This window comes from Porites lutea, chromosome 2 (genome assembly GCF_958299795.1).
Source record: "Porites lutea chromosome 2, jaPorLute2.1, whole genome shotgun sequence".
Taxonomy (NCBI): Eukaryota; Metazoa; Cnidaria; class Anthozoa; order Scleractinia; family Poritidae; genus Porites; species Porites lutea.
Window position 1 is genome coordinate 45,445,809 of NC_133202.1, and position 71,150 is coordinate 45,516,958.

Consider the following 71,150-nt stretch of genomic DNA (forward strand, 5'->3'; position numbering starts at 1 on the left):
TTTTCCTTCAAATTTTTTCAGGGCCACAATTGATTAACTAACTACCCGGACTCTGAATTTCATGGTCATTGAAAAACTGTGACATTATCTTCTATAAGCCCAAACTTGAGTAAACATTGAAGATTTTTAGCGTTTTGGCTGAGTTTGTGCTTTGGGAGTTGTCTATTGTTTCTAGTCTGTCATTATACAGCATTCTTGTTCAGCACGCGTGCAATGACCACGCTTGGCTGACTTCCGAATGCTCACCGAGATATTCCCGTCACGAGTTGGTTTAATTATTGGCTTGCATTTAACCTATGAAAAAATGATATTTTTTTAATAGTAAGTAGATTTAGTGTGTAGCACTTCTTGATTTTTTTGCAAAGGCACAAGAAGCACGAGAATTGATTAAAAATTGTGACTTAAACCTCTATGTATCACGCGATGGCCTGTCTTACTGTACCAAAATTATTATATCTCGGTGAGCATTCGGAAGTCAGCCAAGCGCGGTCATTGCACGCGTGCTGAACAAGAATGCTGTATAATGACAGACTAGAAACAATAGACAACTCCCAAAGCACAAACTCAGCCAAAACGCTAAAAATCTTCAATGTTTACTCAAGTTTGGGCTTAAAGAAGATAATGTCACAGTTTTTCAATGACCATGAAATTCAGAGTGCGGGTAGTTAGTTAATCAATTGTGGCCCTGAAAAAATTTGAAGGAAAAAAAACTACGAATTTTTAAGAAAATGCTTTTTTCGTGAGAAGGACTCTTAAACGCTGACAAACGTCAACAAATAGCGAAAACTATAATTTCTATATGTTTGCTTTGCTCGAAATCGCGCGCATTTACAAGGCCCTAAAGCGTTTTGCTGACTTGCAAGGACCCATCTGTTATAACGATGCCCAAAATAAAGAGATGAATCTCATAGTTTATTAGATATAATCCGTGTAAAGTTTGCTTATCATTTTCGCATAAATTATGACCTAAATTTGGAAACCGCTGAATTTCTCGAATTGGGTCTTTGCGATTTTGGTGAAACTCTGTTCAGCGCAAGGCACTAATGCGCACTATGTGTAGCCGAGAGATTTTCACGAAAAAATGCCGGCAACAGCAGATTTTCGACTCAGACCTCAAAGGGGCGTGGCATTATAACCACGTGACATTTACTCAGATCGCCAAAATTTTTATGTTATATTGTAGATTGATCTATATGTTATCCATTCTATGTGTTAGGCTTACGATAAAAGTAAAGGTGGGGATACCAGAGAGCTTCAAAGTAGGATGGTACCCCCCCAAAAAAACTGGGTCGAGTCACCTTAAGTGGGCACTTAAGTGTAGGTTTTATGCAACCGGGCCCTGGCATGTAGCCTGAATAAGCCAAGCAAATATGAATAAAGCATATAACGAGAAATATTCGTCAAATGGTCTCGTTAAGTAAATCATACTTCACTTTGCGAAAGAAATTTATCGCTTGTATCCGTGTTACGCATCGAAAAAGCGAGGAGTCATCGCATGACATTAGGTAACAGAGGTAGTACTCACGAGTTTCACGAATTCCAATTCCACGACTTTTCGCCGAGTAACAAATTTAAAACTTCAATTCTTACCTTACAGTGGTCGGTTCATTTACCTTACATTTGCCAGTACTAATAAACATGAACAAAACGATGAAATCCGGCACTCTTCTATCAGAAGTAGCAAGCCGCATGAAGTAAAATCCACCGATATGCGCTGCATTCTCACTACAAATATAAACATTTGTCGTGAAGAAAATCCGACGAGGAGGAAAAAATGCCAGATCTTTGCCTCGGCAATGTATTCCAGCTACCAAACCGGCGTATCTCCAGAAGGTGGACTCGAAGTGGGACAAACCTTGTGATTTTTTTAGGAGCCCTTTGCGCGCAAACTAATTTATTCTGGCGCGAAATGAAGATTAAGAAAATGTATCTGAAATCTAATACACGACAAGAAAATTTTCGCACTTTCGAGGAGCGCGACATATTAAATGGGATTAAGTCGGATTAGCTGCCCGCGGAGAAAACATGCCTGCGTGGGATGGTACTTCCGGTAAAAAGCCTCTGTGTCCTCTCATGTCGTTTCCTTTTTTCCTCCGTTGGTCCTTGAAAAAAAAAAAAACTACAAAAGGCAAAGAAGCTTTTCAAGGTAAGTTTGTTGTCATTGTCGAAGGATTCGCTGGTTAATTTTTTTTGGGAAAACCTCTCGAATTTCTGCCAGTTGACTCTCGTCTTCAATTGTGATCTGCGTTAAAATTTTCAAACACTGACTAGAATTCTCTTCCTCGGTAAGGTTACAATTTCTACATCAGCTTCGTTCTCATTAAAACAAAGGTAGGTTAAAATTTGGACAGACAAAGTCAACATACCAGTCAAAGGAGGATTATGTAGTCTTCCCATGATGCATTTCGCCGTAATATATTGTCGAATTGGTTTGTGGCGTCATCATTTTAAAAACGGAGGGTATGGATATTTTCTGGAACTACGCAATTCGGAAAAAAAAATTTCTCCAGAGACTTCATGGAGCACGAAAGATTGTGTGATCGATGCCTATTAAGCCTGCGAGCAAGCTCTCCTATTTGGGCGAGCGAAGCGAGCAGCGCGAGAAGGCGCGAGCGAGCGGCGAATGCGCGAGGGGCCGGCAGTCGCGTCTCCTCTCGCGTGCCTCTCGCGCGTGTACTTTTCACGATATCCCCCAAATGGAGAGCTTGCTCGCAGGCTAATGCTTATTATTTTAAATGATTGTTGACAAGTTTGCCCCGACATACTTGTATAACATGACACCTCTCAAATGATCACGCAATTCACAGCTAACTGCAGAAATCTTGATGTACTGCGTTGTTTCTTTGTTAATTGTTCGTAAATGTCTATAAAAAGGGGAAAATATCTTGTTTTTCCAGTTTGTTTCTTCCTTTACATCAAGACGAAAGATGATAATAACTTTATTTATCCATCTTTTAAAAATATATACAATGGATTTACAGTACTATAAAATGGTGTCAAGTGATTATTCTAATAAAGAAAAGTACTAAAGAAAAGTAAGTAAGTAAGTAAGTAAAAATAACAGATCATTAAAGGAGTCTTGCAGCTCTTATGTTATGAATGAATTTGCATGTCTTTGTGTCCCTGACTTTGGTATTGCTACTTAACCTGGTTTGAATGTTAAGTTATAGCCTTAGCTGGTATTTGGCTTGGTGAGAAAAATTTGATTTGGGTGGTTAATATCATTCACAATTCTTTCTAATTGACGCTTTGTCGCTACGTTGCTGTCCTCTAGCGTTGGAAGGGATGTTCTTGGTATCTCAAAGATATCTAGAGCACCATTTAAAGACGAAACATCAAATTGACTGGGACTCTGCGACATATATAACGTATTCTACAGACTACTATCAACGTCTTACTTTAGAAAGCTGGTTTACTAACTTAGAACAAACGCCACTGAATCGTAGCCAGGAGTTACCAGCGCCTTACAAAAGACTTATTGACGAGATCAAGCAAAACTAAGTACGAGAGAACGACTGGAGAACTGACAATTTGACTAACAATAGACGACTGTTTAACTGTGACAATAGACGGATCGAAACGCACCAATTACTGATTACGAGTCTTCATAGCCAATACCATCACGGCTTAACTGGCAGACGACCAATAGCATCGCGACGTAATTGACAAATCAGATCAATAACCAGAGTATAATACCCGGGTATAATACCATCAACTGACGTGATACAACTCACTTTGACTCTGAAGATGACTACCGCCCAGGTTGTCGAAACGTCAGTCACTGTCAACAACAACAGTCCTATTCGGGACTACGTTCACCCGGTCGATCAAACTCAACCTACTTTTGGTTTTATATTTAATGATGTAAAGCCACCGCCAAAGGCATTTGCTGCGAATTTGGTGTAACACGAATCCGACCCCAGCTATGCGGGTTACCCCATCTTGAAACGTTTACGTGGCAAAATTTAAACCCCGGCTGAGAGGGTTACCCGGTCTGCCAGACTGGGTAACAAGCCTGGGTGGGTCACCTCGCCTACCATGTAAACAGGCGTGATCAAATTAAAATTATATTTAACAATTATTCCTCGAGCCCGAATGGGGCTCTGAGTCAATAGCCCATTCGGCCTTCGGCCTCATGGGCTATTGACTCAGAGGCCATGAGGGCGAGAGGAATAATTGTTTCAGTAAAATCCAACTAGTTGGTCAAAAATATCGAGATAAAAAAAATTTTAGCCAGTTAAAGTTAGACTTTAATCCTTTTTCTGCTGCCAAAAAACGGCGCTTTTCGCTACTAGTGGGCTATAACATATAGCCTAGTAGTAGCTCAACCAATCAGAACGCAGCATTGATAATAGACCACTAGCTGGATTTTACTAAACAGTATTATCTGGACAGGCGGGTTACTTCTTCTAAGTGGGTAACCTCGCCTACCTGGGATCGTCCACCTTCATATCAACAGGCCCTTATTATATAGCTACCAACTAGGGGTACCTTCCGGCAAGTGCCAACGAGGCGAATTCGTTTATCTTTTGTGGAATGTGCCTATTCAGATCTTCGCGATATTTCTTTTTAATAATTTTAGAGGTTTACAATGGATTCCGCTATAGAAAAGGATGGCACCCAACTTCAAAACAACAAGTTTGGCACACTCTAGGCTTTCACTTTTATTAAACAATAACAACATAGCTTGGAGCTTTGTTGGTAAATATGAGCAAGTTAGCACTTGTATCAAAACTATAAACGTTAGAAAGAAAAATATAGTTCAAATGAGGCCTTTGACTGCTGAAATGAAAAATAATAATTAAATTCCGAGCAACAGCTTCATTAGGGATAAGAAAAATATTTCGCGTGGTAATATACATAAGGAAGAGTTGGTGTAAAGTAAAATATGTGAGAAGCGCAAGAATGGGGCGGAAAGTATCAGAGGTATAAAAATATAAACTTAAATAAAATACAAAGATCTAATGAGCGAGTGTCACAGGAAAAAGATTCTCTTGAAAGGCATAATGATAGTCTTCAAAACAAAAGGTCCGCAAATTCGTTGCATTCCTCATGGGAGTTTTGGGCTGTCTCAAAGTAAATCAAAAAAACATGCTGGTTGACGAAATCTAAAGACATGAATAAATTCCAAAAAAAGGTCCGCAAATACGTTGAGGACTGGCTCAATGTAAATCGATCTGCGAAGAACACGCTGGTTCTGATATAAGTCTTGAGAATATAACCCTATGTCTTGATCAACTACCGCTAAAAATTCAATTCACAAAGCAAAAGAGAACACGGAAAACCCTGGTTCTGAGTCGAGAAGCGAACACGCTACCTCATTTTAAATCGAGCTGCAAAGAATAAGCTGGTTCTGACAAAAATTTGAGCGTAAAACCCTAATTTATAAAGCAAACCAGAGCATTAATTGCCCTTTCAAACTAGAAATCGTACTAGAGCTTGCTCACCTGTTAGGTCCTCTTGAACAGACAACGAACAGCTGTACACTGAATCACCCAATTTTGGACCACGAGTTTTAAATACAAGACCATGACGTCACTATGCAAATATGGGGTCTTACTTACACCCAAATATGGTCAAAAATGCAAATTTTAGAGGGTTACGCAGAATTTGAGAGTTTTTGCCTACATCGTGCGGGATTCTAAATCTGCCGCCGAGGCAACCTCGCTTCTTAGCTAAGTTGCCTCCGTTGGCAATGAAGTACCAGGTGAGCTTTCGCTCGAAAACCTGATATCTTCACACTTACTTGAAAATAACATGTTATTTTCACACGTGTAAAGATGACCATTGCTACGGTTGCATGGTAAATGGCGCTTTACTCAGCCAAAAAATGTTAAAGAGAAATGGTTTAGTATTTCATTGGTGTTTATATACTGAATACAACATTACATGGCCGCGCTCTGATTACATAGGTTGCTGCCCTCGTTCGTGAAATATATTTCAACACTCGAAGAGTATCTTCGCGCGGCCATGTGATATCCTCTGTATACCAAACGTATACCAGTCGCAACTGTTCTTCTATGTTAACTCCTATTTCACCAAACATTTCAGTATCGAAAACTAAACTTATTTTCATTCCTTGCGACAGTTATTTTCTTCTTTTATCTCTTTCTCTTCGTAGAAAGATGTTGGGAAATGTGTTCATTTAGTGAAAATGTTGCCAGAAGGATAACGCAAACACTTCCCGAAGAATTCGTCAATTATAACAAGTCGTTTTTGAGTCGAGTGTACCCGGCTGGAAAGCGAGTGGACTCGAGTAACTTTAATCCACAAGACATGTGGAACTGCGGCTGTCAAATGGGTGAGTTATATTATTGGCCGATTTATGTTGCACGCTATACATGTATTTGTAGTTGAGTGTTGTATCGGATGGCAGTTCTGGGACTTTTCCGGGGGACGCCATAAATTCTTTCATTCATTATTTCATAGTAATGCCGGACAATGAGTCAAAATTCGATCCCCAAAACAGTCCCATGCTGCAGTTCGAGACAACACTGACCCAGTCTCTCGCACAACCTTCTCCTTTCACCTCACTTCAAATAATTGTCGTTCATTGATCAAACTTACGGATAGAATGTTTCCGGTCGTTCAACTCTAAGAAAGTTGTGATGGCAATGCCAAGGAGAAACTTCCTTCTTTAATCTACTTTGAAATTGTTCCAGTTTGTTTAGTGTACCTTATGTTGCGAGTTAAGGCACTTTTTCAGGTTCATAAAATTAAGTTTTGTGTCTTCGTTCTCCACAAAAAGTTGGCGTTTTTGACGTTTTCGTTTGTTGAAAAGACAGAGAAATGGCCAAAATTTAAAGCGCTAGTGCAGAGCATTTTTTGTATCGTAACCTATCGTTCTGTTCTCGCTGCCTTTGCCTTTGTGATTACTTAACCTCCATGTTGTGTTGTGTAATTCTTTATTTCCCGGCTTTTTTCTTTTTTCATCTCCAGTGGCACTAAATTACCAAACGCTCGGTCTTATGATGAACTTAAATGATGGTAAATTTCTTGAGAATGGTGGCTGTGGATATGTTTTAAAACCCTCGGTCATGAGAGAAGGTAAGGAAACAACTCAACTTGATCCCAAGAGAAAATCATGGTCCACTCCGCACGTGGTTTGTCGTGCAAGTTTTGCTTTTGAGTTCTGATTGTCTTAGCAGATGCCTTATTGACGTCTTGAGTGTTAAATGATACTTGAACTCAATTTTTGTGGTTCTTCTTCAGAAGTGGCGTATTTTAACCCCAATACAAAGGATGTCATTCTAGGTATTTCACCACAAATTCTTCAAGTGAAGGCAAGTGAATAGTCTTTCTTTTGGGACGTGTGACAGTCTCTTTAGCAGTCTCTCCTAGGACAGAGCACGTTGCATCAAGAGCGTTTGTCCTTGCCAATATCCTCCGCGCAGCACATTACTTTTCAAAATAGACCTTTATCGCTTTAGATACTAAGTGGTAGGAACTGGGAACGAGGTTTGGGGGTGTGATGCGAAAAATTCAATCCAGCATGGTATTGTCCCCAATGAAATGAAAATCACTCGCATGATACCTATTTTTAAATCTGATGATCAGTCGCTTTTCACCAACTACCGACCTATCTCGGTGCTTCCCAGCTTTTCAAAATTCTTTAAAAGAGTTATCTACAATCGTTTAATGCAATATCTGATGAATTTCAACATCCTCTGTAGTAACCAATACGGCTTCAGGAAAAATCATTCCACTGCACTCAAGCGCTAATCGACTTGCATGATAAGATCTCCACGGCCTTTGACCTGACCAAGGTGAATTTTCCGTAGGTATTTTTCTTGACCTCTCATAAGCCTTTGACACTGTAAATCATATCATCCTTTTTGATAAACTCGAACATTACGGTATTCGTGGCTTAGCGCTGGACTGGATAAGAAGTTACTTTTCAAACAGAAAGCAATATGTTGAATATAATGACCACCGTTCGTTAAGAAATGAAATCTCTTGTGGGGTCCCTCGGGGTACATTAACGACATCAAAAATGCTTCTAATCTATTAAATCTGATATTGTTCGCTGACGATACCAATGTTTTCATGTCACATAAAGATCTGAACCATCTCTCAGATATGTTAAACTTGGAGATGGACAAACTGTCAATCTGGTTTAAAGCAGACAAGCTTTCTCTAAATCTTAAAAAGACTAAATTTATGGTCTTTAAACCAAGACAAAAGCGTTCAATTTGTAATATTCAAATAAGTATAGATAATCAAAATATTGTTGAAGTATTAAAGGAGACAAATTTTCTAGGCGTAATTTTGGATGAAAACCTAAATTGGACGTCGGAAATATCACACGTTGCAAGTAAAGTTGCGAAGTCAATCGGTATAATATCTAGATGCAGCTTCTTTCTTCCTAAATCGTCTTTACGTATGCTCTAATATTCCTTAATTTATCCTTATTTTTACTACTGCAATATCGTTTGGGCTTCGACCTATAAAACCAATCTCCGCCGCCTTGTTATCCTGCAAGAGCGCATTATTAGAATTATTAATAAATCACATTTCAATGCTCATACTGAACCCATCTTTAAGGACCTCGATATACTAAAATTTAATGATATCCGTTTGCTTCAACTGGGCCAATTTATGTATTCTTGCAAAAATTCATTCTTACCTCCAAAGTTTAATAATAATTTCTCTCAAAGCAATCAATTCCACTCTTACAATACAAGAAATTCCCAGGCCTACCGTCTACCGTATTGTCGTACAAACACGTAGAAGTTTTCGCCCTTTTTTCAAGGGCCTAAGTTTTTTAATTCACTTGACAACAAGGTCATCAACTCTCAATCCCTCTCCTCTTTTAAGAAAAAACTGAAGATTAAATTATTGAGTAAGTATGAAAACAGTTCATAAATCTTTTCATCTTCGACTTTTGGCCGTCTTTTCTTCAATTGATGTGAAACAGCTCTAGCTCATACTTCGAGGAGGCCTAACCTCTCATAATCTCCTATAGTTTCTGTTAGGTCTCCTCGCCACTTCTTTTTTTCTTCTTTTCCTATTTTTTTTGTAATTATTGTGTGGCAAATGAAAATTAAAAAAGATTCAAAATTCTCACGGTACAGTGCTGTTTTGCCATGCAATGTAGTTATGTTAGGGCAACTCTAATTTATAGTTCTCTTCATTGTAAATACTAAAGTAGGATCACTAAGTTTTGCTAGGAGCTAATTACATCTGGTGTCCATCTTGTGTTTTATGTTCTTTCCTGTCCTATCAAGTTAGTCAACTCTTCTCAATTCCACCGTTTTCTTTCAATGGTATGTTATAAGTGGTCAACAGTTTCCCAAGCCAAAGGCTTGACAGCAAAGGGTGACGTAAGTTTCGGGCTTTTTTATTGGTCATGTTTATTTTGTGTCTTAACATTGTTGACCTTGCCTACGTGTTAGATGGCGCTCAAAATACTCTCAAGAGGAAAGACCGGGTACGTGCGAAGGGAGCGCGAGGGGCTCGCGAGGAAGGAAAGAAGGATCGAAGAGATAATTCCTCCTGCACCTCCGCCTTCACCTCGGGTTCTCATGCGCCTGATTTCACTTTCACAACACCTGCCTTGTAAGCTACAATCGTAACAAATTAGTTGAGACACTTACCTTTAAGGGCTTCTCTAACGCTTTTCCAACTTAAAAAGGAGAAAATATTTATTTTCTCTTCCTCACCCCCTCCATGTAATGTTGTGCCGCTCTTCGAGCTACCTGTAGATTGACTATGTAGTTGATCCGTTTGTAGAAAACAACAAACACCCCAACGTTGAATGGAGGAGGACAATTCCTGCATTGTGCTAGTTACCGGAAAAAATGACCCCTTTAATTTGTTTCAAGTCAATAAGCCTTAGTTGGGACATTAATATAACGCAAACTATCGCTATTTCGACCTAATTCGGCAGCACAACTAACCCGCAAATAATTAACCCCACACTACCAACGGCTAACGCGCTCGCTCATGCGCTCGGCTAAGACTAGCTTCAGGTGAAAGGAGTCTCATGCTTTAAAAGTAGAGAGCTTTAGATTCTAACACAAGGACGACTACAAGGACGAGATTTTCTCAGTCTTAGGTAGTGCACGCGCGTGAACAAGCGTCATTTTGGCGGGAAAACGCGATCGCCGTCATTATTCTTCAACGGGTTTTAGCGAAAATGTCTTAGTTGCGGAAACAAATTATATAATGTTAGAAGTTTAATCATTTTGCGATCGGGAGAGATCTACAGTAACCTCCTTCAATGAAAATAATCGTGCTAACTTTTCTGATTTAAATAAAAGGCACAATGAAGCTTTCCGAGGTGTATGTTTTTTGAGAATACGCGAAAAAGCTTTAAGTCAATTCTCGTCCTGGAATGTAAAGGTCTCTATTAGAATTTCTCGATTCAACTTCGGGAGGTAAAGCTGTCGCTTCAATGCAGTATACTTGCATCTGCATACACAAACTGGTTTGTTTAGTAATGTATTCATTTTTTGTTAATGCTTACTCTGCATCTCAGGTTATCGTCATGTGAAACTCTTATCATCTCAAGGAGAAGTCCTAGATTCCGCCACCTTGTTTCTACACTTGACTGTCACCAATCTAAACGACGCTGTAGCTGTAAGTCTCTCCAAGCTTGGTTTAGTAATTCTCCTTACTGATTGCCACAAATGACCTGCAGAGTTCACAGTACTGAGTAGCTCAGTGTTCAGAGCATCCACTAGTGTCTGGAATGGCGTGGATTCAATTCCTATCTGGAAATCAGAAAAAACTCAGAAGTTTTTTCTGAGTTATTCTTTCCACACATATCATTCTACTTAAAATTGATTGCCATACATCTTTTTTTTTTTCACTTTGGTGTCAGGGAATTTGATTTTTCATTGATATTGTTTCTCTGTTTGGTGTGGTCTTAATTTACTCTTTATGTTGTGTTATTGTTTGCAGCAAAAACCAAGGAAAGCATCTTTAAGGAAATCGAAAAAGGCGCGTGAGGTAACTTAGCTTTCTGTTAATGATAGCAATAATAGCTAACTTGCTTCTTTGTCGTAATCCCTCAGAGCAACTCGCTCAGAGCGAGAATCCTCAGCTAAGCACTGGTTGTTGTTGTTGTTGTTGTTGTTGTTTTCTCGCGAATAGTGATCTTAATCCTGCTATTTCTCGTCTACTTACTCATATGATTTGTTTAGTTTGTTGCACACTGTGTACGCTCAATACTGGTTGCGTATTTTTCCGCGCGTGTAATGTTTTCCGCGTATAATACTGTTGTAATGCTGACCTGCGCTCAAAATGGTTCTAGTATGTTGGCGCGCGTATCACTGGTACACAGTTTTCCAATGCCCAGCGGACATGACACAAAACGCTCTGGGGACGGCACAGTTCAAATAAATATGGTTCTTTCTTCCTCTTAGCAGCAGTATACTTTAGCGTTTCTCCACGTTTAGCATTACAACTGGTATATCCACTGCTCTGCTTAGCGGCCAGGCCCGGGTTGCTCGAAGCATGGTTAGTGCTTACCAGCGTAAAATACCATGGAAACCTATACATTTTGATACCTCTTAAGCCTAAACAGGCTTCGAGCAACCGGCCTCAGCCCTTTAATGCGAGTGGTTGGTGGTGAGTTGTTCCTTTCCGATATTAGTTTCAAGGATCTTTGATCATGTATTGTGTAGTGATCTGTACATTGTCGTATGTTTTAGTACACAAGTATGAATACGGTTGGAGTCAAAGCGGTTGATGATACGTTTAAGGTGAGTAAAGTTACCTTTTACTCCTTCAACAGCCACAACATTTAACGGTGAATTTATTCCGTAACAGAGCAAGGCCCGCACTCTCCAAAATCTACCAAGCAGGCCTGGGTACTAACTCAAAGCACGCTGCTCCATTGATAAGGCACTTACAAACAAACTGACTCTGTGAAGTAAAAGCGTCTCGGGGCTTTCTCTCGTGGTTATACAGCGAAAAAAATGCGAGAAAATTTTCAGAAAGAAAGCAGCGTAAATGTTTCAGTAGAGCAATTTCTGCTAAGAGTCAAAGATAATTTAAGTCATTCATTTGCCATGTTTTTTGATTGGCTGACAAACCTGGCACTAAATTCTGAACCAATCAGAAGTGAAATCAAAACCAATCGTGGCTTTCTAATTTCTAATTTTGGCCGGCGTTGGCTAAAAGTATTTGCTGTTAGATCTGATTTTTTCCTTTAAATTCTGGGAGAATCGTAATTGGCCACGGTAATTTTGAATTCATTTGAAAGCTGCTTCAATCTTTTTCTGTTGTGTTTCTCCAATTAGGTGGCTATTCAACCTCTCAGGGATGGCACAGATCTATGAGAAAATGTCCAAGCGTCTCTTGGAAATTTCAGGGTAATTCTTTTCTTTTCAACTGATTATGCTTGGTGGCATGTCTATGATATTATGACTTCGGTCCTTATTCCAATTTATCCCTCACTGAAAAACTGTTGTAGATTTTCTTTGTACAGATCGTTAGTAATAGCAAGGGTATACTAGGAAATGGTCTTAACTGCATTAAACAGTAACGTAGTGTTTCATTTTACTTAAAATCGAGTAATTTTCGCTCTTAAATTTAAGGATTTACATTCTAACACAGCACTGCCTTCTCTCTCAAGGGGTGCGGCGCGTATTCGAGTGAATAACGTTTCCCCAGAGATCCGTAGTAGCTGAAGTTATTGCAGGAGATTGCATTAGACGAGATCAGAGTTGGGTCGTCACGCAGCCAAAATGAGAGTTTTTCTCAGTAACTACTCAGTACCCTGTGTCATTTTATACTCTGTTTTTTTTGTAGGAAGTCTGTGGCGTAGCACCCCGATCAAACCTTAAGCAATGAATCAGACTCTTGGCTTCTCGACTGGACTTAACGTCGGAATTCATGGCTTTGGGCCTTGTTATGAAAGATGAGGTACTGTTCAAGACATTTTCACTTCTTGTTATAAATAGGCCAGTTTGGAATTATCAAAATTCATATACTTGGAGAATAATGGAACAGAAATGAATGCAGTTTATCCCTAAATCTCACTTCAATGTCCTTTGTTATTCCCCTCAGTCTCGATAAGAGAAAAGGAGACCACGGTTATGTTATCTGTAAAACTGAAAAGTTGGTCATTTCACGTGTTAATTGACAGAGGACGACAGACAAAATGTACCAACAGTGTAATGCACTTGCAGAGTTGTTGTTTTGCCATCTAAGCCAAGCTATAGGTTTTGTTTTTGTTTGTTTGTTTGTTTGTTTGACGTTCCCCTTGCCCTGACTGTCGTAGTTTTTTTTGGGTCGGGCGAAACGCCGTGCTTCATATGATCCGAATTTACTGGATTACAGTTTGGGTCGACCTAAATTATCAAGTTCGCCCATTGGGTAAAACGGGCGAACATTTAAAGATCCAGAACTGGTCTTTTTTGCTGAGCCGCTTTTTAAGACAAATTAAATTGAGTTCGGCTCATTTAAAGCACGGCGTTTGACCCGGACACTAAGGTTCATATTTACTTGTTTTTCCAACGTTCATCTTTTGTTTTACAGTATCCTTTTTTTGAAGCACACGGAAGCTTACCAGAGATGTTGAAAAAAGCCCTGACAGCGATAGAGCAGGTGAAACAATTAACTTTCTTTTCCACTTTTTTCAATCCTCTTTTTTTTTATTTTTCACAAATATTGTTTCAACACAACTAGGTCAATGTTCTTGGTAGCTACTAAAGAACCATCGTATCTCAATGAGAAGGTTACAAGTTACAAGCCCAAGGTGCGGATCCAGGATAAAACCTGATCGTTAATCGATAAGCTGCACGCGCGTGCTTCGTACCGCGTACCGCCGAAATATAGGTCCGTTACGCTTTAAGTGTGAAGTGGGATATGAACGTTCGTGTGAGTGTAATCGACATATGCGGTAGTCCTGTTCATAGTCAAAGTGAGTTGTATCTCGTCAATTGATAGTAAGCAAAAAAGTACTACACCGCATTGTAATCTACTATCCACTTCATGGATTAAGTAAAAATACTTAAGTTCAACAACCGATAATAGCTGAATTCGCTGAAATATCTAAAGAATAGTTCCAAACAGAGCAGTGGTTCAATTTGTTCGGCTCATGTGCTGAATAAGGTTCTATCTTGTGGATGGCGTAATTGCCTTACCCATTACCTGTCTACTGGATAGTGATTTATCCTGTGGATAATTAGAACAGGTTAATCGTTTTCTGTGAAACGGTAAAAACTGGCCTGTATCGGTGAGTGGGGCATGCGTTACCGAATTCTTTGCTGGTAAATAGCCGAAAGGGACATAAAAACAACGAAATAAGCTAAAGTGCCAGCGAATTTCACCAAGAATTAAATGTCATTTTAAAGTGAAGAAAAGTTAAGTAAACGTTTATTCTTTTTTCAGGTAGTTCAAGATTCCAAAGCATTGATCGAAAATTGTGATTCAGTACACGAAAGGGTAAGTCATGCTGGATAATTTGCTCGGATACCAGTTCAGCCTTGAAAAGAGAAATTGTAAATGCCGAGGTTAGGAATGTATTCGAATAACTTGAACTACTTGCAAAATAAGACGTCACGTCTTAACCACATTCGACGCACGTATACGAAATGTAAAAGGTAAAAATAAAAATAAAAATGTTCTAGGAGTTTTAAAATCCTCGAAATATATTTCGCTCTTCGACTGACGAGGCTCGAAGAGCGAAATATATTTCGAGGATTTTAAAACTCCTAGAACATTTTCATTTTTACATTTTACATTTCGTATACGTGCGTCAGGTGGCAAAGACGTGATGTCTTACTTTGCAAGTAGTTCACTTGAAAAGAGAGCTTTTGAGATATGGGCAGGGATGATCAAGTTGGAATACGTGTGCGAGGAAATACCTTGACTAACTTTGTGGTAGGAAACAAAAGGGAACTTGAACGGTTAAACGTGTATTACGCGAACCCTCTCGATTATCGGCTTAATACAGGTCCGTTTTACCGAAAATGTGGCAAGAAAAATAGGGGTTTAGTACATCATAAAACGCACTGTGTGACTGTCTTCTTAATACAGGGTCCGCCTTCGTACAGATTGCCTCATGGAACTGATTTTAAACGTTTTAATCGCAGCAAATTATAAATGGTTGAGATTCCTAAAAAAGAAACTATATAAAAACAAGGTAGTAACTACATGATTTAGAGAATGGAAAGTCCCTTGGATTTTGTTTGCAATTATATTTTCTTTATTCTTTACCGTAGCTTGTTCAGTGCGAGAGAGCTGGCCTTGAATGGCATGTAAGTTGAATTGGTTTTTTATATCTCTTTATCTTTATTTAAGCAAAACTCAATCTAAGTACGGACTCTGAGTTTCTTTACATGAATCCAAACCAAGATTCGGAACTCCTTTGAGTCCAAACTCGAAACAGCTCACCTCAAGAGTATTATCACATGACCTTCTTTTGAGAATACAGCACGCTCAGGTAAAGAGGTCTATTCCTTGTATGTCCTAAGAACGCAAACCTTACAAATTGATTTTTTCAAGTTCTCATTGGATAAAACATCTTACGCGATGCGACTCAGGGGAAAGAATAGTTAGACTCAAACCACTCCATGGTGACGTAGTCATTCGGATGAAACGGTCCGATTTATAGAGCGCCTTGTTAATTGCCTATTGCAAGTATAGTTTGTTTAGGTTTTACTTTATAAGATAGTTTTTGACTCGTTGTGAAAAATCATGTTACTTTGTCAGCAACCAATAAGAAGTGACCTTCGCGGACACGTTTTTCACGCGCCTAGCTCTGGTTGCGCGACCAATCTGCTTCGATATGTGTTTGGCTCATTATCCATGTGCTTTAATTAGCAGAGTGTCAGGAAAAAAAAAAACATTAAAATCTTCTTTTGCAGGAAGAATTGCACAACGCCTGTGTTAAAGAGGGGATAAAAGGAAAGCGACTAACAAAGGTAACCTTTTTGTTTCAGGGCACTCAGTTTTAGTCCATGAAGGATTTAAAACGGTTTCCTATGTTTTTGTTGTGCGGTTCAGAAATATTCGTGAAGCCACAAGGGCGGGATTTTCATTTTCCCTCGGCTTATTTTCGTTCTTTGTTTTTCTTTTCTCGCAGGCGGTGGAAAGCTTTGCTTGGAACATCCGGGTGTTAAAAGGCCAGGCAGAATTACTCTTGAACGCGAAAAGTGAATGCCAGGAATATCTTCGACAGGTGACTTAAGTTATATAAATACTATTTGAAATAGGCGTCCTTTTTCGTAGTTGCTTTATGCCTCAATTTTAAAACCTGGTTTACTGCAAAGCCATTGATGTGAAAATGATTTTCTTTGTTTGAGCGATTGAAGGGAGTTGGTGGCCGTGACAATTTCCCGCCAAAAATTGGGTCTCGCGCTAGGATCCAGTCTTCCGTCGTCTGATTGTGCGGTAGTCATGCAAATGAAACTCATTTTCACAAGAGAGGTTTTTTCCTTGGCTTATTTTGAAAGTGAGAGTTTTGGAACTCGGAAATGACCTATTGGCATTGAAGAGGTGAAGGTTTCCCAGACTTTTCTCAGTTTTACATTTTCCCATTTTGCCATGAAAGCCTGTGATCATTCCTTGATAGGGACAAAATACACTTGTTTCACGTTAGCCATGTAATAGGATATTGATTCGTGAGATTTGACACTCGTGAACGGAACGTTAGCCTTTTAAGGTTACCTCTGTTCATTTTTCAATTTTGTGTTCAGTGCCCTGGCCATTGAATAGAAGTAAGGCTGGAGGTAACCTTCTTCCTTCTTTTCATGTGCAAATCGTGTTTTTCTCATGCTAACAAGCCCGCGAACAGGATCATGTACATGTCACCTCCATCCTCCCTTCTATTCAAAGGCCAGGACACTGAGCACACAACTGTAGAATTGTCTTTTGTAGCCTCGAATCATAATTATGATTTCTTTTATTGTCAGATACAAGAGGCAACTATCTCCACCGGTCTCGTGAAATCTGTTGGGTGTAACCTCTGACTCGCCCTTACCTACTGTCTAGATATTTACCCATGTACGCTGTAAATACTTCAATAACAGTTAATGAACATACTGAAGACGCCACCGCAGTGTTCTTGGTCGATTGTGGTTCGATAGCAATTTAGATATGTCTATTTATAGTGTAGGTGTGTAATCTTTACTCTTGTCTTGCGCCGGTGTGCGTTAAATTTGTGTAACATTTCTATCCGCCTTTCGCACTGGCAATGACCGTTTTTTGGTGTGCTTGTGTACAATTAAGATTACCCAGCGTAAAAAGAAAAATCTGATGAAGCCTCTAATGATTTCAGAGCGTACTTAAAGAGTGAAAGGGATAATAGATATAAGAAATTGATCGTCAAATAAAAGAGGATTGTAAATAGCCCTTTAAAGCGAAGTCATTATTACGTCAAAAGATGAAAACGGTTCTTTCAAACATCCATAGGATCTTGACTTTTATCAAACCCGAGCTGGTAAACGGCACGTAATATGGTTTTACTGTATAGAAATTCTTCATTTCAAAATGGTGTCTCCAGGGTTTGTGCAGAGTCTTGAATTCTTGAAAAAGTCTTGAAATTTGTCCAGCAATTTTTCCGACCTGGAAAAAGTCTGGAAAACAGAGATAAAGTCTGCAAAAATGGTAAAAAGTCTTGAGTTTTTTTCAAAGCTACAACAAGTGCTTTATAAGTGAATTTTTTGTCGTTTTGGTCAAATCTTATCCAATCTCGCCCGTATGTTTGCAGTGCCTCATGAAAAAGACTTTCCAAGGTCTCTGTTGATCACCTAGTAGATAACCTTGAGTCTGAAAAAAGAAATTATTGTTTTGCAAAAAAAAGTCTGGAAAAAGTCTTCAATTTTGGATCCAAAAATCTGTACGAACCCTGTGACTCATTTTGTTTTAGTAGTTTGCATCAACAACAGTGCCTCCCCCGCCCCAATAATTTTGACAAGCACGTTTAATTTAGTCAGCGGCCACGCTCTTCACGCTGCTCTTCGGCTCAATGTGTTCATTTCGGTTTGATAAAGCGTCAAAATTATACATTTATGGCTTCAACAAATAAAAATTGCCGGAAATTAATGCTCTCCGAAGGCTGAAAATGCTATTTCAGAGACCCTATAGTTCAAAATCTTCCGGGGGAGCATGCCCCCGGACCCTCTAGCAGCTCGCGTGTTCGACGCTCGTGATTGGCCCCCCTGATAAATCTTACCTAGCTACGGCACTGAACAAAAAATAGTAGTGGTACAACTGGATGCATTTGCCACATTCAGCCATATATGGTAACTGTTCACAAAATTGAACGAAATATATAAAGAACGTCTTAAACCATTAAACAACATTTAAGTAACTCAGTAAATGCAAAAGGAGACACGGATGGGTCAAAATTGAAGAAGATTAAAACGGATTTTGGGTGGGGTTTTTGACAGAAAACTGTTCTTAACAAACCGTTTTTCAAAGTTTATCTCTCTTGTTTATAGTTGTAAATATGAACAATTGTGAGAGACATATGTGCTTCTCATGAATTTCCTTCCATACGTCAAGTTTTACAGCGAGTAATACGCAAAAATAAACAAAATGAATTAGACTACCGTGACACTGTCCATTTGAACGAGGACTCTTGTGTTGCGTTGACTATGAAGTTAACCGTGAAGAGTAGAGTTGTATACTTAGATCTTTCGTTCAATACTTAGTTTTAGGCTACGTTCACACGGTATCGGGTGAATTTTCGACCGGCTGTGACTTCCTTCACACGGAACGGTTCAATATTTCCGTTGTTTCCACGAAACTGACGAACCAGGTTGAATTTTAACTGTTGTCAGTGGTTTTACCATCTGCTTATGCGCAGAGTGCTGCTTTAGCAAATCCAAAATGGCGTCCCCCAGCGTCTCAAATATTTGACCTCGATTTTGGCATTCAAATTTTTGAACAGCTTCGCACGGTTAAGAACGGTTAAGGTGGTTACGTGTGAACGCGACACAAAAAACGTATGAATTTTCAACCGGTCGCAAATTCATCTAGTACTGTGCGAACTTAGCCTTAAAACACGCATGTTAACCATATTTCGTTCCAGTTGAAACTCTAACAACAATGGTTCGGTCATGTTGCTCCGTAACTTAAGATAGTCATAACGTGTATATTTTTTTAATTTTCTGTACGATTTGGTGAAACTGTAAAAAAAGTGTGCCTATTTGAGACCTAATTGACAACAAGATAGATTATTATTAATCACATATAGTCATAAATCGCAACATTTCTGTCTCTCTTTTCTTGTATTTTTTTGTGATTATTTATTTAATTTCATATATTGTAATATTGACCCCCCCCCCCCCCCCACCGCCTCCCCCCGAAAAAAATAAATACTGAAATAAACAAATAAATAAATAAACGTATATGTATGTTAAATCCCTACAGTGGAAAATTAAACTAGCGATCATTCGAAATAGCCTGTTCTGTTGAGAAGAAATCACAAGTGATGATCTGGTGAAGTACAGTATTTCAATACGGTTGAAACTACTAGATGGATACCCAAAAAATTGGGTTCTAAGTTAGAGTGGTAACGAGACGAGACTAAGATGACTCATTGGCCGTTTTTATTTACAAATGGTTTCCGGGAAAAATATTTGAAAACTATCGTTACAAATACTAAAAGTAGACGGAAGATTAATAGCATGTTTACATGGAGGTGGGGGACCCCAGGTAGGTGAGGTAACCCGCCTGTCCATGTAATCTCTCATACGGCACCCCACCAACCATGTAAACGTCATTAAATTAAAATGAGAGATAATATGGACAGGCGGCTTACCTTGGGTCCCCAACCTCCATGCAAATACAGTGGGGGATCCAGGGCAGGGGGCCCGCCTCCCCCTTGTTTTTGGACCAAAATCAGGCTCGAAGGACCGAAAAAAAGATTTTTTTGAGGCCGCCCCCCCCCCCCCCTTATCTCAGGGTCTTTGTACCCGTTTAAGTATGGAATAAATAAACTAAACAATGTTAAATCTTATAAATATCTGGGAGTGACACTGAACCCGTATGAAAATTCTAGTTTAGCTCGAGAAGAGTTAAAAAAAGTTGGGCTTAAGGCACTTTATAAACTAAGAAAAGAGATGGCTGACAACTTTAGAGAAAATATTATGCTGACGATTAAGCTATTCGATGCTCTGATATCCCCCATACTTCTCTACGGAAGTGAAATTTGGGGTGTTGACTGTAACGACCAAATAGAAAAAGATCCCGCAGAACTAGTTCAAATTAAATTCTTGAAATGGTTGCTAGGTGTTAATAAATACTGCAGCAACAATGCATGTAGGGCTGAAACAGGAAGCTTCCAAGTGAAAATCGAAGCACAATATAGGAATTTTAAGTTTTGGCTAACTCTAACCAAATACCCAAAACACAAATTATCACAGGTGATTTTTAATGATATAAAGTCGAGAATGAATAAGGAATTATGGAGCCAAAAAATCTAACGCGTATTAGACCAAATAGGGCTGGGATACCTCTGGACAAAAGCACATGAAAATGACATAGGAATCTTGAACATTATCAAACAAAGACTGAAAGACATCGAATTACAAAGATGGTTAAGTGACGTAAACAAAGACGTAAGAAAAGACGCCAACCAAAAGAACAAACTAAGAACCTTCCGAAAATTTAAAACAATAGAAAATTATAAATGTGAAGATTATCTCCGTCAGGTCACCAACGTCCGACACCGGATAGCTCTAACTAAACTCCGTCTAAGTAATCACAAATTGGCGATAGAGACAGGTCGGTATGTAAGACCTTATAAGAAACCAGAAGAGAGGATCTGTCCTATCTGTAAAAAAGACGTAGAAGATTAAATACACTTTTTAACTCTGTGCCCTGTGTATCAAGAAAAAAGAGGTACTTTATTTGAATACTTAAACAAAGAATACAGAATATCAGTAAACAGAATGGCACCAGATGATGTTTTTCTGTTGTTGATAAACCCTCCGAGCAAGAACAAACAAGTGCAAAAGTTAATTGCAAAATACGTATTCGACTGCTATGAGTTGTTTAGGTTAACATTGATTATAGTTCCACTAGTGTGCAATTTGTGTCATGATTTTAAATTATTTGGATAAAGTCGATATACATAGGACTGTATAAGACTCCAAACAAAACATTGTCTTGTCTTGTCTTGATACGGAGTTTTCGGGCACCGAAAAAGCCTGTTTTCACTCCAGAAAAAACTCCACTCCAGAGTGGAGTTTTTTTTTTTAAACGCCGGATTTTCGTTTGCGTGTGGGCGGACGAAAAGGAAGGTTTTCGAATTCGATGATGTCATAGATCATAAACTACTAGCATAAACCACTGTAAAAAATACCATAATGTTCTTTTAAATGCTTCTTTGGGTAGTTTTCCAGGTAAATCTCACTTTCGTTACTTTCGAAGAACTGCACCGTACCATGCGTAAGCTTCAGGGGCACCCAACGGATCTGTTTCTCAAAATATATGCTCTACAGGAAAATTTTTGCTGGCTGGCAGGTTGTGGAAAAATTATTTGTCTTTGGAAGGAAAGGGTTCTTGGGAAATGAACAATTTAGGGTGTCGGAGGGGATTTGATGTATAGAATAGCTGCTATGTGATTGTTCTCAGAAACCTCTTCCCCCGTCCCCCTCCCCCCACTGAAGCGTTAATTTTGCCCTTAGGCCACATCTAAATTCATGTGCCTCCCTCCCTCCTCCACTGAAGGACTGAACGTTGCCCTTTGACCACACCCAAACTAGTTCAAACTGGCCAGTAATGTCTGGAAGTAAGTCTGCTGGGAAACTTCCCAGTAAGTCTGGTTGCAGGTTGTCGGTGCACCTTGCTGGCTGGGAACGCTTCCATCAGTCTTGCTGGGAGTGAGGAACAAATACATTTTTCCCAGCAATCTCCCAAAATGCTTAAAATGGCTTCAGAAAGCTTTATTCACGCTTTGTTGTTGTTTTCAGGTCTTTTTCCCAAAATTTCCCGTTGGGTGCCAATGAAGCTTCTTCAAAATTTGCGTTTCCAGCGCGTTGACATACGGGCGCACAAGTGCTGACGTTAGCTTGATTGCAGTTAAGCTCCTTTTTTCTTTGGGTTCAGAAACCTACCTCTTTAAGCTTAAATAATTGCTTATTTTTAATAAAAAAAAGAAAGTCAAATAATTCCTCTGCGGTGAAGCTGAGCCTATGATAAAAAGAGTAGTATGGTATTTTTGAAATGGACTATTTCACACGCTCTAGAAGGGATGCTATCGTATTTTCATCGTTTTAGCGGTTTCATGTGGACGGGCGAAAATGATTCAAATACGCTACGTGTGGACGCGTATTTTTTTGGCGGAGGAAAAAATCTCAGTTTTCAAAAATATCCGGATACATGTGGACTGGGCCTTTATATATTAAATTCCGTTGATTTGCACGAGGACCTCTTCCTCACAACTGTCTAACACTTCCACGTCCAATAACAGACATGGTCGGTACTTTCCCAACCAAACCAGGCCCGGTTGCTGTGTACATTAACTCCACATTTCCTGTTTGGATTGATGATGATGATAGAGGCCTGGGTACTTGATCCGTTCAACTTCCAACTGAGCATTCACGACTCGGTCCAGTAGGTCCCAGTCCTCTCCACCCCATTTGTACTTGAATTCCTCGGTATTCATTCCTTTCAAAATTAAGCAGTTAAAAAATACGATTTGTCCCATACAATTTTACGTAAGGACAAGAGAAACAGCTTCATCTCTCTCCTATACGAACAATTGGAAGTTCACCAGTTTAATCTTTCCCGGCGTAGACCTCTGGATTATATTTTAAGAACAGCCTTTTTTCGTTACTGATTATTTACACAAACCGTGGTTTAAATTACAATCCGTAAGTTTTCAACGCGAATTTCCTAGCCGTGACCTTTCTACATAAAGTCATGAAATAAAATACCTGCTCTATCGTTTGTTAGCTCGAAATGAAGTTGCGGCCCTCTTCAATAGTTCATCCTATTCTTTAAGTAGGAACCCCAAAAAATATTAGGGACCTTAAGCATTGACGACGAATGGGACGTCGACGACCTACCGGAAGTGGCTAGGGCGAGTTGAACGCTACTGCACATCCTCGCTAGTTTGGCGTCCAGCAGTGAACGTGAATAAATTTACCCGCATTTTAACCCCCTTAATCAACTTTCGTGAAAGAAATTTCATCCCAATTGCGTATTCGACTTTCAACGTATTTATTCTTTGTATTTTTGTTCTAAAAACACCAGAAAATCGATTGATATAGGACTTCGTAAACAAGCACCAGCGAGTCGCATTGAAGCTTTATTGTATATGTTTTCTAGCTTTTCGTGAAGCAAAAAGGTTTACAGGTCAAAAAGATGCTAAATCATAATCTGTTCCGCCCTTTTACTCTCTAAGACTTTGATTTGTCTCCAAACATTAGTAACTTTTGGTTCTATTTTTCTTTTTAAAGGAGATGGAGTGGTCAGACAAACATGTTTTTGTGCTGTATGCCGAGAAATGTTAGTTATGGAACCCTACCAACATCCGCATACAAGCAAGGAAAGGGGAGATGTATGGAACCAGATAACTGTAAACCTGAGTGACCTTGATCATCCGAAATTCAAAGTCAATAAAAGATCGATGAGAGACACACTGACCTTGCTGATTACCAAGCATAAAGCGAAAATACGCCAGGAGGAAAATGCCACTGGAATCACTTGCAAAGATGCCGAACTAGACCTGGCTCTCGAAGAGATAATTGACAGGAGAAGTTGGCCGACAAAAAATCTCCGAGGTAAAAAAAAAAAGAAAAGGAAGAAGGAGCAGCTGGAGAGGAACACAGACCGTGAAAAGACATTTTGAACACTTATCTCTCGAATTTTCCCGCCGTGAACGACGTTCTCGATCCAGTCCTTTCACGGTGCAGTTCGTCTCCGTCGTCTCTTTCGTCGCAGATGCTTCAGGTCTCTATTAATAGGTAGATCACGTGACTCAACTGTGACGGTTAATGATGATTTTCTTTGAACTTACCGCCAAAACGCATCCAGTCCGATTTATATACAGCAAGAAGACCATAGCCGTTCACCTCCCAAAAGCCTTGATGATCAATATCTGTACTTTGACAGTCTAGACGTCCCACTATGGGGGAGAAAACGATTCTTCCTTCTATGGTGTTCTGTTGAAAATCAATAAGCTATACGTTAATGTTTTTAAACGGAACAGGAAATCTGATAGTGTTGTTAGAAGAAATTCTCCAACAAAATTGACAATAACAGTTGACATTTAGATGTTTGAATAAACGTACTGCAAAAACGGTGTTGATATCAAGAAATGACAAGTTATCCGCTATTGCAAAAGAAGTTTATCTTGCTATAGAACGTTTTCAGTCACGAGGCCAACAATTATGCAAATTTGTTTGAACGAGGAAAAGTTTTTACATCAGTAAAAGGTTCAATTTCTACAGAATTGATTAACGACACCATGGTGGACGTGACCACATGCGAAAAGCCCAGTTTATAACAACACGTATCAACTTAAACTGCGTAGCAGGCGCCAGTTTTTTTTAAGGGCGAAGGAGGAAATCTAGGCCTGTAATAATGTACCGTAAATCCTCTATTAAGCCCCCCCTCTCAAATAAGCCCCCCCCCTCTCTAATAAGCCCCCCTTTTCAGAGGAGGAAAGTTAATAAGCCCCCCCTCTCTATTAAGCCCCCCCTCCCCCTCCTCCAATCCTTATCCTTCACAAAAAAATTAACGATTAACGTGGACTGATCAGTTATGGTTTATTCATAAAAATTACTGAAGAACATGAGGTCGAAAGCACGTTTTTGAAGAATAAGAATTTTGTTTTTGTTACTTTTAGGCTCCCACAAGTGAATTAAATACTTTTGACGGTGACTTTAATTGTACAATGCGTAAGTCTACTCTGTCTCATACCAAGGTATTTTTGCTACAGATGATGCGTTTCGCTAAATTCGTAAGTAAGCCCCCCCCACCTCTCTTTTAAGCCCCCCCTCTCTATTAAGCCCCCCCTCAAAAGTGCTTGAAAAAAATAAGCCCCCGGGGGGCTTAACAGAGGATTTACGGTAATTACCGGCTCCTGCTACGTAGGCCAGTATCAACTCACCTTTCGCACGCTGTCCAGAATATCAACGGGCACATCAATGTGAAGATCAAACAAGAACAACAGATCATGCGCACTTTGTACTTGCTCTACAGCTTTGTTCAACGCCAGCGTCTTGTAAAATTTACCGGTCAAGTTGATAATAGTGTGCCTGCTCCTCAGAAGGGCAGTGTCGAACGCTTTGGCCAAGTCGATATCTTGACTCTCAAAATCAGCAACAATAACGTGGAAGTTCTTATCACCCGTTAATAAGCTGGCAACCGTGAGATCATTGATGAAAAGATAGACCCATCTTCCCTGATCTTTGACAGGGAGTATTATATAAACCGTGGCGTTTCTGTTCCACTCAATTCCCTTGGGAAGACACAAACTGTTCGTTCCCTTTTTTTGATACACGTGCTCAGAGAAGCGATAAGATTTTTCAGTGTGAGGCAGGCCAAGTTCCAGATCAACTGAATAACGGTCCCCATAAACCGGATCTGGTTTTTGTAGAACTTTGTGAATTCTCTTTAAAAAGTAATTCCTGAAAGAAATTAAAATATGAAGTTAAAAAAAGCTAAAAAATTTACAAACGTAGACAATCCGTCAATGGAACTTTCACGCAAGGAGAAACTAATGTCGCCACCATTTTTTGTTAATTATTCTGAGGTGCCCTTCAAAGTTGTTCTTTCTAGTTTAAAAAGACAAGGATCTAGTTTTTCTTAAGTCGACAAACAGTTATACTGTTAGCTATATGATGTCTCTTTTTTCACCGAAAGCGTTTTTAGCGCGATATTCTTACGGTTGACGGTTGAGTGTATGAACGTATTAATCTTTTCAAATCCAAATGAGTAAGAAAGAAAGAGAAGTATGGGAATTTGCAAGTTTTTCGTTTGCGCTCTAGTCTAAGTAATGACTCCCGTTAGGTCACGGAAGCCATGTTGAATTACGTGAGCTGTCAACGAGTTAACTACGATTAAGATTAAACATATTTGAAGAGTTCCAGTTCTGTGGAAGTGCATGATTTCTGCTTTGCTCTATAGAGTGTTTTCACTCACGTGGCCAGCATCTATGCAAATTTATTGGAACAAAAGAAAGCGTTTGCATAAGAAAAGAGTTCAACTCCCAGAGGATTGGTTTGGGACACCCACATGGATTGTTTTGGGACACCAATGGCCGCCGTGATGTCATGTGAAAACACTGTATAACGCACAAGTTACTAACGACCCCTTATCTCTGGCATTGTTTGTGACGTTGGCCACGCAGCCCAGCGAAGTGCCCAGAAGTCGACTATCAAAACGCGAACACTGTCCTCAGCGCAAAAGACTTAAAAAAACACATGTTCGTGTTTCATTGTCACGCGTTCATGTCAATCAAAAAAAAAAAAAAAACCGGAAGCGGAGGCACACGCAGTGTTCTACCGAGCTTCAGTCCCCGGCTTCAGTCCCATTCCGTCCTTCATTTATTCGAATTATCTCGTAGATTATCCGTCTATTTGTCCAGCGCAACGCCGCGCATTTGGTGAGCGAAGAACACCCTAAAGACCTAATAACGCCACATTAATAAGGATTTCAAATCTGCGCTCGCCAGTGTCACTGACATGGAAAGACCTTGCGGACACACAAAGGACCTCACAAGGTAATGAGAAACACACTTTTGTTCATTTCATTTGTGTCTTTTAGCTTCGCCTTCAAGTTGGAAATGTCAAACTAAACGCTTTTTCTAATCTCTTTTCGTGCATCCTGGAGTTCCCCCATACGCGCTGCCAGACTGGCTCTTGAGGTAACACGAGTTCGGCCGGGTAGTAGGGAGCTTGAGTAACAACGAAGACGACCACAACGTCGACTTCAAAAAAACAATAGTTTGAATGATCAAAACAACAGCTCTGCACGTGCATCACGCTTTTTAGTACATTTCTACAATTTGCCGTTTTACGGAGGACGTGAACATACGACGACGAATTTTCCTTCCTCTTTTTGAACCTGAATAAAATCCTTAAGAATTCAAATCCAGGATAGTCGCCTGCATTTGACATATTGAGCGGGTCCAAATAGACGCGATTAAGTTTGAAAGAGCGCAAATTCATTTTTTTACCAACGTTTTCAGTGCCTTCGTCGTCGTCCTTGGTTTAGGTCCCTAGTAACGTAAAAATGACGCGGCCTGACAAAAATGAACTAATTTAAGGGGCACGTCGCCAGGTCTTCATGTCAACGATTAGTTAGGTAACCTAAATTTTTTTAAAGATGTTTTGGTTTTATTATATTTAAAGTTAAACAAGTTATTTAACGTCCTTAGCCGGTTCGCTTGCAAGGATAAAAACAGTGCCCTTATACACGTGTGTTAAGTTTACTGTGGAAGTAACGGTAATATTTGTCCTTTTTTTATGAGTGTTTTGATTTGTGTCTCCCACACTTCTTAACCATTGGTTACTGCTGGTTATCATCTTTATACATTTAACGAAATTTTTATGTAACTTACTTTGAGGAACTCAGACGAAGTGCAGCAACCATGTTATCCACGACTGACCGAACTACCTCTCTGTCAGCGACGCGATTTTGACGAGTCCACAGCATTCCGGTGTTTCTTGACATCTGCGTATCGTCCGGTGGGTAAACATTTGATTCAAACACCGTTTTCTTCCCTTCAAAGCGATCAACCTTATCACCTGGTACAAAACTACTCTTGTAATCGCAGGAAGGAAGAAAACTGGTTTTCGAAATGAAAGGCAGAGAATAAAACTTGACAAATTTGCTGCTGATGCGGTTGGATTCTTTATGGAACTCTTGCTTATATCGCGGCGAAAGCACATTGTGCAGTGCTACTTTTTTCTCTTGTACATGCGATATGTTCTGTAGAAATGACGAGAGGTATTCTGAAGTGATGAGCCTAAAATCTTGATCTTTGTCAGATGTAGTCCAAAATACACGCACGAACCCTTTGCCAATGCCCTGTCAATCAATCAATCAATCCATCAATTTATTTGCCCTTTTTTTACACACAATATGTAAATCGAGCCGATCGGTGCCCGAACGCTGTTTTAGCTAATAGGAAAAATTCGATGTTTTTACGCTGTATTAGCTAATAAAATAATAAGATGCATTTTCCTTTGTTCCTGTCACTTTCTTTATAAGTCGTTTTGGAAGGGATTTGAATCCGATCAGAGACGGTTAATAGTTAACAATATTAGAAACGCGAGACGAAACTTGAACGTCTTATTAACGACGCGCCAGACACCCCTCGCGTGTCTCCCTCGCGCGCGCCCGTTCTCTCTTTCACCCACTACCTCCAAGCGCTTGCTACGCAGGCTATTTGATAACCAGCACTGTTAACCGTCTCTGATAATCCCTTCCGAAACGACTTAATATAAAGTATCGGCGCTTTGCGCCTCGTTGACGCAGATTCGCCGCGAACCATCATTATCGATAAGAAAAAAATATCTTCTGGAACGCAGGATATTTATAAAGACACAGGAACAAAGGAAAATGCATCTTATTATCTTATTAGCTAATACAGCGTAAATACATCTAATTTTTTCTATTAGCTAAAAAAGCGTTCGGGCTCCCTGTGACAATAATTACACAGTCTTATAATTTTAAAAATATACTTGGACAGGAACTCTCAGCAAACCCTGTAGGGCTTTTCGAGGAGAGCCCCTGGACAAGTTGTATACAAGTATGATTTTAATTTAGAATTACATGTCTGTGCCATAGATTACACGGATAAAGTATGTAGCGGCTACTCACATTTTGGTGTAAAACCTCGACGTAGTATTTCTTATTAGCTTGAAGATGGAGTGGCTCTTTGGATCTTTGTTCAGGATATTTATCTAACTCGTCCTTGCCCGTCCAAGCTATTGCGTTTTCAGTGAATACACGAGCAACTAGCCGTTTATCATAAGGGTTTTCGTCTGTACTTATCCACAACTCCGAAGTGTCGTCAGAGGCGATCGCGAAACGAAACAAACCATTGCTTTGTGGATGTAAATATCCAAATATTTTCTGACCGTAGTCCACGCTATCGTCTTCAACCTGAAAGTCGTTGACGAACTTCTCCTCATCAGGATATTTTGGAAAGAACAGTGACTTTTTTAAATGTGTTACGTTCGAACCGCATTGCATTCGCCAAACGTGAACATTGACAGCGTGTGGTACACGTGCTGCGACAGTATTCTCGTCCTCAGAGCCAACGCCACCGATCGTCCTTGGAAACGTAGAGAATTCGTCAACTGTATCGTCGCTATGTCTTCCCCAAAATGTAAAAAGTAAAGAAAACGAGATCGAGCCTGCAGCTAGTGCGACAATCAAACGTCTCACAGCTTTTTTAGTTCTTCGGAATGTAAGAGGGCGGCGAAGCCACATAACTTGGATCGAATGTTGCGACCCCCGGCTTGTGATTCAGTCAGACAGCCAGCTGTCACGGGATGACACTGTAAACCAATAAATAAATACTCTCTTTACTGTTATTGATCATCGCCAAAAAACTCCGAGTTTTGAAAACAAACTCCTACTTTCGAAAGCTGCTCAGGTAGCCCCAAGCTCGAAATATGAGCATCGGCGAGAATCGGCATTGTTGCGAAACATTCAAAACATAAGGATTTTTATGGGAAAAAAAACCATCGTTTCTGTGAAAGGTAAACCTTTCCTATGAACCTATATATAGAGAGAAAACCCTGTTAACGTAGTTTTTTGGACTATGCAAGGAATTCATAGTTAAGAAATTTGCGGTAGCCTCGTACACGCCCAACAGGAAACTCAAATAGTAGATAAACCTCAACTTTAATTAAGCAGTTTAGTTTTACCCGAGATCTGAATTGGACATGTTTCATGTGATTTACTGCTTACCTGTTACACTGTTTCATGGTTTTCCCGATCAAGCAAAGTTAAGAAAACTCGCCATAGAAGTAAGTTTATGATCAATGTTATAATATTGTCAATCACTTTTTGGTTTTGTAGTTTTATAAGGATTTCATGAGTTTTTGGACATTGACGACCAGTGACCGCATGGCATAATTATTGTTAAAAGTTTATATCAGTTATTCCCGCTTCGCTCGTTTTAATTGTTTCGTTTATTACCAATTGATTTAGTTAATTAGAATACATTGTACATTTTAATTTCAGATCGAATAAATGTATCAGTTATACGATTGCGAGTATTCTTCGGTAGTGGTCGTCTTAGTTCTCTAACCCTTTATATGAAAACCCATAAAACGGCCATAAATCGGCCCGTTAACCACTCAGGAGAGACGTAACACACATTTTAAGTAAGGTAAGCTGTTTTTTATTGAAATCCTTTCATTTTTGTAGGTTACAGAAACGATAGGTTTTTTTCCCCATACAAATCCTTATATTTTGAATGTTATTTCGAGCTTGGGCCAGCTGTTGTTGCTGTAGACTCTAGGAAGAATAAACAGATGTAAGAAGTAGATTCTCGTTACCTTTTCGCGTAGCGAGTGAGTCGCCCGAATACGCTCACAAAAGGGAGCTTTATCAAACCGCGCACACGCTTATTTCATCCTAGATATTTCTAGAACAGACCTCTGGGTACAAAGGTAAACTCAAAACTGAATCCAACTTGAATGCTTACTCGAAATACAACTCGAAATCCTTACCTCGGCAAATAGGTGTCTTCGGAAATGCCTACTAAGAAGAATCTTTTTAACCTTTCCCGTTGATATTTCTAAGAATAAACTAAACGACGAATCGAGATCCCCGGTTCGTTCAGTTTGCAGTTCACGTTTGAAAGGCAGGAAGAGCTTCCAGCGGTTAGTGATTTACAGGAACGTTTTTTGCCACTAAAAATTGTAGAGCCTCGCGTTTAAAGGCACGAAGTAGCTTTCTATATCCGTTTCCGATGTGTTTGTTGAATTTTTGAACTCGAATCAATGAATTATACCTGATTTTGGGCGATAAAAGTGATTCACTTCGACTTGGTGAAAAACAACACGGGAGTGGCGGCACTAAAAAATGAACGCGCGGGCCATAAATTACAGGCTAATATGGCTTCTTCCGGGTGCGGGACCGGAAACAAGTGCAGGACGCGCGATTTGACAGTCATTTGACAGGCGTCAAAAAAGAAAGCTTTCATTGGCTCACGAAAACAATACACCACATAACAAAGGTTTTCCCAGAAAGTGAAAACAAATTCGCCATGTTGAAAAAGTATATTCGGTCAAAAGTAAGAGCACTGTAAGTTTTAGCTCTTTTTAGTTCTGTAGTATTGTGGAAACTGGACACTGTGTCTGTCTCGAACATAACAGGCCAGAGCCCCGATTTTAGTGCGCGCAGGAGGAGGCCTAATCTCCACAGCAACCACCGCAAATCGGTTTCCAATAACAGACAAGGTAATTAGTTTTAAGCATTCCTCCAGACACCTTTGGAGAGCGCCGGACACATTGCCTGTCAAGGAACTTTGTACTTCTGATTAAACGAACCAGACATCTCAAGGAAACGCGAAATTTGATCAGACTATTTGGGTTTTATAAATTCATTTCACGGTCGATTGAAAATTTGGAAGTCGATCTTCGCGCCTCTGGCTTCGCAATTGGATTCAAATAGCCTTGATACGCTTTCAATGGTTTTTCAAGTGCTTTCTTTTAAGAAAATAGTGCTCCGATGGCTTATTTAACTTCTGTCAAGAGTAGCATGCCGTGTCAACATTGGTGACCTTCGAAGCGAAAACAGCGAGTCGGCGTATCAAGTTTTTACTGTGGAGCCACAAGTAGGAATACACTCTCTGCTGGCACATCTTTCTCCGGTTTGGAAGGAACTCGGCGTGGAAAAGACCCTGACCAAAGAAATTTTTAAATCTTCTCTATTTGAACGTTTGAGAACAGCCGTCAACAAAGCACATTTTATAGTCGCCGGAGAAAACGAATGCGAGAGCTCGAGCTCTACGTCACATCTCCTTGAGGAACAGCAAGACCGATTATCTGATTCAATGGACGACCTTTTTGATCAAACGGCGAAGGATTCAAGTCTTTTTTCTCTGGCTTAAGACGATGTAAGCGTCGATGTGCCTCCAGTGACAAATCACTCTCCAAAAAGCCCGCCAAGCACTGTCGAAATCCCGCCAAAATCTTATTCGCTGGAAGGAGCCCAAGACGCTGGATTACTCCAGATATTCTAGCTTCCACTTCAACATCTTCGTGTTCGCTTGGGCGATCTGTATAATCAACGTCACAGATACAGTATGGTTTCTATATCAGTCATTTTAGCCTCCTTGAAATGTCAATCATAATCCAAAAATTATTATTTCAGGTTACCTTTGTATTGTTACTTGCTTCTTACTTAATAGACCAAATTATAGGGCTACCCTCTCCCTCAGAGCTTACAGGCGGCGCGCCCAAGATTCTGAGGTGAAGGTAGTCTCTCTTTTGAAATGTCGGTCATAATCCAAACAATTTTTGTAGGTGATTTTTGTAGTGTCATAGGCCAAATTATATTTTAAAATGTCGGTCATAATACAAATTATTTTTGTAGGTTGTTTTTGTACTGTCATTTGTTTTTGAAATAGGCCAAATTATGGGGCTACCCTCTCCCTCAGAGCTTACAGGCGGCGCGCCCAAGATTCTGAGGTGATGGTAGTCTCTCTTTTGAAATGTCGGTCATTATCCAAATTATTAGTTTAGATCATCTTTGTACTGTCATTTGTTTTGAAATAGGCCAAAATATGGGGCTACCCTCTCCCTCAGAGCTTACAGGCGGCGCGCCCAAGATTCTGAGGTGATGGTAGTCTCTCTTTTAAAATGTCGGTCATTTAACCAAATTATTATTGTAGGTTATTTTTGTATTGTCATTTGTTTCTGAAATAGGCCAAATTATGGGGCTTCCCTCTCCCTCAGAGCTTACAGGCGGCGCGCCCAAGATTCTGAGGTGATGGTAGTCTCTCTTTTGAAATGTCGGTCATTATCCAAATTATTAGTTTAGATCATCTTTGTACTGTCATTTGTTTTGAAATAGGCCAAAATATGGGGCTACCCTCTCCCTCAGAGCTTACAGGCGGCGCGCCCAAGATTCTGAGGTGATGGTAGTCTCTCTTTTAAAATGTCGGTCATTTATCCAAATTATTACTGTAGGTTATTTGTGTATTGTCATTTGTTTCTGAAATAGGCCAAATTATGGGGCTTCCCTCTCCCTCAGAGCTTACAGGCGGCGCGCCCAAGATTCTGAGGTGATGGTAGTCTCTCTTTTGAAATGTCGGTCATTTATCCAAATTATTATTGTAGGTTATTTTTGTATTGTCATTTGTTTTTGAAATAGGCCAAAATATGGGGCTACCCTCTCCCTCAAAACTTACAGGCGGCGCGCCCAAGATTCTGAGGTGAAGGTAGTCTCTCTTTTAAAATGTCGATCATTTATCCAAATTATTATTGTAGGTTATTTTTGTATTGTCATTTGTTTCTGAAATAGGCCAAATTATGGGGCTTCCCTCTCCCTCAGAGCTTACAGGCGGCGCGCCCAAGATTCTGAGGTGATGGTAGTCTCTCTTTTGAAATGTCGGTCATTATCCAAATTATTAGTTTAGATCATCTTTGTACTGTCATTTGTTTTGAAATAGGCCAAAATATGGGGCTACCCTCTCCCTCAGAGCTTACAGGCGGCGCGCCCAAGATTCTGAGGTGATGGTAGTCTCTCTTTTGAAATTATAATTGTAGGTTATTTTTGTAGTGTCATTTGTTTTTGAAATAGGCCAAATTATGGGGCTACCCTCCCCCTCAGAGCTTACAGGCGGCGCGCCCAAGATTCTGAGGTGATGGTAGTCTCTCTTTTGAAATGTCGGTCATTATCGAAATTATTGGTTTAGATCATCTTTGTACTGTCATTTGTTTTGAAATAGGCCAAAATATGGGGCTACCCTCTCCCTCAGAGCTTACAGGCGGCGCGCCCAAGATTCTGAGGTGATGGTAGTCTCTCTTTTAAAATGTCGGTCATTTAACCAAATTATTATTGTAGGTTATTTTTGTATTGTCATTTGTTTCTGAAATAGGCCAAATTATGGGGCTTCCCTCTCCCTCAGAGCTTACAGGCGGCGCGCCCAAGATTCTGAGGTGATGGTAGTCTCTCTTTTGAAATGTCGGTCATTATCCAAATTATTAGTTTAGATCATCTTTGTACTGTCATTTGTTTTGAAATAGGCCAAAATATGGGGCTACCCTCTCCCTCAGAGCTTACAGGCGGCGCGCCCAAGATTCTGAGGTGATGGTAGTCTCTCTTTTAAAATGTCGGTCATTTATCCAAATTATTACTGTAGGTTATTTGTGTATTGTCATTTGTTTCTGAAATAGGCCAAATTATGGGGCTTCCCTCTCCCTCAGAGCTTACAGGCGGCGCGCCCAAGATTCTGAGGTGATGGTAGTCTCTCTTTTGAAATTATAATTGTAGGTTATTTTTGTAGTGTCATTTGTTTTTGAAATAGGCCAAATTATGGGGCTACCCTCTCCCTCAGAGCTTACAGGCGGCGCGCCCAAGATTCTGAGGTGATGGTAGTCTCTCTTTTGAAATGTCGGTCATTATCCAAATTATTAGTTTAGATCATCTTTGTACTGTCATTTGTTTTGAAATAGGCCAAAATATGGGGCTACCCTCTCCCTCAGAGCTTACAGGCGGCGCGCCCAAGATTCTGAGGTGATGGTAGTCTCTCTTTTAAAATGTCGGTCATTTATCCAAATTATTATTGTAGGTTATTTGTGTATTGTCATTTGTTTCTGAAATAGGCCAAATTATGGGGCTTCCCTCTCCCTCAGAGCTTACAGGCGGCGCGCCCAAGATTCTGAGGTGATGGTAGTGTCTCTTTTGAAATTATAATTGTAGGTTATTTTTGTAGTGTCATTTGTTTTTGAAATAGGCCAAATTATGGGGCTTCCCTCTCCCTCAGAGCTTACAGGCGGCGCGCCCAAGATTCTGAGGTGAAGGATGTCTCTCTTTTAAACTGTCAGTCGTCAACCATAGTATTATTGAATTTTCATTTTCCAGAGTTCATAGTGGTACCTTCTTTATAGTTTTACGTGATTTGTGGCAAAGACAAGTCCAGGCTAACAATTCTATTCTACTTTATGCGTGGTGCGACAATCACCGTGGCTGACTGGCCTCTAAAGTTCCTTTATAATTTGGACGTTTCTCAGGAGTTCCTTCACTGCTTGTAATCCAGAATTGGCGATTCTCAGCAGCTTGAAGCTCTTGCATTGCATCAGTTGTTCCTTGGACGGCGACCTTTTCTTGTCCCGAGTACAATATCGATTCTCGATTCTCGACTCTCGATTACCGTATCTTGCTCGTGCAAGGTTTCGGCAACGGGACCAGTACTAAAACCATTGCAGGAAAACTGTTTGGTAGAAGAAGAGTAAAATGGTGGCTTCGGTGAGTTACCTGTCTGATGCTCGGTATATCACTGCCAAACTGCGCAACAGAATGCACGAAAAACCCCTCCGGTACTTGAAAAAAAAGAAAAAGAACCTGACTGATGTAATTTAGTAACTTATTCATGGTGTTCAGCTTCCGGTTTATTCATCTTATTGCCAGTTGTAGGCAAAGTTCACGCGCACATTATCGCAATCTAACTGGGTCGATTGTGAGGAAACTATTATGTCAGTCATTGACTAAAAACCCCCGCGCGTTAAGCCTTTGTGCGACGGACGTCCCTTAGAAATATAAATTGCCCACAATGATCACCAATTCTACTTGCAAAGTGTTGCTGATTGAGTTGTGTAATGTATTCTAGAGTGTAAATTTAGTACTAACCTCGCAGACAAGGATGCAATGAGACATTTATTTTGCGTAGTTAGGCCTGCTATCCATTGGGCAACCATCCCTTTTATTTTCTTTCGATAGCCTGTCCATGCACTAACCTTTGGGTACAGAAGCTAGCTGCCTCTCGCTGTACCAAAACTTGATAGTATTGGCGTTCAATAGTTTTAACGGGTGCTCACAAAACACCGGGACTGCATCGTGCGCCTTTGGCGCTTTGGTATCCTGCGAGCTTTGGTTCATCGCGTTTTGAAAGATGGAAATTTTGATATTCCCGCGAAAAAGAAGACCGATAAAACGCGTCTTTGATTGACTACAGTGAAACGTCCGGAAATGAAGGATGTTTTGAAAGAAACGGGAAAACTGATGAAAGTAAATATTTGTTTTGATAAGTGAAATTAATGAGAAATAACCATAAACTAATTTTGTGTTTTTGTTTTTTAAAAGCGGTTTGTCTAGTACCAGATTTGTACAATTATTTTCAATCAAACATGGATCGGGTTTTGTTAATTATGACAGAATGTAATTAAAAAGCATTATGTTGACAGCTACAAGGCACATGCTTGCCTTAAGCTGCGAGTATCCCGCCATGTTTTAAACAAAGGGCCTCTGACTAAGCCGGCATTCTAATCCGCCACAAATATGTGAAGCACGCGTCTTTCAAAGTCGCCTAGTACTTAAAATCGGGGCTCTGGCCTGTTATGTCGTTTCCTTCTTTCCTCCGTTGGTCCCTGAAAAAAAAAAAAACACTACAAAAGGCAAAGAAGCTTTTCAAGGTAAGTTTGTTGTCATTATCGAAGGATTCGCTGGTTAATTTTTTTTGGGAAAACCTCTCGAATTTCTGCCAGTTGACTCTCGTCTTCAATTGTGATCTGCGTTAAAATTTTCAAACACTGACTAGAATTCTCTTCCTCGGTAAGGTTACAATTTCTACATCAGCTTCCTTCTCATTAAAACAAAGGTAGGTTAAAATTTGAAAAGACAAAGTCAACATACCAGTCAAAGGAGGATTATGCAGTCTTCCCATGATACATTTCGCCGTAATATATTGTCGAATTGGTTTGTGGCGTCATCATTTTAAAGACGGAGGGTATGGATATTTTCTGGAACTACGCAATTCGGAAAAAAAAATTTCTCCAGAGACTTCATGGAGCACGAAAGATTGTGTGATCGATACCTATTTAGCCTGCGAGCAAGCTCTCCTATTTGGGCGAGCGAAGCGAGCAGCGCGAGAAGGCGCGAGGGGCCGGCAGTCGCGTCTCCTCTCGCGTGCTTCTCGCGCGTGTACTTTTCACGATATCCCCCAAATGGAGAGCTTGCTCGCAGGCTAATGCTTATTATTTTAAATGATTGTTGACAAGTTTGCCCCGACATACTTGTATAACATGACACCTCTCAAAAGATCACGCAATTCACAGCTAACTGCAGAAATCTTGATGTACTGCGTTGTTTCTTTGTTAATTGTTCGTAAATGTCTATAAAAAGGGGAAAATATCTTGCTTTTCCAGTTTGTTTCTTCCTTTACATCAAGACGAAAGATAATAATAACTTTATTTATCCATCTTTCAAAAATATATACAATGGATTTACAATACTATAAAATGCTGTCAAGTGATTATTCTAATAAAGAAAAGTACTAAAGAAAAGTAAGTAAGTAAGTAAGTAAAAATAACAGATCATTAAAGGAGTCTTGCAGCTCTTATGTTATGAATGAATTTGCAGGTCCTGCAGCTTAAAATCGAATAATGTTCGCTCTTAAATTTAAGGATTTACATTCTAACACAGCACTGCCTTCTCTCTCAAGGGGTGCGGCGCGTATTCGAGTGAATGCCGTTTCCCCAGAGACCCGTAGTAGCTGACGTTATTTTCAGGAGATTGCATTAGACCAGATCAGAGTTGGGTCGTCACGTAACCAAAGTGAAAGTTTTTCCCAGTTCCCTTTGTCATTTTATACCCTGTTTTTTTTTTGTAGGGAGTCTGTGGCGTAGCACCCCGAACAAACCTTAAGCAATGTATCAGACTCTTGGCTTCTCGACTGGACTTAACGTCAGAATTCATGGCTTTAGGCCTTGTTATGAAAGATGAGGTACTGTTAAGACATTTTCACTTCTTGTTGTAAATAGGCAAGTTTGGAATTATCAAAATTCATATACTTGGAGAATAATGGAAAAGAAATGAATCCAGTTTAATCCCTAAATCTCACTTCAATGTCCTTTGTTATTCTCCTCAGTCTCGAGAAGAGATGAAGAGAGACCACGGTTATGTTATCTGTAAAACTAAAAAGTTGGTCACTTCACGCGTTAATTGACAGAGGACGACAGACAAAATGTACCAAAAAAGTAATGCACTTGCAGAGTTGTTGTTTTGCCATCTAAACCTATAGGTTTTGTTTTTGTCTGTCTGTTTGTTTGTTTGACGTTCCGCCCTGACTGTCGTAGTTTTTTAAGGGTCGGGTGAAACGCCGTGCTTCATATGATCCGAATTTACTCGATTACAGTTTGGGTCGACCTAAATTATCAAGTTCGCCCGTTGGGTAAAACGGCCGAACATTTAAAAATACAGAACTGGTCTTTTTGCTGAGCACCTTTGTAAGACAAATTAAATTGAGTTCGGTACATTTAAAGCACGGCGTTTGACCTGGGCGCCAAGGTCCCTATTTATTTGTTTTTCCAACTTCATCTTTTGTTTTACAGTATCCTTTTTTTGAGGCACACGGAAGCTTACCAGAGATGTTGAAAAAAGCTCTGACAGCGATAGAGCAGGTGAAAAAATTAACTTTCCTTTCTACTTTTTTCAATCCTCTCTTTTTCATTTTTCACAAATATTGTTTCAACACAACTAGATCAATGTTCTTGGTAGCTACTTTAGAACCCTCGTATCTCAATGAGAAGGTTTCAACAAGCTACAAGCTCAAGGCGCGGATCCAGGATAAAACCTGATCATTAATCGATAAGCTGCACGCGCGTGCTTTGTACCGCGTACCGCCGAAATATAGGTCCGTTACGCTTCAAGTGTGAAGTGGGATATGAACGTTCGTGAGTGTAATCGACATGTGCGGTAGTCCTGTTCATAGTCAAAGTGAGTTGTATCTCGTCAGTTGATAGTAAACAAAAAAGTGCAATGCTGCTTTGTAATCTACTATCCATTTCATGGATTAAGTAAAAGCACTTAAGTTCAACAACCGATAATTGCTGAATTCACTGAAATACCTAAAGAATAGTTCCAAACAGACCAGTGGTTCAATTGGTTCGGCCGATATGCTGGTAAAGGTTATATCCTGTGGATGGTGCTATTGCCTTGCCCATTAGTTGTCTACTGGATGGTGATTATCCGGTGGATAATTACCTAACTATTGAAGAACCGGTTAATTATTTTCTGTAAAACGGTAAAAACTGGCCTGTATAGGTGAGTGGGACATGCGTTACTGAATGTCTTCGCTGCTAAATGGCCAAAAGGGACGTAAAAACAACAAAATAAGCTAAACTACCCGCGAATTTCACCAAGAATTAGCTGTGATTTCAAAGTGAAGAAACTTAAGTAAACGTTTATTCTTTTTTCAGGTAGTTCAAGATTCCAAAGCATTGATCGAAAATTGTGATTCAGTACACGAAAGGGTAAGTCATGCTGGGTATTTTGCGCGAATACCGGTTCAGCCTTGAAAGCTATAGTGGAGTTGGAATACGTAAAACGTGTATTATGCGAACCCTCACGAGTGTCGGCCTAATACAGGTCCGTTTTACCGAAAATGTGGCAAGAATAATAAGGGTTTACTGCAATACATCGTAAAACGCACTGTGCGACTGTCCTTTTAATGCAGGGACCGCTTTCCTTCAGATTTCCCCATACAACTGAATTTAAACATTTTAATCACAGCAAAATACAAATGGTTGAGATTTGTAAAAGAGAAACTAGATGAAAAAAGGTAGTAACTGCATGATTTAGAGAATGGAAAGTCTTTTGGAATTTTTTGCAATAATATTTTCTTTATTCTTTACCGTAGCTTGTTCAGTGCGAGAGAGCTGGCCTTGAATGGCATGTAAGTTGAATTGCTTTTTATATTTCTTTATCTTTATTTAAGCAAAACTCAATCTAAATACGGACTCTGAGTTTCCTTACATGAATCCAAAACAAGATTCGGAACTCCTTTGAGTCCAAACTCTAAACAGATCCCCTCAAGAGTATTATCACATAACCTACTTTGAGAATACAATACGCCTAGGTAAAGAGGTCTATTCCTTATTTGTCCTAAGAAACGCAGCCTTACAGATGGATTTTTTCCAGTTCTCATTAGATAAAACATCTAACGCGATACGACTCAGGGAAAAGAATAGTTAGACTCAAACCAATCCATGGTGACGTAGTTATTCGGATGAAACGGTCCGATTTATAGAGCGCCTTTTTAATTGCCCATTGCAAGTATAGTTTGTTTAGGTTTTACTTCGTAAGATAGTTTTTGATTGGTTGTGAGAAATCATGCTACTTTGTCAGCAACTAATCAGAAGTTACCTTCGCTGACGCGTTTTTCCCGCGCTTAGCTCTGGCTGCGCGGCCAATCTGCTTTGATATGTGATTGGTTCATTATCCGTATGCTATAGTTAGCAGAGTGTCAGAAAAAAAAAACGTTAAAATCTTCTTTTACAGGAAGAATTGCACAACGCCTGTGTTAAAGAGGGGATAAAAGGAAAGCGACTAACAAAGGTAACCTTTTTGTTGTAGCGTACTCAGTTTTTATCCATAAAGGATTTAAAACGGTTTCCTATATTTTTGTTGTGCGGTTCAGAAATATTCGTGAAGCCACAAGGGCGGGATTTTCATTTTCCCTCTGCTCATTTTCGTTCTTTGTATTTCTTTTCTCGCAGGCGGTGGAAAGCTTTGCTTGGAACATCCGAGTGTTAAAAGGCCAGGCGGAATTACTCTTGAACGCGAAAAGTGAATGCCAGGAATATCCTCGACAGGTGACTTAAGTTATATAAATACTATTTGAAATAGGCGGCCTTTTTCGTAGTTGCTTTATGCCTCAATTTTAAAACCTGGTTTACTGCAAAGCCTTTGATGTGAAAATGATTTTCTTTGTCTGAGCGATTGAAGGGAGTTGGTGGCCGTGACAATTTTCCGCCAAAAATTGGGTCTCGCGCTAGGATCCAGTCTTCCGTCGTCTGATTGTGCGGTAGTCATGCAAAAGAAACTCATTTTCACAAGAAAGGTTTTTTCCTTGGCTTATTTTGAAAGTGAGAGTTTTGGAACTCGGAAATGACCTATTGGCATTGAAGAGGTGAAGGTTTCCCAGACTTTTCTCAGTTTTACATTTTCCCATTTTGCCATGAAAGCCTCTGATCATTCCTTGATAGGGACGAAATATACTTGTTTCACGTTAGCCATGTAATAGGATATTGATTCGTAAGATTTGACACTCGTGAACGGAACGTTATCCTTTTAAGGTTACCTCTGTTCATTTTTCAATTTTGTGCTCAGTGCCCTGGCCATTGAATAGAAGTACGGCTGGAGGTAACCTTCTTCCTTCTTTTCATGTGCAAATCTTGTTATTCTCATGCTAACAAGCCCGCGAACAGTATCGTGTATATGTCACCTCCAGCCTCGCTTCTATTCAAAGGCCAGGACACTGAGCACACAACTGAAGAATTGTCTTTTGTAGCCTCGAATCATATTTATGATTTCTTTTACTGTCAGATACAAGAGGCAACTATCTCCACCGGTCTCGTGAAATCTGTTGGGTGTAACCTCTGACTCGCCCTTACCTACTGTCTAGATATTTACCCATGTACGCTGTAAATACTTCAATAACAGTTAATGAACATACTGAAGACGCCACCGCAGTGTTCTTGGTCGATTGTGGTTCGATAGCAATTTAGATATGTCTATTTATAGTGTAGGTGTGTAATCTTTACTCTTGTCTTGCGCCGGTGTGCGTTAAATTTGTGTAAAATTTCTATCCGCCTTTCGCACTGGCAATGACCGTTTTTCGGTGTGCTTGTGTACAAGATTACCCAGCGTAAAAAGAAAAATCTGATGAAGCCTCTAATGATTTCAGAGCGTACTTAAAGAGTGAAAGGGATAATAGATATAAGAAATTGATCGTCAAATAAAAGAGGATTGTAAATAGCCCTTTAAAGCGAAGTCATTATTACGTCAAAAGATGAAAACGGTTCTTTCAAACATCCATAGGATCTTGACTTTTATCAAACCCGAGCTGGTAAACGGCACGTAATATGGTTTTACTGTATAGAAATTCTTCATTTCAAAATGGTGTCTCCAGGGTTTGTGCAGAGTCTTGAATTCTTGAAAAAGTCTTGAAATTTGTCCAGCAATTTTTCCGACCTGGAAAAAGTCTGGAAAACAGAGATAAAGTCTGGAAAAATGGTAAAAAGTCTTGAGTTTTTTTCAAAGCTACAACAAGTGCTTTATAAGTGAATTTTTTGTCGTTTTGGTCAAATCTTATCCAATCTCGCCCGTATGTTTGCAGTGCCTCATGAAAAAGACTTTCCATCCGACTTTTGATCACCTAGTAGATAACCTTGAGTCTGAAAAAAGAAATTATTGTTTTGCAAAAAAAAGTCTGGAAAAAGTCTTCAATTTTGGATCCAAAAATCTGTACGAACCCTGTGACTCATTTTGTTTTAGTAGTTTGCATCAACAACAGTGCCGTAGCATGGGGAGGGGCCGGGGGGGCCTCCCCCGCCCCAATAATTTTGACAAGCACGTTTAATTTAGTCAGCGGCCACGCTCCTCACGCTGCTCTTCGGCTCAATGTGTTCATTTCGGTTTGATAAAGCGTCAAAATTATACATTTATGGCTTCAACAAATAAAAATTGCCGGAAATTAATGCTCTCCGAAGGCTGAAAATGCTATTTCAGAGACCCTATAGTTCAAAATCTTCCGGGGGAGCATGCCCCCGGACCCTCTAGCAGCTCGCGTGTTCGACGCTCGTGATTGGCCCCCCTGATAAATCTTACCTACAATCAGGGACAAAAGTAGTTGACACAGTTGTTTAAAACGGGTGCTTTTAACAAACATTTCATTCATTTATTATTTCATTCCTTTTAAACGCTGTAAATCCCCCGACCCCCCGAATCAATGTTGTCTGAAGTAAAAAAAAGACTTGAGGGTTCAAAATTCAACATTGATTTTGGGGGCAAGGGGTTGGGGTAGACAGGGGAAGGGGATAAGTATATCCACTATGCAAAAAGGGGCCATTTTACGGAAGTGTGTCAACACTTTTGTCCCTCATTGTCTGCATGTAAAATTGTGCTACTGCACACAAGTTGAGCCGTGTATAACACTGATTTTAACTGAAATTAAAGGAATCAATGACATAATTATGTTATTGGTGGTGGGGGTGACATAGACTTATTCGCGACCGAATTATAGGGCCAATTCGAATTACGCGATGACGTAATAAAAGGGCTGCGATATCCAGAATTAACGTCGATATGGTTTACAAGCTAAAAACTGACGCTGAAACTCGCGCCTATGTACAACTTTTGATGAATTTCAAGGGGGTGCGTACTGAAAATATTTTTAATAAAGTGGATATTTCTCGTTCTTCACTTTATCCTATTGTTAAGGCCCAAACGATCAGGGATAGGGTAAGGATTGACACGTAGTGGGGATAGTCACTGGCCGGCCACGGAAATATGGACCGTTAGTGAGGAGCGGCCGTCACTGCGTTCATTATCGAAACTACGGAAAAGTGAAGGTAAATTCATGGCCAATTCAATAAAAAACTAAGGGCAGCGTAGCAAACATTGCAAGTGTACACGAAAACGATTACTTTCAATTTCACCTCGTGACACCCTGTGTGACACGATAACGCAACGCAAATAGCGTGACATCAGCGCATATGTCTGTGTATTTCGACTGCATTTCTCAAGCGAAACCCTGTGTTTTTCTGTATTGTGGCGGCAGAGAAAATGAAAAGAGAGCTTTAAAACGTTAACTGGTATTTGACTCTCAAAGAAAACGACAGCTCAAACTGAGGAAAACACTGCTTCCTTTGTGTTACAACGGTTAACCACGTTTCGGCAAACGGAAAGTAACATTAGTCTGTTATGACCTCTTAATGTCGATATGTATTCTCGTGGTTAACCGTTGAAACTCCTTATTTGCACCACATCGCTGGAATTTTTCTCGCCAAGAATACGTATTGCCAAGCACTTTCTACATAGCGGAATCTTCTTTTGCCTTTTGTGAGGAATTAACGCATAAAAAAGGAAAATTTTCCAGCGCACGGCCGTCATCGATCACGTGTTATCCCGCTTTGCTTGTCATCAGGTGAACTTCTGGGCCAAAGTAATTGCTGTTTTGGCGATGATACAAACTGGTGTGTCTATTTTGAAAACAATTTCTTTGGCATTATGTGATTTACGAGCTGGGAAATGAAATAGTTGTCCGTCCAACATCAATAAACAATCATGCCACTGAATTAATGGCAGGCGGTCATGTAAAATCATTACAAGAGTACATTCCTAACCTCGACGCCTACCTACGCTAAAGGTTTGGATCAGTTAGGTTAGAAAAGGTCTCAAAAAAAATTAAAAAACACATCTATATGTAGGGCACAGCACAAACGGCTGGACCATCATTTATGAGGTTCATAACCTGTATATTGTTCACGTCTTTTCACTAATGGCAAAGGTCAATGTCAAAAATAGTGCATGTCCCCTCTGTTACTCTGCAGTACTTCATTCGCTTAAGTTAACCATTTACCAGAACAATTTTCATTGTACCTTAATGTTTCCATCCTTTTTGCACTATTGATAATACTTGTGAAAACATTACATCCGCAGCAACGGCATTGATCACAACGCAAATCATTTCGTCTCGACCCGACAGGGTATCAGGAACGCGCGCGGGGGTACAAGATTAAGTAATGACATACGCTTCGTACATTTTACTCTACGCATACTACAAATCAGGACGAAACTCGATAAATTGATATTTAAAAACAAACAATTTAGCCCATAGAGTAACGTCATCGCACAAAAATTCAGCAGCGTCAAAAAGCTAGCCGGAAAACACAGATACATATTTCAGACAATCAGGGACAAAAGTAGTTGACACAGTTGTTTAAAACGGGTGCTTTTAACAAACATTTCATTCATTTATTATTTCATTCCTTTTAAACGCCGTAAATCCCCCGACCCCCCGAATCAATGTTGTCTGAAGTAAAAAAAAGACTTGAGGGTTCAAAATTCAACATTGATTTTGGGGGCAAGGGGTTGGGGTAGACAGGGGAAGGGGATAAGTATATCCACTATGCAAAAAGGGGCCATTTTACGGAAGTGTGTCAACACTTTTGTCCCTCATTGTAGCTACGGCACTGAACAAAAAATGGTAGTGGTACAACTGGATGCATTTGCCACATTCAGCCATATATGGTAACTGTTCACAAAATTGAACGAAATATATAAAGAACGTCTTAAACCATTAAACAACATTTAAGTAACTCAGCAAATGCAGGAGACACGGATGGGTCAAAATTGAAGAAGATTAAAACGGATTTTGGGTGGGGTTTTTGACAGAAAACTGTTCTTAACAAACCGTTTTTCAAAGTTTATCTCTCTTGTTTATAGTTGTAAATATGAACAATTGTGAGAGACATATTTGCTTCTCATGAATTTCCTTCCATACGTCAAGTTTTACAGCGAGTAATACGCAAAAATAAACAAAATGAATTAGACTACCGTGACACTGTCCATTTGAACGAGGACTCTTGTGTTGCGTTGACTATGAAGTTAACCGTGAAGAGTAGAGTTGTATACTTAGATCTTTCGTTCAATACTTAGTTTTAGGCTACGTTCACACGGTATCGGGTGAATTTTCGACCGGCTGTGACTTCCTTCACACGGAACGGTTCAATATTTCCGTTGTTTCCACGAAACTGACGAACCAGGTTGAATTTTAACTGTTGTCAGTGGTTTTACCATCTGCTTATGCGCAGAGTGCTGCTTTAGCAAATCCAAAATGGCGTCCCCCAGCGTCTCAAATATTTGACCTCGATTTTGGCATTCAAATTTTTGAACAGCTTCGCACGGTTAAGAACGGTTAAGGTGGTTACGTGTGAACGCGACACAAAAAACGTATGAATTTTCAACCGGTCGCAAATTCATCTAGTACTGTGCGAACTTAGCCTTAAAACACGCATGTTAACCATATTTCGTTCCAGTTGAAACTCTAACAACAATGGTTCGGTCATGTTGCTCCGTAACTTAAGATAGTCATAACGTGTATATTTTTTTAATTTTCTGTACGATTTGGTGAAACTGTAAAAAAAGTGTGCCTATTTGAGACCTAATTGACAACAAGACAGATTATTATTAATGATAAATCGCAACATTTCTGTCTCTCTCTTCTTGTATTTTTTTTGTGATTATTTATTTAATTTCATATATTGTAATATTGACCCCCCACCCCCTCCCCCCGAAAAAAAAAATACTGAAATAAACAAATAAATAAATAAACGTATATGTATGTTAAATCCCTACAGTGGAAAATTAAACTAGCGATCATTCGAAATAGCCTGTTCTGTTGAGAAGAAATCACAAGTGATGATCTGGTGAAGTACAGTATTTCAATACGGTTGAAACTACTAGATGGATACCCAAAAAATTGGGTTCTAAGTTAGAGTGGTAACGAGACGAGACTAAGATGACTCATTGGCTGTTTTTATTTACAAATGGTTTCCGGGGAAAATATTTGAAAACTATCGTTACAAATACTAAAAGTAGACGGAAGATTAATAGCCTGTTTACATGGAGGTGGGGGACCCCAGGTAGGTGAGGTAACCCGCCTGTCCATGTAATCTCTCATACGGCACCCCACCAACCATGTAAACGTCATTAAATTAAAATGAGAGATATTATGGACAGGTGGCTTACCTTGGGTCCCAAACCTCCATGCAAATACAGTGGGGGATCCAAAGAAGGGGGCCCGCCTGCCCCTTATTTTTTGACCAAAATGAGGCCCGAAGGACCGAAAAATTTTTTTATTTTGAGGCCGGGCCCCCCCTTATCTCAGGGTCTGTGTACTCGTTTAAGTATGGAATAAATAAACTAAACGATGTTAAATCTTATAAATATATCTGGGAATGACACTGAACCCGTATGGAAATTTTAGTTTAGCTAGAGAAGAGTTAAAAAAAGTTGGGCTTAAGGCACTTTGTAAACTAAGAAAAAAGATGGCTGACAACTTTAGAGAAAATATTATGCTGACGATTAAGCTATTCGATGCTCTGATATCCCCCATACTTCTCTACGGAAGTGAAATTTGGGGTGTTGACAGTAACGACCAAATAGAAAAAGATCCCGCAGAACTAGTTCAAATTAAATTCTTGAAATGGTTGCTAGGTGTTAATAAATACTGCAGCAATAATGCATGTAGGGCTGAAACAGGAAGCTTCCCAATGAAAATCGAAGCACAATGTAGAAATTTTAAGTTTTGGCTAACTCTAACCAAACACCCAAAACACAAATTATCACAGGTGGTTTCTAATGATATAAAGTCGAGAATGAATAAGGAATTATGGAGCCAAAAAATCAAACGCGTATTAGACCAAATAGGGCTGAGATACCCCTGGACAAAAGCACATGAAAATAACACAGGAATCTTGAACATTATCAAACAAAGACTGAAAGACATCGAATTACAAAGATGGTTAAGTGACGTAAACAATGACGTAAGAAAAGACGCCAACCAAAAGAACAAACTAAGAACCTTCCGAAAATTTAAAACAATAGAAAATTATAAATGTGAAGATTATCTCCGTCAGGTCACCAGTGTCCGACACCGGATAACTCTAACTAAACTACGTCTAAGTAATCACAAATTGGAGATAGAGAAAGGTCGGTATGTAAGACCTTATAAGAAACCAGAAGAGAGGATCTGTCCTATCTGTAAAAAAGACATAGGAGATGAAATACACTTTTTAACTCTGTGCCCTGTGTATCAAGAAAAAAGAAGTACTTTATTTGAATACTTAAACAAAGAATACAGAATATCAGTAAACAGAATGGCACCAGATGATGTTTTTCTGTTGTTAATAAAGTCTCCGAGCAAGAACAAACAAGTGCAAAAGTTAATTGCAAAATACGTAGTGTGCAATTTGTGTTATGATTTTAAATTATTTGGATAAAGTCGATATACATAGGACTGTCTAAGACTCCAAATAAAACATTGTCTTGTCTTATCTTGACCGCCGCCCCTCCCCCACCCCCCCCCCCCCTTTATCTGAATCCGCTACTGAAATAGGCCCTAAGTTAGTCTTGTTATTTATTTAAAAATAGAAGTAATAAAACAGCTAATGGCATTAATTATCATGGTGATCTCTTAAGCACGATTCGGAAGTACATTCCATGATAAGCCACGATAAGCAAAAGCTCCTTTTAATGAGTCCGTTTTAGGTTTGGGCAACTGCATGTGGAACTTACCACAGTCGACTCCCGATAACTCAAACCTTCAAGGGAAATCGAAAAAAGTCCGACTTATCGGGAGCTCGAAGATTTTAGCCGTGAGTAAGGAAAAAACAGTTTTTACTGCACAGTGAGCATTTTAATCACATTTAATTGTAGAAATGTTAAGTGAAAATTGAACTGATACTTCTAGATTATAAATCAGAACGTAACGTAACAAAACATTGCCTGAATAGAGCATTCACTTTACTTTTTGAGAAGAAAAGATGTTTCACGTTAGATTTATGACAAACACCATCATCCTCCACTATCGATCAAGTAGTAAACTACATGCCTACAACACGTCAATGGGCAATCTAAAATTCAATGTTTCGGACACCAAGATACTGTTTTTTCCTTACTTTTTAAGGGCTCAAAACGTGGTTGAAGTTTACCACGTCCGGCGGTATGCTTTTTGCTCTTATCTTTACGGACGTTTTTGCGCAACACTTTTGAAACAAAACTTTTGGCCCCTATACGGCTGCTTTGTACAGCTAGAGGGACATTGCCATTATAGTTGTTCTAAAACAGGAAAATTAAAGTAGAGCACTTATCATGGCTAACTAATTTTACTTCTTTCCTGATTTTTTTAATCAAAAACAACTCACGCACAGACTTAAAAATTACAAAAATATTAAAAAAGACTTGGCGCCTGAAAGGGATTTGGAAAAGAGATATCTGCGATTAACCGCCCCTAAACATTTGATGGAACCTTTTTTCCGCGTCTTTAGCTCGTCTCACACGAACTTGCTGCGACGGTTTTCCAAGGGCGGAGAAGGAAAATCCTTTTCTTGCTTGCCATTATCCAAGCTGGAATTTTGCGTTTACAGGGAGCAGCCGATCTCATTGGCTATTGGAGGTCACATGACATCATGTTCAAATGCGCCCAACAAATTATATAAAATATAAAAACCTTCATAAATGCTTAGCGTGAGGGAAAAAAATGTGTGGCTATACAGAAAATTACGTTGCGAAGGACTAAATTTTTTGAAGCCAACTCGCTCCCGACGAAGAAATAGCTTTTGAAATGTTACCTTTCCAACCTTGAACAGTGGTAATATGACACAATTTTTGTGTTTGGTTTGGATTCAGGCTACAGAAAGTGTTGTTTGGTGACATGATTGTGATAACGATCGAAGACTATTTCTCTCCTCGTTAGAGGTAAATTCATAGTTAGATATGCTTTACTGTTAAATGCTTATGACGGATAAAGATTTGTGACACGTCCACACGTATCCGAATATTTTTGAAAACGTAGAGTTTTTTTCCTCCATTTTAGCCTTTATCCTCCGTACCAAACATATACGGAGTTTTCGGGCACCGAAAAAGCCTGTTTTCACTCCAGAAAAAACTCCACTCCAGAGTGGAGTTTTTTTTTAAAACGCCGGATTCTCTTTTGCGTGTGGGCGGACGAAAAGGAAGGTTTTCGAATACGATGATGCCATAGATCATAACCTACTAGCATAAACCACTGTAAAAAATACTATAATGTTCTTTTAAATGCTTCTTTGGGTAGTTTTCCAGGTAAATCTCACTTTCGTTACTTTGCAAGAACTGCACCGTACCATGCGTAAGCTTCAGGGGCACCCAACGGATCTGTTCCTCAAAATATATGCTCTACAGGAACATTTTTGCTGGCTGGCAGGTTGTGGAAAAATTATTTGTCTTTGGAAGGAAAGGGTTCCTGGGAAATGAACAATTTAGGGTGTCTGAGGGGATTTGATGTATAGAATAGCTGCTATGTGATTGTTCTCAGAAACCTCTTCCCCCCTCCCCCTTCCCCCACCGAAGGGTTAATTTTGCCCTTAGGCCACATCTAAATTCATGTGCCTCCCTCCCTCCTCCACTGAAGGACTGAACGTTGCCCTTTGACCACACCCAAACTAGTTCAAACTGGCCAGTAATTAATGTCTGGAAGTAAGTCTGCTGGGAAACTTCCCAGTAAGTCTGGTTGCAGGTTGTCGGTGCACCTTGCTGGCTGGGAACGCTTCCATCAGTCTTGCTGGGAGTGAGGAACAAATACATTTTTCCCAGCAATCTCCCAAAATGCTTAAAATGGCTTCAGAAAGCTTTATTCACGCTTTGTTGTTGTTTTCAGGTCTTTTTCCCAAAATTTCCCGTTGGGTGCCAATGAAGCTTCTTCAAAATTTGCATTTCCAGCGCGTTGACATACGGGCGCACAAGTGCTGACGTTAGCTTGATTGCAGTTAAGCTCGTTTTTTCGTTGGGTTCAGAAATCTACCTCTTTAAGCTTAAATAATTGCTTATCTTTAATTAAAAAAAAGAAAGTCAAATAATTCCTCTGCGGTGAAGCTGAGCCTGCGAGTAGTATGGTATTTTTGAAATGGACTATTTCACACGCTCTAGAAGGGATGCTATCGTATTTTCATTGTTTTAGCGGTTTCATGTGGACGGGCGAAAATGATTCAAATACGCTACGTGTGGACGCGTATTTTTTAGGCGGAGGAAAAAATCTCAGTTTTCAAAAATATCCGGATACATGTGGACTGGGCCTTTATATATTAAATTCCGTTGATTTGCACGAGGACCTCCTCCTCATAACTGTCTAACACTTCCTCGACCAATAACAGACATGGTCGGTACTTTCCCAACCAAACCAGGCCCGGTTGCTGTGTACATTAACTCCACATTTCCTGTTTGGAGTGATGATGATGATAGAGGCCTGGGTACTTGATCCGTTCAACTTCCAACTGAGCATTCACGACGCGGTCCAGTAGGTCCCAGTCCTCTCCACCCCATTTGTACTTGAATTCCTCGGTATTCATTCCTTTCAAAATTAAGCAGTTAAAAAATACGATTTGTCTCATACAATTTTACGTAAGGACAAGAGAAACAGCTTCATCTCTCTCCTATACGAACAATTGGAAGTTCACTAGTTTAATCTTTCCCGGCGTAGACCTCTGGGCCCAGTTGTTCGAAGGCCGATTAGCGTTTAACCCGGGGTTAAATTTAAACCAGGTTTCGTTTTCTTGTGTTCAGAAGCATTTTCTCGGATAATTTTCTCTGTTATATTCAAAGCTTGCAATGATCAAGCTGTAGCCAAAAGAATTAAAACTGAAATGATTTTTATGCTTTCATATCTGAATTCAAACCTTGCACTAACCCCGGGTTATCTTAACCCAGCTTTGAACAACTCGGCCCTGGTTTATATTTTAAGAACAGCCTTTATCGTTACTGATTATTTACACAAACCGTGGTTTAAATTACAATCTGTAAGTTTTCAACGCGAATTTCCTAGCCGTGACCTTTCTACATAAAGTCATGAAATAAAATACCTGCTCTATCGTTTGTTAGCTCGAAATAAAGTTGCGGCCCTCTTCAATAGTTCTCCTATTCTTTAAGTAGGAGCCCCAAAAAATATTAGGGACCTTAAGCATTGACGACGAATGGGACGTCGACGACCTACCGGAAGTGGCTAGGGCGAGTTGAACGCTACTGCACATCCTCGCTAGTTTGGCGTCCAGCAGTGAACGTGAATAAATTTACTCGTATTTTAACCCCGTAAATCAACTTTCGTGAAAGAAATTTCATCCCAATTGCGTATTCGACTTTCAACGTATTTGTTCTTTGTATTTTTGTACTAAAAACACCAGAACATCGATTGATATAGGACTTCGTAAACAAGCACCAGCGAGTCGCATTGAAGCTTTCTTGTATATGTTTTCTAGCTTTTCTTGAAGCAAAAAGGTTTACAGGTCAAAAAGATGCTAAATCATAATCTGTTCCGCCCTTTTACTCTCTAAGACTTTGATTTGTCTCCAAACATTAGTAACCTATGGTTCTATTTTTCTTTTTAAAGGAGATGGAGTGGTCAGACAAACATGTTTTTGTGCTGCATGCCGAGAAATGTTAGTTATGGAACCCTACCAACATCCGCATAGAAGCAAGGAAAGGGGAGATGTATGGAACCAGATAACTGTAAACCTGAGTGACCTTGATCATCCGAAATTCAAAGTCAATAAAAGATCGATGAGAGACACACTGACCTTGCTGATTACCAATCTTAGATCGTTTGATCATTCGTGATAAGCCCTCCGGTTCTTCAAATGATTAAGTTAAGTATATTGCAAAATGTTTTTTGTTCGACTCATTAATGGAAGAATTACCGTTTACTCATTTAAACGAAGAAGACTTTCGTTTGGCTATATTTGAGCAGTTAAATGGACCTATACGTTACGATCCCGATAGGTTAGCTAGCCTCAGGTTTAATCCTTTATTATCTGAAACATATAAAAAATTTAGCCTTTCTAGCCATCATGATCCTGATGCTAATTTCTTCACGGAGTTAGTTGACTGCGAATATTATACCGAAGAAAACTTCAATGAAATGTTGCATCAGAAAAATATATCAGAAGTCAATAATTGTTTATCGCTTCTGCATCTTAATATTCGTAACCTTCATCGTAATTTGGATAGCTTAACCACTTTACTAAAGAATCTAGAGTTGAGGTTCTCTTTTATTGGTATAACTGAGACCTGGCTTCGAGACTCATCGCATCATACCGTTATCTCAGGTTATAATTTTGTCCACAATCCACGTAAAGATAGGACAGGTGGAGGTGTAGGTCTATATTTAGCGGACAATTTTGATTTTAAATGTCGACCTGACTTAGTTTTTTCTTGCACTGAATGTGCTGAGTCTTTGTTTGTGGAAATCAATAGGCCGAAAGAGAAAAATATAATTGTAGGTGTGGTTTACAGGCCACCAAATTCAAATTTACGCGATTTTATGAATAGCCTGGATTCGTTGCTTGCAAGTATCTCTAAGGAAAACAAGATTTGCTATGTTTTAGGTGACTGGAATCTAGACTTAATCAACCACCATTGTCACGACACAACTGGAGAATTGTTAGAAACTATGTACTCAAGAATGTTTTTTCCATTGATCACACGTCCGACAAGAATAACTTCTAACACGGCTACGCTAATTGATAATATTTTCACGAATAATTTAAACAACTTATCTGTTAGCGGGCTGATGTTTTGTGATATATCTGATCATCTTCCGATTTTCACACTGCTTCTTGATCAAAACAAGAACTTAAATAAAACTTCTTGGCTTTCGTTTCGTGACAAAAGTGGAAATAATGTCGCTAAGTTTAAAGATAGGCTTGCAAACGTTCATTGGGATGAATTATCTGAATGTAAAGATACTGATTGCGCTTATCGGTGTTTTCTTGATAAATACACTACCATTTACAATGACTGCTTTCCTCTCAAAAAAGTGAAAGTAAAGAATGTTACTTTGAGCAAACCATGGATAACTAAAGGTCTTCTTAAATCGGTAAGAAAAAAGAATTTATTATACAAGCGTTTCCTTGCTAACCCAACTCCATATCATGAGAAACTTTACAAGAGTTATAAAAACAAATTGACACATTCCCTTCGCGTTGCTAAACGTCTCTACTACAGTAAAAAGTTAGATGAATATAAATCAAATGCAAAATCAACTTGGAAATTACTTAACGATCTTATTAACAAGAAGAAAATCAAGTGTAAGTTGCCTTCCATCTTCAAATCTAATGAAGAAGAAATATGTAATCCTACTCATATAGCAAACCGTTTTTGCGAGTATTTTACGAATATTGGCGAAATCAATTCCGGCGTCTGACAAATCTCATCGTTCTTTTCTGAATGGAGGCTTTATTAATTCATTTTTTCTTCAATCGGCATCAGAACAAGAAGTCACTGAGATTTGTAGCAGCTTTCGATCCGGTACTGCTCCAGGATATGATAGTATCTCAATGAATGTTGTTAAAGAGTCTTTTAACTTAATCTGCGCACCATTGACGTATATAATTAACTTGTCTCTTAATTCTGGAGTTGTGCCCCAAGAGATGAAAATTGCACGAGTTATTCCATTGTTTAAATCTGGTGATAAATCTTTGTTCACAAATTACCGACCCGTATCGGTGTTACCAGTTTTCTCTAAATTCCTAGAGAGAATCGTCTACAATCGCCTCATTAATTTTTTAAATAAATATGATATTCTTTCCCATAATCAGTATGGATTCAGAAAAAATTATTCTACTGCACATGCTTTAATCCAATTGTATGACAAGATCTCAAATGCACTTGATAATAAAAGGGTAACTTTAGGCCTTTTCATTGACTTATCTAAGGCCTTTGATACAGTAAATCATGAAATTTTGCTCGACAAATTAGAACATTATGGAGTACGTGGTATTGCTTTACAATGGTTTAAAAGTTATCTATCTTGTCGAAAACAATTTGTGCAATATAACGGTTACAACTCTTCATCATTAGATATCACTTGCGGAGTCCCTCAGGGATCTATCTTAGGTCCCCTGTTATTCTTAGTATATATAAATGATCTATGTAATGTGTCAAAGGTCTTAGAGCTGACACTGTTTGCTGATGACACTAATATCTTCTATTCGCATACTGATGCTTCCTATCTTATGGAAGTTGTAAATTTAAAATTGAAAAAGATAACGTGTTGGTTTTATACAAATAAGCTATCTATTAATGTTAAGAAATCTAATTTTATCATATTCAGACCGAGACAAAACAGGCAAACACTTGATTTAGCTTTTAATATTAGTAATTATTCGATTGACCGTGTTAAGGAAGCTACTTTTCTTGGTGTAACTTTGGATGAACATTTAACATGGAAATCACATATACATAATGTTGCTAGGAAAGTGTCTAAAACCATAGGTATAATTTATAAATCAAGTTTTTGCCTAAATAATTCCTCCTTACGAATGCTTTATTTTAGCCTTATCTACCCATACTTATTCTACTGTGTGAGCGTCTGGGCATCGACCTACACATCAAACCTCAGAAGATTAATCACACTTCAAAAACGGGTCGTAAGAATAATGTCGAGGCGTGCTTTCGATGCTCACACTGACCCCTTATTTAAAAATTTAAAAATTCTGAATCTTGAGAGTATCTACAAACTTCAAATAGGAAAATTTATGTATCAATACAGATCTGGCTTACTTCCTTATAGCTTCAATAACATGTTTCTGGTGACACGCCAGGTGCATTCTTATGGCACTAGAAGTTCGGAGCATTTTTATTTACCGCAATGCAGGACTAATATAAGAAAGTTCTCCATCAGTTTCCAAGGTCCTAAATTTTTTAACTCTCTTAGTTTTGAAATTCGAAATGCAACAAGTACCGCTTCCTTTTGCTGTAAACTGAAAGCATTCCTCTTATCATAAATAGTAATTTATATATATATATATATATATATATGTACTTTTTTTTTCTTCCTTTGCTCTTTTATTTTCATTTGTTTTGTTTTGTTTTTTCTTTTTGTCATTTCGCTTTTTTTAGCCTAGAACTATGATTAGTACGACTATCTAATATACTTTTTTTAAGATTTACTGTAACTCTGCCATTGATTTTCCCATGTGTAATTATGATAATATTTTGTTCTATTTATCTAACTGAGGGAGCCCATTCCTTATAAGCCCGGTGGCTTCTCTTGGGCTTCCTCGCCATGAGAGTTTAAGTAATTAGATTTCATTTGATTTGTATAATTTTTTGGCAAACAAAACAATAAACAATAAACAATAAACAAGCATAAAGCGAAAATACGCCAGGAGGAAAATGCCACTGGAATCACTTGCAAAGATGCCGAACTAGACCTGGCTCTCGAAGAGATAATTGACAGGAGCAGTTGAACGACAAAAAGTCTCCGAGGTAAAAAAAAAAGAAAAGGAAGAAGGAGCAGCTGGAGAGGAACACAGACCGTGAAAAGACATTTTGAACACTTATCTCTCGAATTTTCCCGCCGTGAACGACGTTCTCGATCCAGTCCTTTCACGGTGCAGTTCGTCTCCGTCGTCTCTTTCGTCGCAGATGCTTCAGGTCTCTATTAATAGGTAGATCACGTGACTCAACTGTGACGTTTGATGATGATTTTCTTTAAACTTACCGCCAAAACGCATCCAGTCCGATTTATATACAGCAAGAAGACCATACCCGTTCATCTGCCAAAAGCCTTGGTGATCAATATATGTACTTTGACAGTCTAGACGTCCCACTGCGGGAAAGAAAGCGATTCTTCCTTCTATGGTGTTCTGTTGAAAATAAGGAAACCAAACTCGATCTTGTCACTTAAACGTAACAGGAAATCTGACAGTGTTGTTGGAAGAAATTCTCCAACAAAAGTGACGATAACATTTTACTCTAAAATACAACAGACACTTGACATTTAGATCTTTGAAAACACGTACTGCAAAAACGGTGTTGATATAAAAAAAAAAATGGGAAGTTATCCGCAATTGCAAAAAAAGTGTATCTTGCTATAGAACGTTTTCAGTCACGAGGCTAACAACTATGCAAATTTGTTGGGACGAGGAAAAGTTTTTACAATTCAGAAAAAGGTTCAATTTCTACAGGATTAATTAACGACACCATGGTGGACGTGACGTCACGCGAAAAGCCCAGTTTATAACAACACGTATCAACTTAAACTGTGTAGCAGGCGCCAGGTTTTTTTAAGGGCGAAGGAAGAAATCTAGGCCTGTAATAAGGTAATTACCGGCGTCTGCTACGTAGGCCAGTATCAACTCACCTTTCGCACGCTGTCCAGAATATCAACGGGCACATCAATGTGAAGATCAAACAAGAACAACAGATCATGCGCACTTTGTACTTGCTCTACAGCTTTGTTCAACGCCAGGGTCTTGTAAAATTTACCGGTCAAGTTGATAATAGTGTGCCTGCTCCTCAGAAGGGCAGTGTCGAACGCTTTGGCCAAGTCGATATCTTGACTCTCAAAATCAGCAACAATAACGTGGAAGTTCTTATCACCCGTTAATAAGCTGGCAACCGTGAGATCATTGATGAAATGATAGACCCATCTTCCCTGATCTTTGACAGGGAGTATTATGTAAACCGTGGCGTTTCTGTTCCACTCAATTCCCTTGGGAAGACACAAACTGTTCGTTCCCTTTTTTTGATACACGTGCTCAGAGAAGCGATAAGATTTTTCAGTGTGAGGAAGGCCAAGTTCCAGATCAACTGAATAACGGTCCCCATAAACTGGATCTGTTTTTTGTAGAACTTTGTGAATTCTCTTTAAAAAGTAATTCCTGAAAGAAATTAAAATATGAGGTTAAAAAAGGCTAAAAAATTTACAAACGTAGACAATCCGTCAATGGAACTTTCACGCAAGGAGAAACTAATGTCACCACCATTTTTTGTTAATTATTCTGAGGTGCCCTTCAAAGTTGTTCTTTCTAGTTTAAAACACAAGGATCTAGTTTTTCTTAAGTCGACAAACAGTTATACTGTTAGCTACATGATGTCTCTTTTTTCACCGAAAGCGTTTTTAGTGCGATGTTCTTACGGTTGACGGTTGAGTGTATGAACGTATTAATCTGTTCAAATCCAAATGAGTAAGAAAGAAAGAGAAGTATGGGAATTTGCAATTTTTTCGTTTGCACTCTAGTCTAAGTAAGGGACTGGTCAAAAAGTATAGGGGGGAGGGGGGGGGGGGGGGTGGGCCGGAGCATTTGGAAATGTGGTTGATAAAAAACACATGACCCACCCCCTCCCTTCGGCACAAAAATGACTGACCCACCCCTAAAGCAAGGTTGGAAATTGCATGACCCACCCCCTAGTTAAAACATGGACGTTCGGTTTCCTCTTAATAATCCAATAAAACCTTGTTCTGTGCTTGACAAAATTTGTTGATACACTGCTACAACCAATATCAAAATCACAGAAATCATACCTTTCACTGAAAAGACGAATGTGAAAAACCGAACATTTCTTGTTTCAATGGACGTTATGAGTCTTGACACAAATATATAGCAAAACGAGGGTATATTGAAATTATCTGTCACAAAGCATATGAAAATTTCAACAAAGACAACCCATTCCTACACATTACTTGCCGGAAATGCTTAGATTAACCCTCAAAGAAAATTTCTTCCACTTCAGTGGAAAGCACTACCTACAAAACCATGGAACTGCAATGGGCACAAAGACAGCAGTTTTGATTCCTTTGCCAATATTTTCATGACATATATTGAAACAACAACTCTAAGCAAAACTGTCTTTAGAACAACAGTTTGAAAATGCCACATACACGATATCTTTTCCCTATGGGACATGAGTAAACCAGACATCGAAGCCTTCATTGAACAAGCAAGCTTACATCACCCAACTATTGAATTTCTTGGCCGAAACATTTGACACTGAGACTGCGTTTTTAGACACGGTTGTATACAAAGGCACAAGATTCAAGGAAAAATCTATCCTTGATGCAAAGACACATTTTAAACAAACGGAAAGCTGCTTGCACACACATTTCACCTCGTGTCACCCTCCAAATGTTAAAACAGAATTGCAATTTTCGGAAAATATCTGTTCGAAAGACGATTTGAGATCTAGAATTTTCGGAACATTTGTTATAAAATTTCTTGCTTGTCTGCCCCTCCTAGGATTTTCGAACATCTAAAAAAATGGTGTAATTGCCCATTCTTAATGGATTTTTACCCTAAAAAGGTCACCTAGAATTTTCGGGAGCCTTTTTTCTGGCTGAAATTTTCAAAAAGGTAAATTTTGATCCCTATAATTTTCCGATCACTAGACTTTCAGCTAGGAGATCCGAACAGATGAAAGATTTTTAGGGGATAAAAATATGCCTATATCTACTGTTTAAATACTAAAATACGTTTAACAATGCTATGTTTAAGTGGTTTTGAACTATATTCTCATTGTGTGCCCTCTATCTTTGATAGAAAACCTACTATCAGAAATAAAATTCACAACAGGGAGTCTAAACTCCTAAAACAAAACAACAAGAAGGAAAAAGAAATATTGTCATTCTTGACACAATACCAGCCCTCAGTGTCTACTATAAAGGAAGCTTGAATGAAAAAATGGAATCTTATACAAAACCAACTATAACTTCAATAAATTTTTAAAGAGCCACCAATCATTTCCTTACAAAAAAGGAAAATCGTTAAAGGACATGCTCGTTAGAGCCGAAAAAAAAAAGGTTAACAGAGGGTTCCACGCCCGTATAGATGTGCGGCCTGTCAACCTTCGTATTTTCTCGCACAACAGGTTTGTGAGTATTTTAGCAATAATTCCAGCTGGCTGTGTTTTATATAACAAGTGTAGTCAACTGTCTCGTTAGTAGTTAGTAAAAAATATGGCGACCCACCCCTTAAGGGTAGCTGAAAATTGCTCGACCCACCCCTTTCACAAGGCTCAAAACCTCATGACCCACCCCCTCTCTGCTCCGGCCCACCCCCGCCTATACTTTTTGACCAGTCCCTAATGACTCCCGTTAAGTCACGGAGCCATGTTGAATTACGTGAGCTGTCAACGAGTTAACTACGATTAAGATTAACATATTTGAAGAGTTCCAGTTCTGTCGAAGTGCATGATTTCTGCTTTGCTCTATAGAGTGTTTTCACTCAAGTGGCCAGCATCTATGCAAATTTATTGGAACAAAAGAAAGCGTTTGCATAAGAAAAGAGTTCAACTCCCAGAGGATTGGTTTGGGACACCAACATGGATTGTTTTGGGACACCAATGGCCGCCGTGATGTCATGTGAAAACACTGTGTAACGCACAAGTTACTAACGACCCATTATCTCTGGCATTGTTTGTGACGTTGGCCACGCAGCCCAGCGAAGTGCCCAGAAGTCGACTATCAAAACGCGAACACTGTCCTCAGCGCAAAAGACTTAAAAAAAACACATGTTCGTGTTTCATTGTCACGCGTTCATGTCAATCAAAAAAAAAAAAAAAAACCGGAAGCGGAGGCACACGCAGTGTTCTACCGAGCTTCAGTCCCATTCCGCCTTCATTTATTCGAATTATCTCGTAGATTATCCGTCTATTTGTCCAGCGCAACGCCGCGCATTTGGTGAGAGTTAAAGACGAAGAACACCCTAAAGACCTTGGTAATAACGTCACATTAATAAGGATTTCAAATCTGCGCTCGCCAGTGTCACTGCGGCTATTATAATGTGACAATGTCTGGACACGGAAAGACCTTGCGGACCACAGGCGGCCCAAGCTCAGTGTGTGAGTTTAATCGTTAACACATGAAGTTTCATATTACGTAATTTAAAATGGCCGTGAATATAAAGGATTTGTATGGGAATTCAGGTAAAAGATTCAAATCGACAAATACTCGCTAGAATGTTCAATAAAATACAGCTTACCGTATTTACTTTTCTTGTTTTTGTTTGCTGTGTGGTTATTTTTCCGATCCATTGCGATTTAAGCGATTTCCTTTAACCCCGAGTGGAAGTAACGGTGATTTGTCCATTTTTTATGAGTGTTTTGATTTGTGTCTTCCACACTTCTTAACCATTGGTTACTGCTAGTTATCATCTTTATACATTTAACTAAATTTTTATGTAACTTACTCTGAGGAACTCAGACGAAGTGCAGCAACCATGTTATCCACGACTGACCGAACTACCTCTCTGTCAGCGACTCGATTTGGACGAGTCCACAGCATTCCGGAGTTTCTTGACATCTGCGTATCGTCCGGTGGGTAAACATTTGATTCAAACACCGTTGCCTTCCCTTCAAAGCGATCAACTTTATTACCTGGTACAAAACTACTCTTGTAATTGCAGGAAGGAAGAAAACTGGCTTTCGAAATGAAAGGCAGAGAATAAAACTTGACAAATTTGCTGCTGATGCGGCTGGATTCTTTATGGAACTCTTGCTTATATCGCAGCGAAAGCACATTGTGCAGTGCTACTTTTTTCTCTTGTATATGCGATACGTTCTGCAGAAATGAAGAGAGGTATTCTGAAGTGATGAGCCTAAAATCTTGAACTTTGTCAGATGTAGTCCAAAATACACGCACGAACCCTTTGCCAATGCCCTGTCAATCAATCAATCAATCAATCAATCAATTTATTTGCCCTTTTTTTACATACAATATTTAAATCACAGGGAGCCGATCGGAGCCCGAATAGGCTTTGGTAGATTGTGCTCGAAAAAAAAGCATATTATGCTTTTAGCAGTGCTCATATTTTTTAGAAATTATGCCAAAATTATGCTACTTTCTGAAAATTATGCTCTCTGTCACCGGAATTATGCTAATTAGATTTTACACTGAGTTTAAGGAAAATAAAGATCATCAGTAGCTTAACTCTCAATTTTGACTTTAATGAACATTCATATAGTCCACCTTCTAGTCTTACAGTCTTTAGCATCGCAAATACGCATGTGCGCACATTATCTCGCTTTTTTGTCACTTTTAACTTTTCTTTGCCTGCGGCATGTTTTTTGGAAGCCAAGTGGTTTTTGAGAATGCTCTTTTTAGAGCTCAATATCTCCTTACACCCACTGCAAAACAGTTTTCCACCTCGAAGACACAAATTTTCCTCTGGGAATTCTTCGATATCGATCACGAGGACTCATGTTCTTTGGATCTGAGTTACCTCTTTCCTTGTACTTTCCGGTATTACTTTTAGGAACACGTTCTCTAGAGATTAAAGCTCTCGGTAGGGCAGTGGAAGTGGTGGAAGTGGATGTACTCGAGGACGACGTTATCTCTGATCTGAGGCCTGAGGGGCCGAGCCGCCGAGCCATAAGCGTGGTGGCCTGAGTCTCGGTCTTACGCACAGGGTCACCGCTGCGGCCTGCCGGACCATATTTGACCATGGGCCTTAGCACAGACCTCAATAATTTCCAAAAACAATACAGAAATAAAGTACAAACTGAATTATTCTAGAGCTATGATGGGTTTTTTTGTTTTCAACGCATAAAAGCCCAGATTATGCTGGCAGTGCTAAACTGAAATAAAAGCTTAAAATAATGCTCGTTTTGCTGAATTATGCTTAAAATTAGGCTACAACCAGTTGCAAAAGTACTTGAGACACTGTACCATATTTTGGCTTAAATGGCCTGTCCATGATCTTGTGCTTGTGACCCCCCTCCACCCCTTTTCAAAGTTGCTAGGAATACAAGACCATGCTCATAACTTGGAGGAACAACTTTGAATTGGAGGGAGGAGGGGAGTCACTATTTTATCTCACAGACCTGTGACTAGCAGTGATTTGAAGCAAGACAGGTTGTTTTTTCGTGAGAGTGTCTCAACATTTTTGCAACTGGTTGTCTGAGTCCTTCATACCTCTATAGCCGTGGTGCCCGATTAATAAACAGGGTGAAACATGGTGCACTTTTTGCACCTAAGGAGGTGGTTATAAAAAATAGCATTTCATTTCCCTAGGTTTGCGTGTTTTAAAATGGCGAGACAAAAACGGCAGTTTTTTCCACTTTTGTTTTTGTGGTAATTTGCTCGAAACTGGGCTTTTAAAGGGAGCGCGTGGCAAAAGATGCCACACCATCTTGAGTAAGCTGCAACGAAAAGGGTTTTTTGTCCTAACACGCTACAAAAATACGAAAAATAATATATTTTCTTCGAACTCGAGTAAAAGACGTTTATTAATGAAAGGAAAGTGACCTAAGATGCCCCGCTAGATCAAGGAGATGGCTTTTTGTTGTTGATTCTGATAAGTACGTGGAAATGGTTCCTCTTTTATCGCCTGCCATTTACAGGAAAGAAAAGTTACGCTAAAAAGTAGCTGTTGTGGACTTTAGTTTACTTAACACAAGTTTGGATTTATGTTTACGTTTTGGTTGTCTTACAACTTGGTTTCGATTTTGAAGCCCGAGTGTGACTAGTGATCAGGTAACGTGAAAATTCACGCGCGTATTTCAGTAACATAGCCCCGAGAGCTCGCATATAACGTGGCCTTGTATTCTATACTTGGTAACAAAATGTATTTCTTTGCAAAAAAGAAGTCACTGTCCCCAAGAATAGTAATTTTCCACCATAGCAATGTCAGGAATTTACGTGCGTCAACGGTCTACACGGTCTACCATCATATCAGATAAATATAATGATATATCATATTTCTTACTGTTGCAGAATGGTAGACCGTGATTGATGGTAGACCGTCAGAAAATAGAAACTAACTTAGCACACAACTTTTTCTGCTCTCTAGCTCTAACGGACGTTAATAACTATGTTATTTTCACTGTAGTAGATGAAAAAAACTGAACGGTTTTACTTTTACAGCGGTGTTGAAAAATAACTCACGCGGTATACCGATTACATAACACCACTGCATATCAAATGTCATTGCGTTACAGATACAGGGGTGAAAATGGAAGTTTGGCAGCTTTATTCGCAACTGTAATATCTCTAATTACCAGGAAAAGGAAAAGTATGCTGTTAATATGCATTCACACTTCTCAGAGTTTAATCACCACGCCGGAACAGCCATGTCACGGTATATAATTAATAGCACATGCGTTACAACAAAATTGAGGCAAAATTTTAAAGTCACTACATTCTTAAGCGCTTTTTTATGCAGTTTTGCTATCAATGACAATGATGTGTCAGCTGGGAAAAGCAACAGAAAGTGCCATTCTATTCATTTATCTCGCTATAGTCTTCTCTTTGGGAAGTTGAGACGTGGAAATAGCTTTTTGAAGTAAAACGTAAATGAGACAACCAGTTGCAAAAGTACTTGAGACACTGTACCATATTTTGGCTTAAATGGCCTGTCCATGATCTTGTGCTTGTGACCCCCCTCCACCCCTTTTCAAAGTTGCTAGGAATACAAAACCATGCTCATAACTTGGAGGAACAACTTTGAATTGGGGGGAGGAGGGGAGTCACTATTTTATCTCACAGACCTGTGACTAGCAGTGATTTGAAGCAAGACAGGTTGTTTTTTCGTGAGAGTGTCTCAACATTTTTGCAACTAGTTGTAGCACAATCTACCAAAGCCTAAGCCCGAACGCTGTTTTAGCTAATAGAAAAATGAGGTGTTTTTACGCTGTATTAGCTAATAAAATAATAAGATGCATTTTCCTTTGTTCCTGTCACTGTCTGGAAGGGATTTGAATCCGATCAGAGACGGTTAACAGTTAACAACATTAGAAACGCGAGACGAAACTTGACCGTCTTATTTACGAAGCGCCAGACACCCCTCCCGTGTCTCCCTCGCGCGCACTCGTTCTCTCTTTCACCCACTACTTCCAAGCGCCTACTACGCAGGCTATTTGATAACCAGCAATGTTAACCGTCTCTGATCGGATTCAAATCCCTTCCAAAACGACTTAATATAAAGTATCGACGCTTCGCGCCGATACTTTATATTAGGGACCGTTAAGATCCGAGAACGGCGACGGCAGAGAAAACGTCGCTGAAAAAGTGAATTTGTGTTCTTTCAATCTTTAGCCTGCGTGGCAGGCGTTTGAAAGGGAAGGGAAAGGGAGTTTTAGGTGCGAGAGAAACGCGAGAGGCGCACGAGGAGGGAGGGAGGGAAACGCCTGCCAGGAGATCATTGTTTTTCTCGTTTTTAACATCCACCAGGCGAATGATAAAATCCTGATTGGTCCGTCTTCGAAACATGTCAATCACAGCCTTAATACCTTAATCCGATTGGCTGAAATCAACATCACGCTACTGAGTAACTTAATCGATCTTTCAGTAATCATTTAAAAATATGTTGTTAGTGAGGCGTGATGAGATTTCTGTATGCAATTCATCGTTTTAGAACGATTAGAAACTGAAGGTATCTATTTCAGCTTGAAAGGAGAATAGAAGAAAGCAGTTAAAAGACTCGTATGAAGGAAAAGACCTGTCAGCTAGACGAGTTTTGCTGACTGGTTTTGAGAAGTCTCGTCTCCCAACGGCTTGTTTTACTCACTAGAAGAGAGAAAGGAAAAATCATGCTGCCTGTGTGCTTGTTATCTGCTGTTTGACCTTAAACGGCTACCACGCAGGCTACGCTTATCAACGACCAGATTGTTAAAGACGAAGCGATCTATAATCCTTAGCGATTTTTGGTTTGAGGACATCTTTTTGCTGGTTATAGACGTTATAAAGCCGCCAGGAACTTACCGTACTTCAAAAATAATATTGATTGCAGAATTAGCCTTATTGCAGATCTTTGAAGTTCCGTGCTTCTTTCCCTGCTACCAGCGTTCTTTTGTATGCTGCGCTGGATCCAGTTCGAGAGTCAGCAAAGTGTTTGTAATTAATTTCTCCGACGAACACTGCATGCAAGTTGGGAAGTCCAACGCGATACCTTCAGCAAAAACGTAGTTACTAAAACATGGAACGACCTAAAACCACCTAAAACCATCTACAACCACCTAAAACCACCTACATTCCAGGTGACTCCTTTAGGTGAACCCTAGTGTCTTTCACACCCGTTTCCTGTGTCATCACGCAAGGCTAAACTCCTTGCGTCAGGACACAGGAAACGGAGACTAGTAGGTGTAATCATTGTTAAAAATGTTATTTAAAAAAATCTATAATGCAATGGATTCAGAAGAAAACAAGTTAAGACGAGCCGAAATTAATAAAAATGGGTTGAAAAATTTTAATAGTGAATGATTGTATTTAAAGTAATTTACCCGGATTTTTATATACCTTTATTATGTTTTGGAACCCAACTTTCACCCCGGCCCTCTTCTTGGGAGTGATGGGATATGCGCGCTTCTTATTTTCGCTTTGCTCGTTGTAAATACGTCCCCACTATACTATCTGAGAGCCTGGCACAGGCTAGAGTAGCTGGAACTTTACGAGCTAAAACGGAACGAAAAATTTGGATCAAATATTCGGGTCTTCCCTCCCCGCCAAAGGACCTTACTGGTAAGAACGTTTTGATTCATTTTGCTGAAAAGAATTATCAAATATCATGATATGTCTTCTAATTCTTGCAACTGTAAACGGGTTAATAGCTGTATAAAATCAGGCTCTACAAGTGAGACACGTTCACACTAGACTAAAGGATTGTGCGGAACTACATACATTTGTGTGAAACTATTTCAGACATTTACACCCTGTTCACTGTTTAGATGGTTTTAGATTGTTTGCGGGTGGTTGTAGATGTTTTTGAGGTGGTTGTAGATGGTTGAAGGTGGTTGTTGAATTTTTTGAGGTGGTTGTAGGTGGTTTTAGGTGGTTGTAGGTGGTTTTAGGTCGTTCCATGTTTTAGTAACGTAAGATTTATGCTGGATTTTATATAACAAGCCACGCATGGTTGCGACTTTCTTCTTTCAACGGACGACCGCATTTACACTTTTTTAAATAGTACCTTCACTTCAGATTTCTTATTTTAGGAAAACAAAAGAAAAAAAGTATGTGAAATACGACTTTAAAAATTAAGTGCATCGCGGCCAGACTTATTTGACCGCTAGTCATTCACAGTTGCGTTATTTTGCATACATAATTAGTAGGCGGGATGGCGAAAACAATGGTTTCCTGGCAGTTCCCTCCTCCCCTTCCTCCTCGCGCGCCCCTCGCGTTTCCCTAGCGCCCAAAACCCCCTTTCCCTTCCCTTCCAAACGCCTGCAACGCAGGCTATTCAATCTTCATCGCGATTACCCCAAGTCACTAACTTTTTCGAATGTAGGCGAACCATGCTAAAGTTGAATTCCTAAGAACCATAGCCAAGAGCAGAAAGAGGGAGGAAATTTCGTCGTCGCTTGTGTACTTCCTCTGTACAACGTGAAATTAGGCATTTTCACGTCGTAGTCGTCATGAGTGACGAACGTCGCTGACGAACGTCGGTATATTAAGTCGTTCGCGTTCGTCGTTGACGAACGCGAACCATCAGTAACAAAGGAACAAAGGAAAATGCATCTTATTATTTTATTAGCTAACATAGCGTAAATATATCTAATTTTTTCTGTCAGCTAAAACAACGTTCGGGCTCCCTGTGACAATATTACACAGTCTTATAATTTTAAAAATATACTTGGGCAGGAACTCTCAGCAAACCCTGTAGGGCTTTTCGAGGAGAGCCCCTGGACAAGTTTTATACAAGTATGATTTTAATTTAAAATTACATGTCTGTGTTATAGATTACACGGATAAAGTATGTAGCGGCTACTCACATTTTGGTGTAAAACCTCGACGTAGTATTTCTTATTAGCTTGAAGATGGAGTGGCTCTTTGGATCTTTGTTCAGGATATTTATCTAACTCGTCCTTGCCCGTCCAAGCTATTGCGTTTTCAGTGAATACACGAGCAACTAGCCGTTTATTATAAGGGTTTTCGTCTGTACTTATCCACAACTCCGAAGTGTCGTCAGAGGCGATCGCGAAACGAAACAAACCATTGCTTTGTGGATGTAAATATCCAAATATTTTCTGACCGTAGTCCACGCTATCGTCTTCAATCTGAAAGTCGTTGATGAACTTCTCCTCATCAGGATATTTTGGAAAGAACAGTGACTTTTTTAAATATGTTACGTTCGAACCGCATTGCATTCGCCAAACGTGAACATTGAGAGCGTGTGGTACACGTGCTGCGACAGTATTCTCGTCCTCAGAGCCAACGCCACCGATCGTCCTTGGAAACGCAGAGAATTCGTCAACTGTATCGTCGCTATGTCTTCCCCGAAATGTAAAAAGTAAAAAAAACGAGATCGAGCCTGCAGCTAGTGCGACAATCAAACGCCTCACAGCTTTTTGAAATCTTCGGAATGTAAGAGTGCGTCGAGGCCACATAACTTGGATCGAATGTTGCGACCCCCGGCTTGTGATTCAGTCAGACAGCCAGCTGTCACAGGATGACACTGTAAACCAATAAACAAATACTCTCTTTACTGTTATTGATCATCGCCAAAAAACTCCAAGTTTTGAAAACAAACTCCTACTTTCGAAAAGAAATTCCAGTTTTTGATAACAAACACCTCAAAAACTCTAGTCGCTGCTCAGGTAGCCCAAGCTCGAAATATGAGCATCGGCGAGAATCGGCATTGTTGCGAAACATTCAAAACATAAGGATTTTTATGGGAAAAAAAACCATCGTTTCTGTGAAAGGTAAACCTTTATATAAAGAGAAAACCCTGTTAACGTAGTTTTCTGGACTATGCAAGGAATTCATAGTTAAGGAATTTGCGGTAGCCTCGTACACGCCCAACAGGAAACTCAAATAGTAGATAAACCTCAACTTTAATTAAGCAGTTTAGTTTTACCCGAGATCTGAATTGGACATGTTTCATGTGATTTACTGCTTACCTGTTACACTGTTTCATGGTTATCCCGACCAAGGAAAGTTAAGAAAACTCGCCATAGAAGTAAGTTTATGATCAATGTTATAATATTGTCAATCATTTTAGTTTTGGTTTTGTAGTTTCATAAGGATTTCATGAGTTTTTGGACATTGACGACCAGTGACCGCATGGCATAATTATTGTTAAAAGTTTATATCAGTTATTCCCGCTCCGCTCGTTTTAATTGTTTCGTTTATTACCAATTGATTTAGTTAATTAGAATACATTGTACATTTTAATTTCAGATCGAATAAATGTATCAGTTATACGATTGCGAGTATTCTTCGGTAGTGGATCGTCTTAGTTCTCTAACCCTTTACATAAAAACCCATAAAACGGCCATAAATCGACCCAGGAGAGACGTAACACACATTTTAAGTAAGGTAAGCTGTTTTTTATTGAAATCCTTTCATTTTCGTAAGTTACAGAAACGATAGGTTTTTTCCCATACAAATCCTTATATTTTGAATGTTATTTCGAGCTTGGGCCACCTGCGATAACTGTAGACTCTAGGAAGAATAAACAGATGTAAGAAGTAGATTCTCGTTGCCTTTTCGCGTAGCGAGTGAGTCGCCCGAATACGCTCACAAAAGGGAGCTTTATCAAACCGTGCACACGCTTATTTCATCCTAGATATTTCTAGAACAGACCTCTGTCCAGCAAAGGTAAACTTGAAACTGAATCCAACTCGAAAATCCAACTCGAATGCTTACTCGAAATACAACTTACAACGTAAATCCTTACCTCGGCAAATAGGTGTCTTCTGAAATGCCTACTAAGAAGAATCTTTTTAACCTTTTCCGTTGATATTTCTAAGAATAAACTAAACGACGAATTGAGATCCCCGGTTCGAAGTGCTCATTGTTCGCCAGCTATTGATCCGTTTTCAGTCAAATCCCACAGAACGTCACAGAAGAATAGTGGCTGTATCAGAATATCCTTCACTTAAACCGCTTTATAACCGGCAACAAAAAGCCAATTTAGTTGAATGTTAAGATACCTTTTAGTGGCTTACCCTGGTCTTACTTACCTTTTTCGTCTAGCTGTAGATATTTTTCTTTAGGAAAACAACTTTAATATCACGCCCAATATGCATATTGGAAGATGTGAACCATAATAGGGACCTTTAGCATCAGGTTTTTCTGGGAAATCCGCAAACCGCAAAATATCACGTGACCACGGCCTCGCGGTCGCGTTCAGTTTGCAGTTCACGTTTGAAAGGCAGGAAGAGCTTCCAGCGGTTAGTGATTTACAGAAACGTTTTTTGCCACTAAAAATTGTACAGCCTCGCGTTTAAAGGCACGAAGTAGCTTTCTATATCCGTTTCCGCTGTGTTTGTTGAATTTTTGAACTCGAATCAATGAAATATACCTGATTTTGGGCGATAAAAGTGATTCACTTCGACTTGGTGAAAAACAACATGGCGGCACAAAAAAATGAACGCCTGGGTAAAATTTGAAATCTCGGCAACGTGAACTGCAACGAGTATCTGCAAACTGCAGTTTGCGGTTTGCGGTTTAAAGGTCTCTAATAGAGAGATTAAGATTCGCGTTTACGCCAAACGGTAAACTTGAATTTGTACCACGTCAAGTTTTCCCCTTATTTTTCGGTTACTGTTTATCGCTTCTACACAAAAATTTAATACCTTTTATTAGCCGAGTTTTCGGTGCGAACTGTAAATTACTGTAAATTTAAATTATTACTGTAAATTTATGGTCCGCGCGGGCCATAAATTACAGGCTAATATGGCTTCTTCCGGGTGGGGGACCGGAAACAAGTGCAAGACGCGCGATTTGACAGTCATTTGACAGGCGTCAAAAAAGAAAGTTTTCATTGGCTCACGAAAACAATACACCACATAACAAAGGGTTTCCCGGAAAGTGAAAACAAATTCACCATGTTGAAAAAGTATATTCGGTCAAAACTCATCCTCGGAGACCCAGGGGCAGATAGTGGGGGCAAGGGAAAGACTAAACGGGCGGAAAAAAATGGCGCGAAGAAAAGTAAAGAACGGTGAGAAGCGCCCCTGGGGACAATGTCTTACTAGACCAGTTCCAAACGGTCGTCGCCGTTCCGAGCATTTTTTGTATCGTAACCTATCGTTCTGTTCTCGCTGCCTTTGCCTTTGTGGTTACTTAACCTCCATGTTGTGTTGTGTAATTCCCTCGGTCATGAGAGAAGGTAAGGAAGCAAATGAACTTGATCCCAAGAGAAGACAACTTGGCACACTACTCGCACGCTTTCGTGTCATTTCGCACACTCCCTCTTGTTTAGCGTGTCATTTTAGCGGGCCTGTGCATTCCCCTTATTCCTTGAAATCTCGTGGACGGTCACATTTGCTGAATCGGACACAAAATTCGATGATTCACTCCGCACGTGATTTGTTGTGCAAGTTTTGCTTTTAAGGTTTGATTGTCTTAGCAGATGCCTAATTGAGGTTTGAGGGTTAAATGATAACTCTATTTTTCTGGTTCTTCTTCAGAAGTAGCATATTTTAACCCTAATACAAAAGATGTCATTCCAGGCGTTTCACCGCAAATTCTTCAAGTGAAGGCGAGTGAATAATCTTTCTTTTGGGATGTGTGACAGTCTCTTTAGCAGTCTCTCGTGGGACAGAGCACATTGCATCAAGAGCAGGCTGGACAAAAGTCGCTGAGCAACGTTACTACGCGTTCGTTCTTCCCAACATCCTCCTCTCAAGAGGAAAGACCAGGTGCGTGCGAGGGGAGCGCGAGAGCCTCGCGAGGACGAAAAGAAGGATCAAAGAGATAATCCTTCCTCCACCTCCCCACACCTCGCGTTCTCATGCGCCTGATTTCAGTTTCACAACACCTACCTTGTAAGCTACAATCGTAACAAATTAGTTGA

At 39.6% G+C, this 71,150-nt stretch overlaps 4 protein-coding genes across 4 annotated transcripts; 2 read left to right on the forward strand and 2 right to left on the reverse strand.

Annotated features, from left to right (window-relative positions):
* The first annotated feature begins 10,464 nt into the window (after positions 1-10,464).
* Positions 10,465-17,314, forward strand: LOC140928782 (inactive phospholipase C-like protein 1). The gene is made up of 11 exons (XM_073378565.1): positions 10,465-10,581; positions 10,906-10,953; positions 11,658-11,708; positions 12,249-12,320; positions 12,760-12,873; positions 13,489-13,557; positions 14,344-14,397; positions 15,177-15,212; positions 15,822-15,878; positions 16,040-16,135; positions 16,869-17,314. Exons 5-11 carry the CDS (start codon positions 12,844-12,846, stop codon positions 16,923-16,925), a joined length of 399 nt encoding a protein of 132 aa, XP_073234666.1. The 5' UTR covers positions 10,465-10,581; positions 10,906-10,953; positions 11,658-11,708; positions 12,249-12,320; positions 12,760-12,843; the 3' UTR covers positions 16,926-17,314.
* Positions 17,315-21,594: 4,280 nt separating this feature from the next.
* LOC140926291 (beta-1,4-N-acetylgalactosaminyltransferase 3-like) lies at positions 21,595-29,358 on the reverse strand. The gene is made up of 5 exons (XM_073376050.1): positions 28,744-29,358; positions 27,479-27,948; positions 25,025-25,544; positions 23,930-24,074; positions 21,595-22,575 (listed from the first exon to the last, which is right to left on the reverse strand). Exons 1-5 carry the CDS (start codon positions 29,356-29,358, stop codon positions 22,427-22,429), a joined length of 1,899 nt encoding a protein of 632 aa, XP_073232151.1. The 3' UTR covers positions 21,595-22,426.
* An 8,339-nt stretch (positions 29,359-37,697) lies between these two features.
* Positions 37,698-41,860, forward strand: LOC140928784 (inactive phospholipase C-like protein 1). The gene is made up of 7 exons (XM_073378566.1): positions 37,698-37,828; positions 38,436-38,504; positions 39,303-39,356; positions 39,743-39,778; positions 40,384-40,440; positions 40,602-40,697; positions 41,431-41,860. Exons 1-7 carry the CDS (start codon positions 37,799-37,801, stop codon positions 41,485-41,487), a joined length of 399 nt encoding a protein of 132 aa, XP_073234667.1. The 5' UTR covers positions 37,698-37,798; the 3' UTR covers positions 41,488-41,860.
* An 8,689-nt stretch (positions 41,861-50,549) lies between these two features.
* On the reverse strand, positions 50,550-67,798 carry LOC140928785 (beta-1,4-N-acetylgalactosaminyltransferase 3-like). Its single transcript, XM_073378567.1, has 5 exons — positions 67,120-67,798; positions 60,606-61,075; positions 56,783-57,302; positions 56,141-56,285; positions 50,550-50,995 (listed from the first exon to the last, which is right to left on the reverse strand). Exons 1-5 carry the CDS (start codon positions 67,732-67,734, stop codon positions 50,847-50,849), a joined length of 1,899 nt encoding a protein of 632 aa, XP_073234668.1. The 5' UTR covers positions 67,735-67,798; the 3' UTR covers positions 50,550-50,846.
* Positions 67,799-71,150: the final 3,352 nt, after the last annotated feature.

What these genes read in the sequence shown, in the direction of transcription:
- LOC140928782 (XM_073378565.1), top strand. Translation starts at nt 12,844, where the DNA reads ATGGCTTTGGGCCTTGTTATGAAAGATGAG. An exon ending in GTGATTCAGTACACGAAAGG is followed by an intron (nt 14,398 to 15,176) that starts GTAAGTCATGCT and finishes TCTTTACCGTAG; the next exon opens with CTTGTTCAGTGCGAGAGAGC. An exon ending in AAGGAAAGCGACTAACAAAG is followed by an intron (nt 15,879 to 16,039) that starts GTAACCTTTTTG and finishes CTTTTCTCGCAG; the next exon opens with GCGGTGGAAAGCTTTGCTTG.
- LOC140928785 (XM_073378567.1), bottom strand. Translation starts at nt 67,734, where the DNA reads ATGTGGCCTCGACGCACTCTTACATTCCGAAGATTTCAAAAAGCTGTG. An exon ending in CTTCGTCTGAGTTCCTCAGA is followed by an intron (nt 57,303 to 60,605) that starts GTAAGTTACATA and finishes AATTTCTTTCAG; the next exon opens with GAATTACTTTTTAAAGAGAA. An exon ending in GGACTGGATGCGTTTTGGCG is followed by an intron (nt 50,996 to 56,140) that starts GTAAGTTTAAAG and finishes TAATTTTGAAAG; the next exon opens with GAATGAATACCGAGGAATTC.
- LOC140928784 (XM_073378566.1), top strand. Translation starts at nt 37,799, where the DNA reads ATGGCTTTAGGCCTTGTTATGAAAGATGAG. An exon ending in GCCTTGTTATGAAAGATGAG is followed by an intron (nt 37,829 to 38,435) that starts GTACTGTTAAGA and finishes TTTGTTTTACAG; the next exon opens with TATCCTTTTTTTGAGGCACA. An exon ending in CTCTGACAGCGATAGAGCAG is followed by an intron (nt 38,505 to 39,302) that starts GTGAAAAAATTA and finishes TTCTTTTTTCAG; the next exon opens with GTAGTTCAAGATTCCAAAGC.
- LOC140926291 (XM_073376050.1), bottom strand. Translation starts at nt 29,358, where the DNA reads ATGTGGCTTCGCCGCCCTCTTACATTCCGAAGAACTAAAAAAGCTGTG. An exon ending in TTCTGGACAGCGTGCGAAAG is followed by an intron (nt 24,075 to 25,024) that starts GTGAGTTGATAC and finishes GATTTTCAACAG; the next exon opens with AACACCATAGAAGGAAGAAT. An exon ending in GGACTGGATGCGTTTTGGCG is followed by an intron (nt 22,576 to 23,929) that starts GTAAGTTCAAAG and finishes TAATTTTGAAAG; the next exon opens with GAATGAATACCGAGGAATTC.